Raw genomic sequence first — 72,089 nt, 5'->3', positions numbered from 1 at the left:
AAGTCAGTTCCTAAAGCTAGCTGAAGGTACCCAAGCAGCAATCGCAGCTCTACTGGAAAAATGTTCACAAACAACCCAACCATCTTAAAGTAGATAGTGGGTTACACAGAGATGAAAGTACAACGAAACACTGGTCTAGTCTGTAGGCATTCAAGGATGATGTAGCCCAATAAGCCCTGCACCAAGAGAAGAAGAACAGATGATGCAAAAATTTAGGCGAGCACCACATTTTTTAATGAGAAAAATGTATGGCTTTGAAAATACCATTGACCCAGAAATTGCACATATGTAGGATTTGGCCAGGTAATGAGAGGTGAGCTCTATATGAACATGTCAAATGAGGGCGAGCGGTTTGGTGTGTCAGTAACAATTTTAAACTCCTATATATTATTGGTAGTATTTGATCATTGACCAGAATGAATGCCCCATATTTAATACGTGGCCATGGCATGACAAACTCAGGGGCCTGTCTCCCAGTCAGACCACGGACAGTTCTCCTCTCCTGCCACCATCAGGGCTGCTGCCTGCAGCCCTCTGTGACATGCACGGTCATGGGCAAACAATGACCTCCAGCTGTAGTTCAGCAGCCTCGTTTCAATACCTTCTGCTGTGCTCTGTTTGCCTCTGCAGAACCAGACTTGCTGGGGGTAGTCGACAAAGAACAGAAAATGCATAATTTATATATCCTGTCTCACAGAGGCTCCCCACTGGGTTGCTTTCTAGGAAAAAATATTGCTGGCTAGCAGTCTCAGTGTGAGACTGTGTGCCAGGCCCAGCCCATTGTCCCCCTCTTCAACTGTCTGAAATATTACCCAGACAGAAATATCAGACAGCTGGATTTGATTATTGCCTTTTTATTTTGGTCCCTGTGAAAAAGGAATGCTTTCTATCATTCTGGACAAAACTTCACTTTCTTAGTGTTCAAAACAACCCAGATGGCAGGTAAGGCAATAGTGGTGCCTCTAATAAGACCACCAGAATTCTTATTTGATGTTGTGTTTAAGTTTCCATTCCGAGCTTGGCTGTGGGGTGTTTGTATTCATTTTTCTTGCAAAGCAACTCCCAGCTGTCAGGATTATAGGCTGAGAGTTGAGACAGACCTTAGAGACTTATTTATTCCATTTTCTTCCTACCCACTGTTGTAACTGGTTTAATCTGGGTGCTCACCATTCTTTCCAAACAGAAACTTTATTTCCTATAGAGCATGTTGATAGCCAACTCTCAGAGTTGGCTAGCTCTTCAAGTTGCTATGTTCTTTACCACGCAACCTCATTCTTCTCTGGAGACAGAGGGTGGGATCAGATGTAAGGATCTGACTCAAATGTACAACAAATTCTATGCTAATTGATGGTCAGTGGTATAGCCTAGTACTAAAAGCTCAACCAAACCATGAATTTTATGGGACAATTTGCTTTCTGTGTTTTTCTGTGCTGTATAACAAATCATGTCATCAGCAGTGGGAGCATAGAGAAGGACCATGATAGATATGAGGGAGCAAAGTTCTGAGTAAGTTAAAGCTATGAAAAAGCAGGAACTATGAATAAGCAGAGAATGGGTTTGAAGAGGAAGTCAAGTAGTAATAAGAAGAGGAGCAAGAGACAGAAAGAAATAGGCAGAGAGGGTAACTGAGAGCTAAGTCATGTTAGTGACAGCTTATTTGAGACTAAAATCCCTAGTCTTTGGCTGGTGAGGTTCCTAGAGCTTCAGCAAATACAGAATAACCTTTTGTTTCAGTTTCTTTAGGTATGACCAAATTGCAATTTCTGTCCTTTAATATTTGGCATTGTTTTCACTTTATTGCCATTCTTATCCTTATAACAAACATGATTTAGGCTGAATAGAACTCTGTCTTGCCTAATTCAAAATAAGAATATTTTCTATAGCATCCCTGGCAAAACTGTGTCCATATTCTGTCAAAGGACCTATAAGATTGGGGGGAGTTCTATATCACAAGAAGGTTCATCCCATTTTTAATCACTTTAGAGAGTTGGTCTTAAGACCATTTTCTAAGAACCCAGCCCCTCCATGGTTTTTATATTCTTCTTGACCCACCCATTATTCTTGAACTCTGCTTCAAAGTAGGTCTTATTATTTCTTAAATTTTCAACTTTCCTTTATGGAATTTGCTGAGGACCCACCTCAAGCTGTTTTCATCCTTCAATTTTATCTTCTGTTTTAGAATACCATATCTGGTGACTGACTCCATGAAGAATGTCTGGTTCTTCTATGCTGGCCCTCACTGATGGTTGCATGCTACCTTCTGATCCAATTCTCCCTTCTATATTGTTCTATTTTATTTACTTACTTTGTTTTATTTGGCACCGTGACCAAACTCTCTCTATATCCCAGCCATATACTTAAAATTTTATTACTTCAGAAGTAGATGACTTATGATCTTAAAACTTTAGTTAGATGAAGAATACAACTTTTGGAAGAAATTGGAATCCTTAGTCATTTATTAAGTCTAAGGAGATATCCTTAGAGTTAATAAATTGCCTTACCCTTGCCGTAGTAAAAAAACGTTGACTATATATGTTTCAATTTAAGCTCTGATTATTTAATGAGGCTCTAAATCTAAATACTACTCACAGAGATGCTGATGGGGGAGTCTGTGCCTACCATTAGCTTGTGCCTCTAAATTAGACAACCTTTTACATCATTCAAACAAGACCCAATAAAAGATGAACACTAAGTCCGTCTGTGACCTGAGTCACAGCATTATTCTGCCTCTCTTTCTTTGCTTCCGTCTCTTTTGTCAGTGTGTACTATCTACCTCCAAAGCCTCTTGTATTTGTCACCAACTTTTTCATTTCCCAAATTTGCCAACAGATGTGGTTTTCCTAGGAACATCTCTTGCATTTTTCTGGCTTCTTCTGCTCCTAGAGGCTCATGGTAACCACCTGGCATTTATTCCCTTCCCCCTTTTCCAAGAACTAAAAAACCATGAAGAGTTAAGTGTAACAGACAACTTGAGGAATGTTCAATATGTTATCATTGCCACTTTACAATGAACTGCATATTTTTGGGAGTCCCCAAGAGACCAAAGATGTCTTATAACACAAAAGAATTTGGATTGTGATTTGTCTTTGACTTGTAAAAGACCTACATCAAATTAGTTCCCAGGATGCAGAAAATGACATGGTCCTTGCCAAGGGAGGTGACATGGTTAAGGCTCAGACAAGATATGAAAACGGAACAGAGGCCTTGTGCTTGGCAGACATTCTTATTACCTACTATAAGGATGTAAATTTGTACCATGTAAGCTCTATTTTTAAAAAATTTGCTTATTTCTTTGTGTGTGCATGTGTGTACATGTGTGTTTACTTTGGAGAATGAGATATTGAAGTATCTTTATAAAATTCCAGCCATAATCAGTTGAACTAAGAATAAAAGAAGGGACCATAGTTCTATTTTATTTTGATAATCAATTGTTTAAATAAATATTTGTTAATGGGTACTTTATATCATGACTATGCTTGGTGATACGGTTAACAAGATGAATAAGACAGATCCAACTACTGCCCTCATGGGTCATCTGGTCCACAAACATTCTGTAGGACCAGGAGAGTATGGACAGCCACATAAGCCAAAAGGACAAAGCATGTGAAAGTGACTGAACCAAAGAGGGAAGTGGCAACTTAGAGATTCAAACTGAGGAATCTGTACAGTTCCCACTGGCTTCCTTTTCTATACGAGTTGAGTTTCTCAGAAGCCCTCTTGTTAGAGCAATGAGAAGATTTTATTCAAAGTGATTCTTATAACCTTGCACTCCACCTGCTTTGTGCACAGAAGGTTTTGCAGTAATTATAATGTAGATTCTAACCTCTTTTCCCATCTCTGGGTCCATCTTCATGAGCCTCTATTAGAGGTGAATGAAACGGCCTTAGAATATTCTCTTTCTTCTTTGTAACTAGTCTCAGTGGCCAATTTCTTCTTTCTGAAAAATATAAACGGTGCTATGGCAGTAAATGTTTAATCACCAGCTCTTTGCAAAAATAAAGTTTACGGGTATACATAGGTATAGATGTGTACAGGTTTATAAGTTTATTAAAGTTTTACTGATGTAACATATGTGCACTAACAATAATAGAACATAAATACTCCTTCTCACAAGTTCCATGTAGTGAACCAAATCTCACAGAATGTTTTTATTGTTTTTTGCTGAACTCGTTTATCCTTCCCCAAGTTACTGTTGCAATTGATGAGTTAGTGTAGTTGTAACATGAATGGTGCTCAGTATTTTCATTTACATTAACTAATGAGATGAAAGTTAAAAAATAAAGATGTATGTTGGAACTTTACTCATTTGTCAGCGATGTGTATGGCTTGTTTGCTAAATTGGATAAAAGTTTTGTAATACCGGAAGATTATTTCCTCAAAGTTAAAGACCTGCCATATTTACAGGTGTAAACTGCATCACTAACATTTTCTTCATCACATCCTTGAGTCTCGATGCTTAGCAAAACAATAAATCAAGCCCTGACTTGTAGCATTTGCAGATTTCCATGACATGAATATTCCTACCATGGCTGATTTTAAGCTGCACACATGATGTCACTGAATGCAGAGTTGGGAAGGGATGTGTAGCAGCCCACCATTACCCAGTATTTCCAACTAATAGCTACACTAGAAATCAGTAACTACAAGAGTAAAAAAATATATATATACACACATATATATGTATATACATGTATATATATATCTGTATATGTGTATATATATGTTAGAATGAAGTCAAATCATTGTGAGTATTGGACTTTGAGAATTTATTAACTTTATTTGTAATACTTCTTAATTACAAATTTATATTAAGAATTTTAATGAGTGTGTTGAACAATTGGTTTGCCAAATTCCTGGAAATGTAACAACAAGCTGGCTTCAGCATAGTACTCAGTGTAGCCCTTTGGTTTTAGAGGAGTGACCCCCAGTCTTAATCCCCCAGAGCAGAATGAGTATAAGAGTACTGTATTCGGTGGTATGGCTTTGCCATCATTCATTATTGCTTTACACCTTCACCCCTGTTTCGAGATTTTGAGATTTGAGGATTTCAATTTACAAACTGAGTAATTCTAGTTTGAACGCTATGCAGAGACTTGGATATGCTTTTCTGGTTGTAAGCATTTTATCCTGCAACAGTTTCAGAAAGAAGGAAGAGTCTCTGGGTGTAGTTTGCACACTCACAACTCCCTGCTGCGTGGATCTTGGTCCCTGCAGAGATCCTTAAAGATTTGTCCCCTGAATGGGAGTAGAGGCCCCGATCTGGAGCTGTGGCATACAGAGAGGCCATGCCAGCCTGGCTGAAGAAGAACGGTTTAGGCAGGAAAAAGAGAGGAGGAATAGCATTAGAATTTTCACAATTCCAGACTTCCTGAAAATGAGTGATCAAGGGATGAGCTGATGAGCAGGTAGTTTTGGGGAGGGAGTGTCGCATTATTCATGTAATTGCAAGCCAGATGTCTGCTAAGGTTATGTACCCCTTTGAACTTTAGAGTAATTGATCAAGGCTCCATAACACATAACCATGTGGAAAATTGCTCCAGAAGGAACTCAGCCATGCTGACACTCTGATTTTGGAAACCCGTTTTGAACTTCTGACCTCCAGAATGATTAAGACAATAAACGTGCCTTGTTTTAAGCCACTGAATATATGGTAATTTGTTGTAGCCCAAGAGGAAATGAATACTCCCACTTTTCCATCTTCAGGGATTTTATGTAGAAGTTTTTCCATAAAAACATAAAAGGCAGCATGAGATTACTGATGGGGCCACTTTCCAATGACTGCAATTGAGAACACACACCAAATCCCCACAAAAACACCCAGCCTGGCTTTGCTAACTCCAGTTGGATGTTACTTTCTGATCTCCAACACGGTAAGTCAGAGGAGTAGCTCTTCCTGGTACCTAGGCATAACATACCCCCCCAAGTCACTAAAGCAGCCAGGAGTATCACCTTCCATCCTGGCCCAAGACAGCACAAGCAAAGGACTGGCTGTGTAGGCGCTTCTTAAAAAACTCAGCTGAGGCTGCTGCGGGTGGCTGTGTGACAGCTCCATTAGAGGGTGTGCCACACAGCCATTATCCAGTCACATCTTAAGTGCAGCCCGCTGGGCTCAAATACCACTTTGGGAAGCAACAAATAATTTTCTGTTATTGGCGAGGGTCGCTGCGAGCCTCCTCCTGCTCTTCGGCACTTGTTTCCGTAGCCCTTTGCTGTTAGGAATTGGAAACCCAGCATTGCACGTTTAATTCTGAAATATATTTTCTCAAGAGGTATTTATTGGAGCTCCTTGGATTTTGAAAGTTTTTTTTTTTTCCAGCCCTTGGCTATATGTTCTCTCAGCCCGAGGCACCCCTGCTACTGGTCATTGAAGGCTGAAGGATGAAATGATTGCTTTCAAGAGTGGGTAATCATAGGTCTCAAGCACTCCATCAAATAGCATCAGCAGCAGAGGGCAAGCAGGGATGCTGTCTTCACTGCTCTGACAGCTGGAGGCTGAGGCTGCTACCTGTAGCAGGAGCACTAACCTTCTCCTGCCTACTGGATACGAGTTACCATGTGAGCAATTTTAGGTACAGCCAGGAGGCTCACTATGCCTATTTGGGAGATTGAAAAACACGCTTTGATGACATTCAAATCGGGGTCAGAATTACAGTTCTTTTACTTCCTAGCTGTAGGTCTTGGGTGAGGTACCTCTCTGGAACCTGAGGGCCCTTGCCTGTTAAATGTGATCACGTCTCTCCCTTGGAAAGCTTTTATGAAGATCAGAGATAATGTGTGATGTAAAATGCCTCCTCCCCCAGCACAGTACTTGGCACAGAACTGAGCAGTTGCTCAGAAAATCCTGTCTCATTATTAGCAAATACTAAAATAACTTCTGCATTCCAGTCTCCTCTTCCATTGATTTTTAGCTTATTAGCTTCTTGTCTCAGATGAGTAAGGTAGACCCCAGTTTTTGTGACTTGCTCAGGTGGTAGATAGCATGCCCTTGGCCAAGTCACTTCTGACTCAGTGCTATGCCCTGTGTAGCCCAGTATCACGTGGGAACGTGATAGAAATGCAAATGCGTTATCTATAAAGTCAGCCTCTCTGGGGGTGCCACTCAGGAATTGATACTTTAATGTGCTCTCCAGAAAATTCTGAGACACACTCAATTCACAAGGCGCTATTTGAACTCATAATCCAGATCTCTTCCCAATACAGCACCTGCCTTCTCAGCTCCACTTCCGAACTGAGCCATCATCCTGGGCAACCTAATCTAATGATAATCAGATGGGACTGAACACTTTGGGACCGAGTTGGGATCAGCCTCTCTCTTTTCTTCTCTCTCCTTCCTGCTCAAACATAGGCATACTCATGTGGAAGTAAAAATGCTACTAACCAGCCCAAACCAGGAAGTGTATTAGTTATAGATGAAGGAGCACTAATAGGAATTTCTTTGTTTGATAGAACACTGGAAAGAGAGACCTTTTCTGCTGGCACAGTACAGTGGGCATAATGGGAGTGTGTGCTGTGGGCTCAATGCAGGTTGCCTGGCGTTCGACAAGATGATTGAAGATAGCCAGCCTCTCTGGTGGGTGGCGATGGTGGGAAATGCTGTTGACTCATGGGCCTGATGTCAGATATTCAGACAACTAATTGATGTTCATAGCTCCATCTGCTTATTTCATCAAGCCTCTGAGACTTCCTCTTGGCCTTTACATCAAGACCAATAACTTTGGAGACCGTATAATAGTGACGGAGAGCCTGAGCTTGAAGTTGGGCAGGCTTGGGTTGGAATCTTTTCTCTGAAGCTAACGACATCATAATCTGGGATCCGCGGTTTGTTTTCTGAGTCTCACTGTCTTCTCTTTGGAAAAGGGCTCAGCACACATTTTCTGAAAAACTTCTGCCTCTGCTCATGGCATTGACGATGTTTCTCCCACCAACACATTCGTTGTTCACTTTCTTTTCACCAGAACCCCCTGCTCTTCTTACTGGGAACTCAATAATTCTGAGCAGCGATATGAGAGACACAGAAAGTGAGACCTGACCCCCAAGACATCAACTGGATCTTCCTAAGGAGTTTCTAAAGCATCCGGTGTCCTGCCTCAGGGTGTGCTGGCCATTTCTACTGCTGTTGGTCCTGTGCCCAGGTTAGTGTTCCACCTGTTCTCAAGTTTTTGTTAGCTCTGATGGCTATATATCTGCTCCGAGCAATGGGGGTCTAGGGTGGAGCCTAGAGAGGTACTCTCCTTAGATTCTTTTCAGATCCTCCTTTTATCTGGTCCCAGGTCTCTGGTACCAAGTTTTCCATGGTCTGGGACCTCTTAGAATCCAAAGAGGAATTTTTTTCTTTCTTTCTTCCCCTCCCCCACCACATGTCACAGAGCCATAGCTGGCGTGGGTATTCTTGTTTCAGCTATTCATTTGGAGGAAAGTATGACTAACTATGCCTACTCTTATTGAAAAGAAAAATAGTTTAATTATAATGTCAGGATGCTGGATAATAATAGCGATGATAACTATATTTACAGGGTTCACTGTGTACCAGGCACTGTTCTAAAGTATTGGAAGTCTTTTCTTTCCAATGACAAATTCATTAGTCAGGATTAAGTGGGATTCAGCTTTAAGCACATAAAAACCAAATGGCCAAAAAGAGGGAACATTCAGAAATCCAGACCAGTTATTAAGATGAGGATGGAAACATTAAGGTCAGGGAAGGAGTGGGAAGAGGTAGGTGGAAAATAAATTACATGGTTGGAAACTCTGATACATGCTGGGCAAATAATTGGGTGAGGGTTATGGGAGGTGAGAGGGTTATGGGAGGAGAGAGGGTAGAGAATAAGAGAGGTAAACTTAACTTTATTGAACACTTAATATGTGATGTGTATTTTCTCTACAAAACTTCATTTAATTCTCCCCTAACAACACTACCTTAGTCAGCTTGGGCTGCCATTAACAAAATACTATAGATTGAGTAGCTTCAACAACAGACATTTATTTCTCCCTATTCTGGAGGCTGGAAGTCTCAGATCGGGGTGCCAGCATGGTTGGGTTCTGTCGAGGGCCCTCTTGCTGGCTTGTAGATGGCTGCCTTCTCACATGTGCTCGCATGGCCTTTCCTCAGTGCACGTGCACGGGGACAGAGAAATGTCTCCTCCTCTCCTTTATGAGGCCACCAGTCTGTTCAGGATAGGATCTCAGCCTTATGACTCATTTAACTTTAATTACCTTCTTAAAATTCTATCTCTAAATACAATCATATTAGGGATTACAGCTTTAATATATGAATTTTTGAGAGATACAACTCAGTCCATAGCAAACATTATGAGCAAGATATTATTAATTTTAGTTTGTAGATGAGAAAATTAATGCTTAGAGAAAGTGATAACTTGTCCATGGCCTCATGTATGGTAAAGCAGGGTCAAACCCAGAACCTCTGATGCCTAAGCCTTCCTCTGTCTTAGGCCACTTGGAGGATGGTGCTGGCAGGTCCATGGGAGCCCTCATTGCTACTGGGGGCTGAGTTAGGCCTCCTGGACTTGCTCCTATGTTAACCTTTCCCAGAGGGGCATGGCTTCTCAGGTGAGGAATTTGGAAACGTGTTTTTCCTCTCTTCCTTTTTTCCTGCATGTCTCATCAACATTTATTATTAGATAATTGGTTCAAGTAGATAGATGTTCTGCCCCTTTGTGGGGAAATTGGCAGGCCCTGGAGACACTGGCTGGACTTCTGTGATTTTCTCCTGTCTGCCAACGAGAATGAGCATTTCGCTATTTCTCTTTTGCCCAGTGCTGCCAGGATTGTTAATGAAGCCTGCAGCTCTCTGGCGGTAGTGGTGGCCATCTGCCCTCTAGGCCATCTATCTGGTTGTATGGAAGTAACCTCTCCTTGTCTGTGGCCATAAATCCAATCCAGGAGTCTCTGTGACAGAAGGAACTTTTACTACCTCAGCTCTTTTCTTCATCATGTGTCTTCAGAGCATCTTTTGCCATGCCAGGAATATGGTGGAGGATAACTTCTCTCTCTGTATATCCATTCAGCTTGGAAGTATGTATGCGGGCGTTGTTCGCCTTGTTAGGGAGAATCAGCTATTCCTTGAGTAAAGGAGGATGAGAAGGCACCATGGCCACATTCTTCAGGGCTGGGCGCTAGGTGCTGCACGAAGACAGGCAGGCATGGAAAACTAAGGACAGAACCACAAAGAGACCTTTAAAAAGGGATGCATAAAATGTAAATTAAGAAAAGAAATACAGTGTCATTTCCCTTTAACAGACTGACAGAGCTTGTTTGTTTGTTTGTTTGTTTTTTAAAGACATGGAAACACCCTGTTTTGGAGAGACTACAGGGACGTGCCCCCTGCATTGGCTTCATAGCCTCTCTGGAGGGCAATACGGCATCATGTTTGAAAAGTCTGCTGAAGGCACCTACATTTCAGAACAAGTGAATCCACATTATAAAACGTATTTTAAGAAAGTAATCCTGCATCAGTACAAAGATTTTGCTATGAGACAGTCATTGTAGCATTTATAAAAGTGAAAATAGGTAAAACTAAATGCTAGTAATTGCATTGTTAAGTAATTTGTGGTATATTAATGCAATGCAATGTTTGAACATAGAGAACCTGATATATTTAATATTTGTTGACATAGAGAGGTACTTATAATATACTTTAAATTTTAAAAAAGGCTACATGTCAGCATATACAGTATTATTTATTGTACACACTCTATGTATTATATATTTAAAGATTAGAAAAGTATATACTTAAGTTGTTCAATAGCAATATATAGGTATATGATTGCAGATTTCTGTGATTTCCTATATTTTTATTACAATTTTTAATACTGTATAACAAATAGGTCTCAATTTTTCTAACAGATAAAAATGTTTTTTTAAAGTCATAGAAAAAACAATGGCTTAGGAATTAGACAGGACCACAGGCACAGGAGGGACATCCAGCTGTAGCTGTGCCCCGTCACCGCGCACTGCTCCCCCCCCCCCACCCCCCGCCTTCTCCTCTGCCCCTTCTCGCAGGCTCCCTCCTTCCCTCCGCCATCTGCGGCCCTGCGCAGTTGTAGTACATGAAATTTTAGAAACTTTTTTGATAAATTGTCTACAGCTTGGAAGTAAGAAGGAGGAATTTACTAAGATGTTTAGAACCACAGGAAAGAAACAATTTATCTTTGTTTGTATAGCAAAAAGCCAGAATTTTTAATTCCTTTCAGTGTAATGGAAAATTGTAACATCAAAACTCAAGCCAGTATCTGCAATCAGTAATTTTACAAATTATATTTTTACCTTGACTGGTAGCCCTACACTTACAGGTTTATTTATACAAGGGTTTTGAGCTTATCAATGAAAATATCATTATTTCACCAATATCTTTGAAAAGAGTTTTATTTTCTCTTCAAAAACAAGTCTTAAATTGTTTTGAGGTAATAATTCCAATAAAAGCAATAAATAGAAATTTAAAATCAAGCACACCTCACGAGCTGACTTTTGCTTATTTAAAATATTCATTATTGTGATAAACCAAGTGATGGAAAATTGTCTGAATTTCACCACTGAAGTTTTCTATTCTTATGTTTATTTAAAAATGTTTCTGTGCCTCTAAAGAGTAATGCAAGACTCAGTTTTTCAATAAGTGTTGTGGGGTTTTCTGTCACTTCTATTTTCTCATCTGGAATTAATTTAAATGAGTATCAGCCTAGCTCTCCACAGAATCGAATCCAGTCGTGCCCACTGAGGTTACCTGGACTAATTTCATGATGTCGTGATTGACACTGCAGCGCGTCTTGACGCGTCTACAGTGGGGAGCTGAGTTCTCAGCCCCAAGGTGGTGCAAGTCTGACTCGCGTGCTCTGCCCAGTGCGGCTGGATCTTGTGTTGTAATGGAACTGCAGTTCTTACCACATGATGGCTGTCCACCAGCATCCTGGTCCTTTAGGTCAGTCAGATACACCCAGATACCGCAATTGATTCAAAACAGCTTGGGCCCCACATTCCCAGACCTACTTTCCCTATCCCCTCTTTATGCCATCTTTTGCATCTCTGTCTCACCTCTAATGCACCGGCTCTTAGGACTCAGCATTTGTATTTGGTTGTGCATGGAATGCCAAGAAGACCTTCACTACGAGATGTTACTGTGAATTCACTTAGAGGTAACAATATTGGGGAATGGCTGCAACCCTCCCTCCCCTTCTCTATCCCATGGTAGACATTGTTAGTTAAACATTGTACCTTTTCCTACTGAGCCTGGATACAGCCTTAGATTATTCCTAGTACAGTTTCTTAAGCAATCATTACCAATGGCGTGAGTGAGACAATGGAGACAAAATCACCTCGCCATTTCTAAACTGGTCCTGCTAGCTCTTCTTGCTTTGGGCAGCTGCTAGTATAATATCCTCCCCAAGTGCAGAGCCTAGCACAGGCCACCTAGTTGGTGCCTCAGCCCCTTCCTATAGAGTGGATATCCTTGATTAATTGAACTTGTGATTTTAAAACAAGCGTTTCCAGATCTCAAATCCTTTATTCAAAAGCTTCCTTGGTATTTCAGAGCATAAATTGCCAAATGAAATTGTCAGCTCTTGAAGCATTCACTCCTTTACTCCCAAATTCATTCTGCTTTCATGCGTTGTTGATCGGAAATGTCCCGTACCAAATACCGTGCTGTCACAGTGGGGGCACCTCAGTAAACGGGGGACAGCAGTCAGTTCCTGGAGTAAGGATGCATAGGAGGGGTTTCAGAATTGGTCACAACATGAGGCAGAGTAAACAATGCACTTAGAAAGGGAAACTGAGTGTTGTGGAAGCCCAGAGAAAGACAATTTTCCACCAATGGTTGGGGATATTGCCCATGAAGGGGGTAGCAATTGAGGGGCACATTAGCTCTGCTGATTACTAGGTGTATTACTAGGTATGTTATTACCCCTCTCTAAGCCCGCAGTCACTCAACTACAATGTAAGGAAAGTATCGGTCACTCTGTAGAGGATTGTGGTCAACATTAGATAAAGATGAGAAAATAAAGAGAAATCAAGCTGGAGCATTGTAAGTGCCCAATAAATGTTAGCTCTCTGACTGCCCAGGTTTAGACACAAAGAAGAAAGGAAAGGAAACTTCAGTTTACATGTGTGGCTGGCTCTACTCCTGCCCTTTCATCCTTCACGGTCTGCCCCCATTTAGAAACACTAGCCTCAGCGCTCACGATAGTGGTGGGAGAGGAAGAGGTGAAGGGAGTCGAAGGAAGCTGGCAGTGGACAAGGATCAAGGAAGAATATCCGTTTTCTGGAAGCACTGCACTTCCTTTTCAGTGGTTGAGATGCAGTGGCCGTGGGAGAGGTTTTTGAGAGGGATCTGTGATCTGGTCTGTGGCACTGCAGGTGCAGTGGTTTTAAATTCTGTGCTACCTAAACCCTAAGAGGCCTCTGGGTGAGAGGCCTCTACCCAGGGACCATAATGGCCAAATATCCTCTGTGGCTTGAGACCCTCAGAGTCATCTCTTCGTCAGTCTCCTCCTACATCCATCTCTCCCCCATGCTCCTTAGGCCAGATGACCTACTGTTGGCCTCGCATATCTCGCAGGGATAATACAAAGATCTGATGCCATGGAAACAGTTTTGGTGTCTTAATTCAGTAGTTGTCAATCCTGGCTGCACATGAGAATCCCTGTGAAGTCAGGGGCTCCTCCCCACAGGATTTTGATGTAATTTAGCTAAGATAAGACCCCGACCTCAGTCATTTTAAAAGCTCCCCAGATGTTTCTTAATGTTCAGTCAAGGTCGAGTACCACTAATTTAATTGAATAAATTTTGAGAGGAAAATTCAGCCATAATTTGCCTATTAATTCTAACATGTAAAGAGAGAAAACTGTAGGAGAAAAAATAGTTCTTATTTGTTAGAGAAAAAATGTCTGCCTTTTAAAATAGCAAGGCTAAAAAGGCAGCATTCCTGACCAAGGCCATGTGCATCAATAGATAGTTTTTGTCAGAAGGCTCGGCTCATTCTTGAGGCCATTGTATCAAGATATAGAAGCTCCAATGGTTTGGAACTGGTTCCAAGCCTAGAAATTCGGAGGGATTTGTGTTGAATTATGAAGTTAAAACATAATCTAAGTTTAGCAAAAGTAACCTCTCAATGAGTTATTGCTCAATATTATCTTTACACATTGAATCTTGGCCACCTTAAAAGGGAAATTGAACAGCTTTGTAGATTGTTAAAGAGATAGGTCTGGCCCTGAATGTACACACAAGCAAACAGCTCAGACTTGACTAAAAGGGGGCTGGAAAGACAGATTACCTGTGTAGTTTGACCCACTGATTTCACAGATGTGTGAAAAAGGGGCCAGACAGTTGGAAAACTTATGTGAGAATGAAAAGTTGGGGCTTGGCTTTTACCTTCTGGTCCATTTTTTTCATGTTGCTGAACTAACATTTCATCATCATTGAGTATCTATTAGTGCTAGATTCTAGTAAGAATCCCCTTAATAAACCTGAAAAATCAGATAGGAGCTTAGGCACAAACATCAAAGAAACCCAGGTAATAACCAGGACCCTCACCCATCCTTATAGCTCACAAATCTTATTTTGGAGATGACAGATGTGTGGTCTGGGCAGGGCCAATAGCAAGGTCAGCAATGTTGTCACCTGGGCTATTGACTCTTCTGATAAGGAGGGATAGGACCAAAGCCTCAGTGGGTTTGAACTTGAAGGTCAAGGTTAAATGGCACCACCAGTTGCAAGGAATGGAGTTTGACAGCTTATTCCTAAGTAAAGTCAGAAGGCACCTCTACCTTGTCTTTAATAAAACAAGCCTATGGGTGAAACATCTCCAACCTTGTCCCAAAGTAAGACTCAGCCAGACAACCTCCTCGAGGAAGACAGTTGCTAAATATACTACAGGACACCAGTTAAATTTGCTTCAGATATACAACAAATGCTTTTTAAAGTATAAATGTGTCTCATATTGGCTTCAAACACTTAAACTTAAAGAAGTATTTGTTGTATATTTGAAATTCAAATTTAACTGGGTACCTTCTACTTTTATTTTCTAAATCTGGCAACTCTATCTGGGAGACTCCTCTGCACTTCCTTCCCTTATAATCTGCTTAGTTTCCTTTCTTCTGCTTTCCCGCAGTGTTTTGTACCTAGTGCCACTATTAGCTACTCATATGTCCCCTCTCTGCCCATTTGATTGTTTATGGATAGGCCCATGGAAGGAAGGCTGGCATACGGCAGCCCTCAGGACAAGCTGATCGGATAGATGACGAATGGAACAACTCTGTCTGAGCCCAAGAGTGTGCCTGGTTCAGGACAAACTCCTCCTGCTTTGGGGGAAGCAAGTCCATGTGTAGCTGACACTGGTGTTACATGAAAATATTTCTGGGGCTGCTCTACGTTCTGCTATTCAGGGCCAGCCTCTCTATTCTGTACTTTCAAGAAGCACAATGAAGCAGTTTGTGATGCCTTCCCTCCCCGTGGTGGGTCTGGGCCTGGGCTGTTAGGCCAGCAGAGTTGAGAGGCACATCTTCTCTGACTGCTCTAGAAATGTCCACAGGCCCTGTCTGCCTGCTGTAACTCAAAGCTGCAAATCATTGAATCAGAACCCATGGGGGGTAGTGAGTGCGCAGGTTTCCTTTGACTTTGTTCTCTTGCTGCGTGAAAATGTTAGAATTTGGTAAATTTTATAAAAGGGAACTGAGACAAAAAAAAAAAGCAACCTTGAATGCTGATTTATTCCCATTGTCATGAGCAATTCATGATTCACCTGAATGTTGATACCTCCTGGAAAGCTTATGTCATGTCTGCATTTGTGATTTTCAGAAATCAATTCCGGCTTTTCACTTCATCAGTACAAGTACAGGGTTCATGGTGTTGACTGGCATTATCTGGGGACAAAGATAAAAATGTTAGTCCCTTATGTGAGTATGGAATGGAACAATTTAATGTATATAAAGCACCTGCCAGAATGCCTGGCCTCCATCAATAGTAACTGAAGGTCAGAGAGGATTTTTAGGTACACCAGGTACACAGGAGGCAGGACCCTATGAGAATGAGTAGCTCAAGTATGTGTGGTTGGTATAAGACAAAGCTAGAAGTCAGCCGTGATGATTCTTAATCCCCTTAACTCTTCCGTGTCAACAGTGAGGGATCCTGCATCACCTGGGTGATCGACCCTGGAGTCTTCGTTGTAAATGAGACTACATTTGGAAACCATTCTTGTAGATTCTCAGGCACAGCTATTCAGTTTGGCTGTGCTGGGCACACCGGCGTCTCCTAGATCCCTCCTTCTCAGATCTGCTCTCCCTCTTTTTTTACCAACCAATATGAAGGAATGCTATGAAGTCAGCCAATATTTGGACACCGCAGCTTTTACTGTAAGGTGTTAAGTTTAGGAGTCTCGTCGGCACAAGAGTGAGCCTCTCATACTTAGTTTACCATATGGTCTCTTTTCTGTCACATCACATCTTACTTGTTCGGCCTGAAGACTAAGAATGGAGCATCAATAATTAAAGGTACAATCACAGCTGAAGCTTCCGTTAGTTATTTTTCTCCAACCCTGACATTTTATGAGTCAACAAAGCCAAAGCCGTCAATATGAAGCAGATTATTTTTAGCAGTTTTTTAACCAATGTGCTCTAGCTTTAAATTAAACATTGACGTCGGTTATTATTAAAATTCTGAAAATCCTGGGCAGAGAGAAGCCTATGTTAACACAGTAAATGCTGGGCTTTTATTGCCTTGTTTTGAAAAACATCGACTGACTTGCTGCTCCTACCAAATAACAATGGCGTAAAACTAATGGGTTGTGAATTTGCTAAGGATTAGTTGTTCAAGGTCAGAGTCTGAATGTGTGGATGTAGTTTGCATGGTTGAAAGTTACTGTGGACTTTAACCTTTTTGATTCATGTGTCTTAGCTTTGACATTGTCTCAATATTGCCCGATTCTATGAAATTTGTCCCATTCTCTGATCAGCACCAAAAATATGGTGTCACAGATTTTTAAAAGTAAATTATCACGTTTTTGAGGACTTTTGCTATATTCCTTGCGAATCGAGATACCTCGGGCAGCCTCTGGTAACATGAAACTAGGGTTGGGAATCAACTCTGCCTGCATGATACAGGGGAAGGAGTACTGATCTCAGAGCCAGAAGACCTGGTTTCTGCCACTTGCCAGCTGTGTGTCCTGGACAAATGATTTAGTGTCTCAGGATCTGAGATTCCTCATCTTTTAATTGAAGAGATCTGTTCCAGAGCAGTAATATCCAAACTGATTTCTACCGGCTCACTGAGAAACATCAGGGTCCCTCATGGCTGAGAGGGAGAAGGTCTTCAAACAGGGTCTAACTCTCTCCACCCTAGCCTACTTTAACTACTCGCTGCTGTTTGTTTTACCTCCTGTGCTTCTGCTAAAGGTTTAGCCTGGGAAAGCTTCCTCTGCTAAGAAAGTCTGAAAACCCTGGGACAATGTTTTCCAACCTTTCTTTCGGTTATAAAATTCTATTCCAGATGTTGACAATGTCATCAAACAAGTTTTCAATTTTTTGTTCTTCCTCTACTCCTTCTTATTTGAACAAATAATGCAGGAGAACTTCCCTAATCTGGCAAAGGCAATAGACTTCCAGGAAGTCCGGGAAGCTCAGAGAGTCCCAAAGAAGCTGGACCCAAGGGGGAACACACCAAGGCACATCATAATTACATTACCCAAGATGAAACAGAAGGAGAGAATCTTAGAAGCAGCAAGAGAAAAGAACACAGTTACCTACAAAGGAGTTCGCACAAGACTGTCAGCTGATTTCTCAAAAGAGACCTTACAGGCAAGAAGGGGCTGGCAAGAAGTATTCCAAGTCATGAAAGGCAAGGACCTACATCCAAGATTGCTCTATCCAGCAAAGCTATCATTTAGAATGGAAGGGAAGATAAAGTGCTTCTTAGATAAGGTCAAGTTAAAGAAGTTCATCATCACCAAGCCCTTATTATATGAAATGTTAAAGGGATTTACCTAAGAAAAAGAAGATAAAAAATAGGAACAGTAAAAATGACAGCAAAGTCACAGTTATTAACAACCACACCTAAAACAAAAACAAGAGCAAACTAGGCAAACAACTAGAACAGGAACAGAACCATAGAGATGTAGATCACATGGAGGGTTGTCAACAGGGGACTGGGAGAGGGAGAGGGGGGGAAGGTACAGGGAATAAGTAGCATGATAGGTGGAAAATAGACAGGGGGAGGGTAAGAATAGTGTAGGAAATGTAGAAGCCAAAGAACGTATAAGTATGACCCATGGACATGAACTATAGGGGGGGAATGTGGGAGGGAGGGGGTGGGCAGAATGGAGTGGAGTGAGGGGGGCGGGAAATGGGACAACTGTAATAGCATAATCAATAAATATATTTTAAAAAATGTCATCAAACTATTCACTGGCAATGTTAACTATATCACTCTGAACTTATTTTGTAAAAAGGTATCTGGATTTCAGAGTGGGCCTGAAAACTTTCATTCATTCAGCATCGTGTGGTGGGTAGGAACTTATTCCCTGGGGTCAAATGGCCTAAGTTCACATCCAGTCTCAGTTCCTTGCTGTATAACTGTACCTCTCTGGGCCCCATTTACATCAATATCTATAGGTCCCATTGTCACCCCCCTTTACAAAGAGGAAACTGAGGCCCAAAGAGGGTGTTGAGATGAATAAGATTAACAGCAGTTCCCACTTCATAGAGTTTCGTGATAATTAATGAATTAATGGGTATTAAACACTTATCACCATAACTAGAACACAGCATATGCTGAACAAATATCAATTGTTATTATAAGTTCATTTATTTATTAAATATCGCTTGTGAATCTTCTGTGTGTTGGTCATTGTGCTGACTCACAGAGATCCCGAGTGAACACAACATGGTCCCACTCTCGCGAATATCCTAGGGATGAACCGCAGAGAGAGCCAAGTAAAAAGCTCGCAAAGCAGTGTGATAACTTTTGCTTAGGCTCCGAGGGAGATGTAGGTACAGGAAGAAGGAAGAACCGATACAAAGGAGACGGCAACTCATGAAAGGTGTTCAAGACTCTCAGTCGTGTCGCAGGGCTGGAGCATGGGCCGGAGGATGATAACAATACATAAAAGACAGACTGACTTTGAATCTTCAGTAACTAAAGTCCTTCTGGTCCCTGTAATTCGTGAGTTCTTTCCTAATGCAGATGCTGGTAATGAGCCTGCTCACCGCCATCTCTGTACCCCCTCCACATCACTTCTGGCTTATCCCATCCAATCGTAAGGAATCATAATATACCTCCTTTTGCCAAGTTGGAGCCTGCAAGTTTGTTTATGTTTGCTTATGTGTTCCAGTTATTCATTAAAAACTCAAGGTTTTCAGATAATTTCCACACAAATCCCTTAGGAGAAAAGAGGTTGGGAGAAAAGCTAAAAGACCCATAGTTTTTCTAATAACATTTATACACAAACAAGCCATCTTTCTAAAAGCCAAGTATAGCCTTCAAACCAACATCTCTGCTGTCTTTAGTTAGAGAAAAACTTAGGCACAATCCAGGCCTAAACAAGAAATTATGCTGGAAATCTCAATAAAAAGGAAAAATACGTGTAGGCATGAAAAAATTCCTTGTTGAGAAATGAGCCCAATTAAAGCAATACTACATCCCCTTTGGACCTGCCCTTCTTTCCTTATGGCTCACCAAATCCTTCAGATGTTGGCTCTTAAATGCATGGGGGACTCCAAACTTTTTCTTAATGTTATTTAGTAACATGGTATAATGTTTGATCCTGGTACAAAGCCAACTCTCAACAATATGCTATACAACTGTGTGATGAACAAGTGAGTGAGAGACAGAGGGAAACACACGAATATCCCAGGGCTAGTTGATCCACCACTAAACCCGCAGGCTTCCTTAGGACAGGGCTCGTGGCTTTTGCTGTCCTTTGTGGCCACCAGAGAGCTTTATGAGCACACGATCAGTGCCCTGCTAGACACCTACAGGGCTCAGCGAACATTTAGTGAACACCACAATTTCTTGGTTTGTGTTCTTCCTGGGTTAATAGTTTCTACAGTGAAACAGCACTAAGGGAAAACCAATATGCTCTTGGTGTGCCGATAACTTTGTGTCCGATTTGTGCAATCTGTGTACCCCTCCCTGAAAATTCAGGTCTTTCCAAAATATGAAGGTGTATCATTAAAACTGCAAGGCCCTTTCTAAATCTTTCCTCATCAATTACCTTTGCACCTCTCCCTTCCCTCCCTTGGCTTCCCCAGTTGTCAGTTCAAAGAGGCCAGGACCTGTATGTGAGGCTGAGCTTGGCATTGAGAGGAAGCTAAAGACTCAATCTCTGCTCTTCAGGATTTTGTAACCTGGTTTGTGGATAAAGGGCAACAAGTTAATAACTGGGGAACAGGCAGCAGGCACTATGATAAAGAGCTAAAGTGTGATTTAGAGTTCAAAGAAAGGACAAATTGTAACAAAGTGGAGTAAAATGCTACTTGTTTTTCTTTAGCTTTTTACCCCTCAAAAACCTCTTGGTGGCTCCAATGAATGCAAATATTAATGTTTCCTTCATGCACTAAGATTTTTAAATATAATGACACTTTGTCACACAACATAATTTCTCAGTCCCCATGGAAACTGCAATATAAGGGTGCGTGTTGGAGTAAGAGGAGCTTAATTTCAATCAGTGCCAGTAAAAAAGAGGGAGAGTGACATTCTACACACTTTGAACATCCTTCCACATGTCCCCTTTTTAATGAAAAATGAATTCAGATGATTTCCCTATGGATATATGCATCTCACTGGATTATAAGCCCTTCAAATAAAGGTTAAACTATTTCTTAATTTTTCTAAATTCTTATGCTCTCAGATCTAATGGAGACACTAAATAGTATTTGTTGAGTTATTTATACATCCAGAAAAATTGAGTAACTGTATCAGCAATTATCAAAGAAATGACAAGTCCTCAAATCCCTTAGATATCCTTCTTGACTCTGTCTTTTTCTCTTGTGCTGATCTCACTAAAATTTCCCCATTGGTCCAGGTATCTCCATTATTTTAGAGTTTTATCTGTTTTTGTAAGTACCACCTGCTTCCCAATGCTTTTTTGTTAAAGACAATAATTCTTGGACTAGTGATTGATGAAATACCTAACATCCAATCATTGACACATTTCAGATTCTTCATGATAGATCCAGAATCCCCACAAGCCAAGGAACTCATACGTACCAGGTATTATGCATGGCCTACATTCTTCACTGTCTTACCTTAACAATCTTCTTACTCCATTCCTCAACATTTTCTCGTCTTTGCTATTTCTTATCTCTTATATTATGATTTTGTAGTCCATATTCCAGGAGGTAGAGGGAATATTCAGAGTGGTAGAGAGTACACAGTCTGTTTGGTTTTGCAACTTGACTCTGCCATATGACCAAGGGAGAGTTATTTAACTTGTCTATTCCTGTCTCACAGGCCGGTATGAGTAGTCAGTGAGATGTGGTATATGTTGATCCACCCCTCATGTGAGCTCTGGCTTTCTCCCTTGCTTTGGATTCTTACTTGCTCTGTGCAAGTCTGTTTAATCCTGCCCTGACCTTAGACCCTTCTCTAAGTATAACTGATGTTCCCCCCCACCGTTTGTTTTCCTTTACTGCTAGATAAACTGGGGGAGTCTGCTCTCGAGGTCACAGAGGGTAATAATAGCCCTTGAGGAGTGTTTCAGACATACAGTGAACACATACAGTCACATGGCAATTGCCATTATAACTTCTAGGTATGGAACTTTCATCCTCTCTTTCACCTAAAAAATAGAAAGATCTTTAGAATTAACAGTGGAAATGTTGTTATTTCTAACCTAAGGAAATAATAGGAATGCTTTAGCAACAGGTAAAAAAAGACATATTTTCCCTTTAGTTCTCTTTATTATTTTGATGATACTAGTCTTTTAATTCCCATGCCAAGATATGATGCCAAGCAAAATTGTGCTTAATCCCAGATTCTTCCTGTAGCCTCAAGTCTGATACTAGTTCACATTATCATTTCTTCCCAACTTGACAGCACTTGACAAACGTAATTCTTTCAGTGGCCACTAAATAAGTAACCGGACACCATCTAGTTGTGACTTCACAGTCTGGAAAAGTTGTAAAATGATCACAAGCAAAGCCATTTTGAGGAGTTTCAGGGATCAGAATCTATAAATACAGGGGAACCTTGAAAGCTTCAGTCTTTGAGTTCCCTGTATGGCTCAAGTTCGGGAACTTGGTGTAGACTTTCAACAATCATAAGGGAAAAGTAAGAAAAGAGGGGTGTTCAATGAGATTCTGACAGTCTGCCAAACGAGAATCTAACTTTGCTGATATATGTGGTATTCTGGGTAGAGCAATTGTCCTTTTAGTTAAAAGTAATAAATACATGCTTGTTTAAAGGGCAGGTGGTTGGGATTGCTATTTTTTGCTCCTGGCAAGCCCATAATGTAAACCAATGTGGTCTGGACAGGAAGAAATAGATACCACAATGAGGTCCTAATCCCTGAGGAGCAGAGGCCCATGATAGAGAAACTCAGGGAGTAGCTGTGGATGGTAACACACGGCTACTAAGTGGTAGAGACAGGAAGGTAAGACCCTGACACTGTCGTCTTACTACTATTCTACACTGCCTCATTCTGAAATCACTTTCAGAGCCAAGAGTGACTTCTGTCAGCTTCCAAATCAATGACTTCATTTTATAAAGGGGGGGGGGTGTGGACTAAGCAATGCCCATTTACTTGAATGACAATCCCACTGTATCAAATACCTACTCCACGTCTCGGGGGTTGGGGTGGATCCGACAACTTTGACTAAGATGAGGCTTGAAGGTGGTCCCTCTGCATTGGTAGCGAGGTTTCCACATTTAATTTCTTATGTACTTTTCATGGATGTCTGGTCCTTTCAAATGGATTTCATCCTGTGCATACGTAATGTGAGCATTATTTTTTTAATGCTTTTAGTGTGTTCTTCTCTTTTGCTTTTCCATGTACATGACTTTCTCCCCAGTAAGCCCAAGAGCTATATCTATTACATATTCCAGGAAGAATGGAAAGAAAGATGATATTCAGTTTGTGACATTCCAGTTAGGGCTTTTCAAACTTAAACAATACAATAGTCTTCATGCTAGAGTTTGTTGAAAGAAATTAATATAATATAAGGTATGGCAAAAGTAGGTTTACAGTTGTTCACATGGGGAATAATGCAATCATTAATAAATAATAATATAAGAATAAACTCCATGTTCTGTAGACTTATAACTGTAAACCTACTTTTGCCCCACCCTGTATACTAAATGCATTTCATCCTCACATTTCCCCCATCTTGCTTTTTAGTAAGTAAGAGCTTAGACTGGTAGGCTTGATTGTAGAGTTTTATAGACATCCTGAATATACAGGAAGAACAAGGTAGATGTACTCACATCATCTAGAGGGGCTTGGGGAACATGAGGGGAGACAGAAGTAGAAGCAGCAGATGGTCAGCCATGTGTCCCGCTCTCCCTCCTTTAGGATGAAATACCAGAGAAAGAAAGGATGTTGGAAGGGTAGGAGGAAATGCTGAGCAATTTCTGCTTCTTTTTCTTCTTAGGATGCTGGAAGGTGATTTTCTCAGAGGTCATGTACCTGACCTGAACTCAGGCCTCATGGTATGGTTAAGCAGAGGGAAAGCCAGAGGATAGCCCTCTCAAACCACCCTTATTTCCTATGAGATTCAATGGGACTCAGAATTTCCCATATGCCCCTGAGATACGTTGTGGAGGTCACTTGAAATTTTGTTTGGGGAGTCTGCCAGAAGGGATTCCTGGAATAAAGAAAAACTGGTTCTGTAGTTGGAGACCGTGTGGGAGTTACAGCTGGCCCTCAGTGGAGTGTGCCACATCATCTGTCGTCAGTCAGCAGGGAAGATACCACACCCTGACCAGGCAAAGGGAGAATCAGCCATGAGTTTCACCACTTTTAAACTTCAGTTGAGTGTCCAAATTTCAACAGGACACTCAGCAATGAGGCCAGTCTCATGTCAGAGGTCATTAGTCCATGGAGAAATCCATACCATCCACTGTACAGTAGACATGAGCAAGAATCCAGATGGTACCACATGCACTTAAAGACCTGGTTTCTCCTCCTCTCCTTTTATTATGAAGTCACAGAGACCAGATGCCCTTTAAAATTCAGATACCATTTTGGAGAGGAGATGAGTGGGGAGAGTAGAATCTGAAAAACCAAGATTTTATCCCAAAGGGCCTGATCACTTACTTAAAGGGAAAGTTTTTATTAGTGACCAGCACTTTTTTTTCTACAAAGACCTAGATAGCAAATGTATGGACTGTGAGCTACATGTACTCTGTTGGAACTACTCATTCTGCTCTTGTAGCATGAAAGCAGCCACAAACAATTGTAAATTAATGAGTGTGACTGTGTTCCAACAAAACTTTATTTACACAAACAGTGGACTTACAGGGCGTAGTTTGCCAATTCGGTTTCTCATCATTGAATTAGATTAAGTTTCTTGATATTAATTAAATATATTTTTCTCCTACACTTTTAGTCAAAAGGGTAGGCATTTTGGAGAACAATAAAATTAAATGTAGAAATAATTGGTGTTTTCTTTATGTATCTTTGAGAAATATGAATAAAATTGTAGTTCCTCTCATATTGAAAGGGGAGAAAGAAATTTAGTGTAGGGGGAATTGTTTTTCTCATCCCTAAAGCCTTGTGGTCATTGGGAGTGTTGGGGTCTTTGAGGAGCCAGCTAGGTGAGCTCACAGTGGGCAATGGAATAGGGAGAGAAAGAGCAGCTGACCACAAAGAACAACATAAATGCTGCACCTCCTGGTCTCCTTGCTGGATGCCTGAGGGATAAAGGCAAGGCACACTTGGCAAAGTCAAGCACTTTTAATAACAGTTATAATTATGATCATGAAAGTGATGACAATAGTCATTAATAATTACCACTGCAGTACCAGTCAGGATGGGTTTAGTTATGCTGCAGTAACAAACACCTGTGAAATCTCAATGGCTTACAGCAAAAATGGTTTATTTCTCACTCACTGTCTGTGTCTGTCAAGAGTCAATGAGGGGCTCTTTTCCACATTGTCCATACACTCATTCCAGGACTCAGGCATTGGATGGGACACTGTCTGGAGCATCGGTAGTGACAGGGGTGCAGTGAAAGTGGTAAAGTACAAATTGGCCTCCACAAGAAGTGACACACCTCACTTCTACTCACATTTCATCAGCCCAAAACAGTTACATGACTAAGCCTTACTTCAATGGGACTGCAGAAGTATAATCCTCTAGGGAGGAAAAGTTATTAATGAAAAGCAAATTACTATACCTCAACTACGATTTCCAAGGAACAGCATACTGAGCATTGTGCTAAGCACAACATAATTTTATCCTTATTCAGAGATCTTGTAAGATAGGTATTATCAACACTTTACTGATGAGTACATTTAGAATCTTGGGAATTAAGTAACTTACTTCATCTAGCCAGCAGGCAATAAAGATTGAAAACCAGATAGGGCAGACAGCTTGTACTTCTAGGTACTATATTCTACTACCTTGATCAATTATAGTATCTAGATTAGTGTTCACAATCTCAAATGTATTTAGGGGCCTGGAAGTTAATACAAATTTGTGAGGCAGTTTGGATATAGTACGATTCTGGGGACGGCTATGGCAAACTGGAGAGCTCATGCTATGTCTAAAAGAGGCAGTAATTCATCTTACCTGGTGTTGCTATGTAAAAATATGCCCATCATTGTCAGATCTCCAGGTTCTTAAAAATGTTCTCAGAAACCTGGATTTTTATATGTAATTTCCTGATTTCAGAATATTAAAGGCAATTGAAGATTTTTAAAAAATTATGGCCTATATAAAATAAATCTATAGGTCAAACATGTCCCATAAGCCAATAGTTTTCAATTCCTTAACTAATTCTTCTGGTGGAGTCTGACCAGTTTGTTGGGGAAACACTGACACTGAAAATAATCTCAAGATTATTACAGTCAGGTAAGACCAAGTCTGTGTGCAATTTCTGTTAAGCAGCAGGGCCAGTGCAGCATGGCAAAGCCTGAGTACTGAACTCAAATGACTGTCATCAAGATGCATAAATGTTTGTGTACGTTGAGGGCACAATACAAATACTTTAGAAGCCATTCAGATGTTTAAAATAGCTGTGGAGCAATTTCCACTTGCAAGCTGCCACCACATAATACATACTACTTCCTTCTTTCCCTGGCCAGTGAGGGGCGGGCTGTTGCCATTCATTGGGGAATCTTCCTAAGGAGGGAGCAGTTCAGTGTCCTCTGGTTCAGTTTGTGCTGCACCATCAGACTAAGCAGCACTGTGGTTTGACATGTGCTAATTACAACACATCAAATGGAACGGCCATTCCCAGTAGCAGTTAAAGCTAGTCACATAGGCTTCTGGTGTCAACAGTCAGGACTGAGCCTGGTGGAAGGTTTGCTGGATATGGGTTTTCCTGTCATGGTGATAGCTAGAGTTTTTGAAGGAATTTAAAAAGAGTCTAATGGGATTTCTTAGCTGGGGATTTAGGTATATTTTTCTTGGAGGAAGATCTATCATTTCATCGATTTCTCACATGGGTCCTGCCCTCTCCAGCATATTCACCACCAAAACTTTTAAGATGGAAAATCATCAAGAGAAGTATGGAATTATCTCCACCCATCCCAAACCACTTCCTTTGGAAAGCATTCGAGGCAAAGAGGGTTTACTGAGCCCTAAATGGAAGCTTTACTTCCTGGCTGCTTTTCTTCACCTATCACCAGAAAGTGCTCTTTCTGGCTGTCTCTGCCAATTACCCTCCTTAAAAAACAAAAACAACAAAGAAATAAAACTATGAGGCATTTCCCAGATCCCCTCGCAGGATGTTTTCAATTCCTCTGATCCCTGAGAACATTTTCTTTGTTGTTCTCTGTGACATCACTGTTCTGCCCCTTATCACTGTGTGTGTGTGCCCACGCACGTGCACATTATATTATTTCCTTACAGAGTAACAAACTCCAGGAGGGCAGCCAGGATGCCTTCTTCACCTGGAAATCACAGGTGGCTGCTTGCATGTGGTGGGTACTCAGTTCAGTATTTGCCAATTTGAACTGAATATTGCTGTCTGGTTGGATCCTTAAGTCAGTTGGTTTAGGTTCTTGAGGAGAATGACTGAGCGATGACAGTGGCTTGGGTATTTGTGTGCCTGTAGAATTTCCTTGAAAAGCCCCTGGGTGGAAGAGTGCACATCTCTGTGCCTAATCCGTTGCAAATTCCTGAGTGCAAACCACAAGATGGTAGAACTGTCTTGCCCTCGGAGTTTGTGGATGGCCTGGCCTTGCTTTCTTGTGCTTAAGAGCTTCTCACTCACAGACTCAGTCTTACTGTAGCCTTTCCACACTCTGAGTGTAATCTCAGCGTGTGCTCTCCTCTCGTCTCTGTCATCCAAGTGACATAGGGTATCTCTCATTGGGAGACCCCATTGCTTCTATTTTGTAATTGTTTTTACTCATCATATTGGCTCAGTCTCTATTCTCACTTGGTCCCTATTCTGATATTTCATGTGATATAATGGAATAATCATGGACCTTGAAATTAAACAAACTTGATTTTGAATTTCAACCTCATCATGTACTAGCTCTATAAACTTGGTTGCCAAAATCCTCATTTAATAAACAATACTTATTTTTCAAGCTGGTCATAAAGGTTAAATGAAATGATAATTTAAATGGAGCAAATAAGCATCCAATGAATGGTAGCTATTATTGTTAATGTTCTGTACTGTAGCCCATTCCCCTTTTAATACTGAAGCACAGCCTGAACTGAGGGCCTGGTTTATATCTTGTTTTATAAAACATTTTTTCCTGGGCTTAGCATATTGCTACATGACTTTCTGGTAGGAACCAGTACTTTTTGACCACCCAGTATCCACCTTTGCAGTGATGATGATATTGAAATACTCTTGCATTTGTTTCACAATCTCTACTCGTTCTCAGTATTAACAGCATCAAAAAGTTCAAAGTGGGCTGCGCCTATTGCTTGTTAGTGCTGTAACTTTACCCTATGTCCTAAGGTTTGCAAAATGAAGAATAAATCCCTTAGAGATGGAGATTTTTAGGTCTTGATTCTCAGTGTAACACAAAGGTGATTCTTTTATAAGAACTATGAATGGCCTACATGATTTGACCACATGTTTGATCTCTGGGAGCCAGCATAGTTAGTGCCTAGTACAGAGTTAATGTGTAACTGATGTATGATAAATGAGATCTTCCCAACCTTTCAATAACTGGCCAGTCCTGGAACCAGTTTAAGACTAACTTGTTACCCTCTTCCATACTGAATCAACCCTATATAACTTTTAAAGTGAATTAAGATAATAATGACGACTCCAAAAGGTGTTTTGGATGGTTCCTTCATGCCCATAAGTCCAAGGATGAGGATGACAAGAAGAACCCTGGGCAGGAAAGCAGACCTTGTTTCTGCTTCAGCGTGGGCCAATAACTGGGTGTGCTAACTTGCGTAAGTTGTTTTACCTCTCTGGGCTTCTGTTTCTTTATTTGTAAAACGAGGGGCTCAAATTAGATTTCCTAAGAGCTCTTCTAGGTTTTGCATTCTGTGAATCTATTCCTGAGACACCCCCAACCTTATGTTTAAGCGTGCTAAGTGAGAGCATATTATGGGGAGCTCATTGCATGTCAGGTGTTTTCTTCCATATGGAACTAAATCGCTCATTTGTCTTTGCCTCTACCTCATACCTCCCACAACTTTACTTTAGGTTGTAAAGTTTGCTGTTAATTTTTTTTAAATTCTATTATTCTTGACCTAAGTAGTAAAGCAGTTACTATGACAACGGAGTAATTTTTCCTGGATGGCCACATTCAATTTGCTTAAGTAGATATTAGGCTTGCAACATGTTTCATTAGCTTAGAGGCCCTTGGGATGTAACCCTGAAGAGCTGGGCAGGCCAGAGCTTCAGGTTAAGCCTGTTGAAGCCTGGGTCTATTGACTGTGTGGACATGATATTTCCTTTATGGTGCCTGTGTCTTAGTTGCTTAGACTTGGTGAGCACCAAAAGTAATTACTAAAGGAAATTGTAAGAAGATTTGCTACTTTAGCTAACAGAAAAAGAAGTGGGAGAAAAACTTTAAGCACAGTGCTGGATACCATAAATCAGAAGGTAAATAGCCAAGATATTAAAAAAATAGGTTTTGTATCTGTTTGTTTATTTCCCTTTTATATGAAAGAGGAAAATAGACCTTTATCTAAATTAAAGCTTAGATTCCCAAAGGCAGTCTGTTGAGCAGGTGGAAATTACATGCAACGACCGTCCAACATTAAGGAAACAGAATAAATTTGGTCATTTGAATAAAATGCTAATTTAATGAATAGTTACAAGGGTAATACAAGTAAACATTTACCTTTATTATAATAGCAGTTTCAGTGAACATATTTTGAATGTTTTCAATATGCCGGGCATTGTGTTCATGACAACCATGTGGAATATGTATTGTTATCATTATTCTGATTTTACAGATGAGAGAAATGGAGGTGTGGAGAGGTAAATAGCCTGTCCAAAGTCATGGCTGCTAAGCAGACAAACTGAGCAGCGAACTGAGTAGCCCTGTGCAATCCCTGCATCCTCCAGTTACACCTTGGAACTGTCCAGAACATTGAGGATCATGATGAAGTTAAACCTGGAGAAAGTCTGACAGGGTGCCTGCTCTGAGAGCTAGCTGCGTGTTCCGTGTGTGTGCGCACGCGCCTGGGCACTCCTTTGTAAATGACAACTTAGATAGGCAGGTTTCAGTGCTCTGTAACGATGCCAGGACACATTGGAGAGTTTCTGGAGAGAAGCTAGCCATGCGCCACAGGCTTGTGGAGATTTCTCACAATTAAAGAGAACCCATGTGGGCCACCTGTTGTTATGATTTTAATAACCCTGAGTACAACATACGCACAAACACACTTTCGCGTACACACGTATACACACGTTCTCTTCAATGCAAGGATTGTATTTAGACACTGAGATGATTACAAGGTCCCAGAATGCATTTTTTCCAGACTCAAGCTATAATTTCTGTACTTACAGCAAACGTTAAATGTAAGAAAGCGGAGCCTGCTGTTCCGATGGGACCTCTCCCAGCATGGTAGACCATGCTGGGGTGGTAACAGCTAACTCAGGCTTATCTTTGTATTGAAGTGGGAGACGTCATGGTGGGACATAAGAACATGGAATTGAGTCAGTACCCTTATTGTGTCTGTACCCTTACTGCACCACTTATTAACTGCGACACCTTAGGAGGATGATTCAGCGCTCTCCTTCTCAGTTCCTTTAGCAGTGAGACAGGAATGATGTCTTACTCAGGGCAGAAAAGCAGGGTCTGGAGAGTCGATGGGGCACAGTAGCACAGAATCCACCTGCATGAAGACCTGAGGCGTGTCCTTGGAGAGCCTCTAGGAGAGAGGATAGTCATTGCCCTGACAGAGCTTCTCCACCCCTCTCCTATTGCATGGTTAATATGTACATTGGATCAGCTCTTATTAACAACAACCCAGACAGCTTTGTCTCACCATTTTTGGCACAGCAACTGCATCAGGACCGGCCATAATCACAGGTCTAAGCCAATGAACACACACATCTACCTGACCAGGTTTGTCAGAATGTGGGATTACTTTATGCACGATTGGGGAAAGGATAGAGCCCCTCTCCTACTTTGAATGGTGTGATGTGAAGATAATGCCTGGGGCTGCTACAGCCCCAGGGGGAGACACTGGGCACAGCCCTGATGTGCAGAAGGACAGAGACAAGTGAACTGTCTCTGGGCAGCAACGGTTATGAATTTAGAGTGAGCTTGTGTCTTGAACTTTTTCCTGGCAAAAGTGTTAATCACTCCCCACCATTTTTCCACCTTTCCCAAATACCGCTCTAAGCTTTGGATGCAGGTTTGATGCCTAGACTGAGATAGCTTAGTAAGTAGGAGTTAAACCAGAATTTTACTATACCCCGGGACATGTTAGGTTTAAGCTGCATTGATTTATGGCCCTCTAATGGACATTAACAGAGAAAGAAGGGGCAGGGCCCTTTATTTTTCCCACAGATCACCAAACAGCTTTGAACAGAGAACAGCAGTGCAATTGTGGGTGGCACGTAGTGGCTATTTTCCTTTTGCAGGTTATCTATAGCATCTTGCTACTAAGTTTTAAGAAATAATATGTACATCCAGAGTTAAGTGTGGCCAGTACAGTATTGAAATAGGCCTATGGAGTAATGTATATCATGTTTTACCTCTTTTCTATTTGATCATCTAATAAGGTATGAGATAGGGGCCAGAAGAGTAGGAAGGGAAGCTCAAGAAAGAATAAATTATTCTAGGAGCCAGAGTGGATCAGGAAACTGCTGAGCAGAATAAAATCTTTTAGTGCTACTGTAAGCTCTTTTTGTGGCTCTTTTAATTTTATATATTTAATTATCCATTCTTTTATTCTCTACTAGGATCATATGTTAGTAAAGGCAATACTAAGTTAGTTAATAAATAACCTCTAAAATTTCAGTGGTTCAATAAAATAGAAGTTAACTATTACATTCACGTAGTAAGTCAAGACTGGTGAGCCTGTCTGTGTTACTACTGGTTTTTCTCCATATAGGATTCAGAGACTCAGCATCTTCCATCTCATGCTCCACTATCCTTTAAGGCAGGCGTTGGCAAATTATGTCCTGCGGGCTAAATATAGCCCTGCACTTGTTTTTGTCCATAAAATTTTATTGGAACACAGCCTGGAATGTTTGCTTGTGTGTTTTTCATGGCCGTTTTTGCACTATTAGGTAAAGTTGAGTCACTGCCACAGAGATCATATGGCAACAAAACGTAAAATATTTACCATCTCTCCCTTTACAGAGAAAGTTGACCAGCCTTTGCTCTAGAGTCCAAATCTGCATTGAACAGGCAGGGATAAAAAAGCAGAGGGAATTATAAAAACTTCTTTCAACTTGGATCAGAGAAAACAGTTGTTTCTTCTACTTTTATTGGTAAAAGCTGGTTACATGACCACAATAGGTGAAAAGGGTGCTGGGAAATGTAGTCCTTGGCTAAGAAGCCTCTTCCCGGCAACAACTGAACATTTTGAAGGGTGGAGCACACATTTTGATAGCGTTGTCTGTCTATGCTACAGAACATCTAGCCATAGACTTGAAGGGAACATAGAAGTTGCAGTTAATTTCTATTTGTCGAGTGTGATCTATGCTTTGATCAGGGGTCCCCAACCTCCCTCCCTCCAGTCTGTGAATGCCATAGTATTACCACCTGAGCTCCATCTCCTGTCTCACCTCCACCCCCCACCCTGGTCTGTGGAAAAATTGTCTTCCATGAAACTGGTCCCTGGTGCCTAAAATGTCAGGGACTGCTGTTTTAGACAGTATGTTGGGATCTTAAAAAGGAGATGAGTCAGACTCAGTCAAATAAATGAAAATACTATATACAGATTCCTTTCATTTCTGTTACAGGAAATTCAAATTTAAGACAATCACCTAGAATAATTGTGGAAGGAATAATGGACTGGCAGGGGTGGGTGGGTTCTGTCTGATCCTGGGTCAAGATCCTGGGTCAGTGCTGACCTAGATGTCAGCTGCTGGCTGTTAGTGGGTAGATGGGGGAAGAGGAGAATGAGTTGGTTCAGACTGAAAGACTTGGAGCAGAGACTGTCAGAACTGAAATTCAGTAGGTAATGACATGAGAGCCAGGCTACCCAGACTGTGCCATAGACTTATCAAGGAACTGTGCTGGCAACTAGGGAAGACTGAAGATGTCAGCGATAAAGTTGTCTTCAGCTGGTGAGTTGAGGGGGCAACACAGGCTTGACTATCATGTCTTTGTAACTTAGGTTCAATACTTTTCCCTCAACTCCATACTACGCCTCCTTTCTTTAATTAAATTCAGTTGTGTCTACTTCTCACTTAGAGGTGGGGATACTGAGATAAATAAGACATTGTGTTTGTCCCTGAGGAACACATGATTTAGTAGACGATATAAACACAAAAATAAATCATTTCAATAAATATGGTAATTCTGCTGAGGATGTGATGCCCGGGTGCCTAATCCCACATAAGGGAGTAGTTTGAGTTGTTAAGAATTACTTCCTGGTCACGACGACACCTGAGTTACGTCTTGATCAATAAGTAGGATCAGGTAAAGGGAAAAGAATGAGTCAGGGGAAAGGGTTACCCAGGGAGATAGAATACCATAGGAAAGCCTATAGAGGCCTAACATAGCACATTGATTTGGAAGAAATTAGTTTCTGAAATTGTTGAAACCTAAAGCTCAAGGGGTAAGATTACCAAGGTTCATGCAGAACGCATTGAAGACCTAGGAGTCCGTCCATCATTTTGGTGATGAAGGAATATTGGGAGTTTTCATCTCTGTATTTCCATTTTTTACTAATGGGAAAAAATCAGAGCATTCAGAATAAAGGGTGCTGACCTGTCACAAAAACTATAGGGTAAGAAGAAACATGAAAGATGCTATCTATTCTACTAAACAAATAGACCAAGATAAAAAAATTGGAATCCCTAATAATCCCCTGATCAATAGCAGCACCCTTATTCTGGCTATAATTCAGCTAAAGATCAAGGAAACCACTCCAATGGTATTTTTTTTCTCTTGAGGTTATGAAAGATGGGAATCTATTTTGAGCATCCTTCTAGCTGCTGCTTCAAGGTTATATATACTAATTTTTACTTTCAAATGTGTTTCTCCCCTTTATTTGGCGTCTTATTTTATCTACAAAGGGTTAAAAGGCAACGTATCTTTGTGGGAGGGGGTGGGAACCCACACCAGAGATCCAGATGAGTCCTTTCTTATCTGTTTACCATTATAAATATCAAAAATTTGGCTTTTGGTCCAGCCTTGCTGGATGATGAAAGGCACTTGGAGGAGAAGGGACTCCTTTCCCTTTTTAGCAATTTCTTTTGTTTACATCAATGTTTTATTCTTACATTTCACTCCTCCTTGCCACTCTTTCCATTCTCAACTGTCATTGCCTTTCGCTTTGGCAATAAATAAGGAATGAAAGGCAAAACAAAACATCCTGCCACGGTTGCTGACAATGATAAGTCTGTGGGGAGATTTTTCAGAAACCTCAGAGAAGAGACTCCAGTGGTTTCTCAGCCCACAAGTTTCAGCTGCCCTGGGAACAATGGCTCTCCTGCCTACTTCCAAAGGACAAGATGAGACATGGGCCTTGTGTTTTCTTTCTCTTGCAAACTTCAGACTTGAGCAAACAATCACTACTTAACCCACATGGAAAACTTGCAAACACAAACACATTCCTCCTCTCCTATTAGTGCTGGGATGAAAAGCAAACTACAAATTAGTTCATGGTCATGTAGTAAAGTGGTTCCCTCTTGACGGGGAGTACGTAGGTGGGGAAGCTAACTTAGAGAGGGGCTTTTGCTGTCAGGCCAAGAGCAGAATTAAAGCCAAAGTCACTCAAATTGCAAAAGAAAGTTTTACAAAAAGCGCAAAGAAATCATGTAGGTGGTTCAGAACCTTGCCGGTGTGCCTTGCTAGAGTTCCCCCTCTACCTGGCACGTCTGGGCGGCACTGTGAGAAATGGAGGCAGACTTTCGGGAGAGGACCATTGTGCTCCCTGTCACGGTCCATGGACCTTTATAGAGCAGCCCTCTGAAGGGTGCTTGGCGCCACCACAGAGTTTTATTGTTTGGCAGAGTGAAAACTGCTCCCAGCTTTCTCCTTGATCCTCTGTAAAGAATGTCTGGGCTTCCAGCAAGGAGGTGGCTTCGTCATTCCTGTTGGAAGACATGAGCCTTTTGTTCCATGGGCAAGAATGTCTACCCATACAATATGAGAAAGAAACCAGGTGGGAACTGAGCAGTCCTTACAGCAAGAATCTTGGGAGCGGGTCAGCTTGTTTGCTGGAGTTTAGTCATTTATCTTCATACCTGTAGTGAAGTATTTGAGGGAAATTCAGGATGACCCACCATCCTGGTAATTAAGAAAAACAGACAAACAAAAAAAAACAAAAAGTAAGCGTTCGGATACTTTGAACACTTTGGAAATTGGGTGAGAGGTTGTAAGTTGGAGGCAGCCTTTGGTTTAGTGCAGTATCAGCAGCCAAGAGAGTTTGATTTAATCCCAGAAGGGCTCCTTCTATAATGAATCAGTGTCTCACCTGGAAATATCCCTGTTAGATCATTGTTACTTAGGGGTTTTACTGTGAGACCAACGAGTGTCCAAGGATAGACAGCAGTGGGTCACGTAACTGGGTATTTAAACCTGTTGGAATTCTATGAAAATTTCATGTATGTGTCTGTGCATGTATGTGTGTGCATGTGTGTGCCTGCACTTTTCTCAGAGAGAAGATTCACTGATTCTGTTAGATTTCAAAGGGATTTGTAAGTCCTAATATTAGGAACCACTACAACACTGTTAGAGTGGAAAAAGACTTCTGAAATACCTGGCCCAGTACTTTTCAACGTGCCTCGCAGTTCTCAAATTTTTGTGTTCATGAGATTCACCAAAATGCTTGTTTAAATCCAGATTCCTGAGCCCCACCTCTAGACAGGTTGATTTAGTAGATCTTATGGGTGGGGCCTTGGGTTCTGCCTTTTAATAAGATCATGAGCCACTTGCATGGGCCAAAGATCATAGTTTGAAAGCCCAGGGAATTTAAGAGATATAGGACGTGTGCTGGTCAGGTGCAAAGGATTGGTAGAAATCACCTTCCCTTCAAACCAGAGCAGCTCTGGCCTTTTCGGCTTCATGTATTCAGCTTCCATGTAAAATTTCATTAGAATAAAAGCTTAAAAAATAGCATGGACATCACTGACAAAACTGAACACTTTCATGTCACAAAACAGGAAACTGAGACCCCGAGAGATAAAGTGTCTATGCCAAGGTCACAATAGCTGTTAGGGGCAGGATCGAAACAAGGATGTAACCCCCCCCCCCCCATTCTTGGTGCAGGCTCTTTTCATCGTGGCTGATTCTCCTTAAAGCATATTGGAGTTAAAACACAGAACACTTTTTAGCATATAATCTGGGAAGGAAGATAGTAAGTATTTAAGCTTTCTTATCCAGCCAAATAAGAAAGACTTCCTGCCTTGGGATGTTTAAGTTAGGAGAGAATTGGGTTATCGAGGGCCTGTTTGAGGTGGCCCCGGGAGCCTGGTAGAAGTTATAGAGGCACCTGGCATGCATGGGACTGAAAACACCTTCACTTTGTCCAGCACCAGATTTGCCACCCAACAGACATTGCCTCCATGAGGGTCCCCACAAAATAATTTAGTGTTAGGCCACCCTGTGAGTTCTTACATTTATCTATAAGTGTGACTCTATTCTTTGTGCATTATCTGGTAATTAATGGCTTCAAGGTGCTTCTTCTGACTTGACTAGGGTTTCCAAGATGGTATGAAATTTCAATTTAGTTTAATAGTGGGGAGAGGGGACATTTAGCATTGTTCACGGACTTTAGAATTGTATTCATTTAGGAAGGTGAACTTCAAAGCTCAGTCAGGGTAAATTTGGGTGGTAATATGAATGAACTAGGCAACAGAACTTGTAAAGACAGTCTGAAAATGTTTTCCAACCTCTCGCACGATTTCTGATGCTGCCACATCCTGACTTGTGAAAAGTTTCTTTTCTTTGTTCTGTTTCCGTTTTGGATTCTGGCCAGTACTGAGACCTAGGAATTTGAAGACTAGTTTACAGAACTATGAAATAACTTTTCGAAAAAACTTCAGGAACTGTTAACATGAAATGTGTAGTGAAATGCTATTTATCCAGGATGTAAATAATCAACCCCTTTAAAAAAACAGAATTATATTTTACAAAGTTTTGTGCAATGACTATTGACATTCAGAATCCTGACCTGAGGCCCTACAGAAACTTCATGGGTCTAACTCATCAAAGGAGGATTCCATCGTAATCAGTCACTGTTTAGTGCCAAGTCCATGTTACCATTATTTGATCGTGGCACGGAGGTCCCGGCATGGAGGTCTTAGCATGGACATGTCCAGCCAATTCTGACATGTCAGAGTTTGACCTAAGGCCTGGAGGGATGGGCCCACTGGTGCTCTATTTCCATGAGTAAACAAGAAAATAGCCGGGAAAAGAAAAGCCCAACAGCACTGTACCAGATGCTGAAGGGTTTCAGCCTCATTGGAGAGTGTTGGGTGTTCAGATTTCATGAAGTCGATGAGGATTTTAAAGAAGATGGACTGTTGGCTTTATCCTGGACATGTCATATGGAGTTAGTCCCTCTGGGGCAGCGTGAGAGGTTTAAGAAGGTGGGGGTGATGTACTGGATATCTGATGTTGGTGACCTCTCCAGATTGGCTTTCTGCCCTTTTCTATCCTGCTCCAAACTCCAGAGCTTCACCTTGGGCTCCTTTGTCCTTTGGCTTCTGGTTGGGTTTGGTTGGGTCATTAGCCCAAGACCAATAGGAGGGAGCAGAGTGAGGTCAGGGTATTATCACTCTGGCTCTCTTTACATCCTCCGGCTGGATGTTCCTTGGGCTAAAGGCCACAACTCTGTAGATTGTTCATCTCCACCCCACTCTCTGTCTCCCCAGGTTCCCTGATGGCTCCCTTATCTTGCTCCATCAGGCCTGGAGGTGCTGATGGTGATCCTCTGTCACTTGCCCTGGGGTAGTACAGTGTCCCATGTGGCATTCCTATATGCTGTCCACAACTCTGGCAAGAATCCCGTTATTAAGTTCACAATTTTTCCAATTTGATACGTCACTGTTTCCTGCTGGGACCCAGACTGATACAGGTGTGTAATAATGAATTGGTGAATTGAAGGCTGTATATTTAACAGTCCTATCAGACACTAGTCCCTCATATGGACAGAAGGAAGCATTTTTCTGAGGTGTATCGGCTCTGGCATTGAAATTAGCCCATGATTTCTCTGGGCCACAACCATTCCAGTTACCTGTTGGAAGTAGTTAGGGCACTGTCTGATGTCCATCTACTCTGCTCTCTTTAGATAAAATGACTCACTCAAATAAGGCACCCTAGACATAAATATCAGAACTCTATTTTCAGAACTCCTTTGACCATCTCCCACTTGCCTGCTTCACTCAGATCCCAATATTTAGGTCCCTCAGCTTCCTCAAACTTTCTTCTGACTCACCATCACAGGGCAGTTTTTATTCTTAGCTTATCTTTTGATTAAATATGGTTTGGACTAATGTCCTGATTTTGACCTTGGCACCTTTCCGGGACACCATAAGAACTATTAATAGTGAGTGTTTGTTGCACTCTTGCTATGTCCAGGCATTTTGATAACACTTTAATATGCTTGATCTCATTTAATCCACACTACAACATTATGATGTAGGTATCATTATTATTATCCATTTTTTATAGATAAGGAAGCCAAGGCTTGAAAGGTAACATGACTAATAAGTGGCAGGGCTAGAACTTAAACTCATATCAGCCCATGTTGGTAAACTCTCTGGTATTCACTTGACTCTCTACAGTGTTACTACAGGGTTTAGGAAAAGCTCAGGCCCTATGTGTTTGACAGGCTGAGTTTGTTCCTAAGGCTACGTATTCAAACACTTCTCCACGACGACTGAGTACAAGATACTGAAAGTAATCAGAAGTGTGGGAAAGTGGATAAAAGTCGCAGTTGGGGGCTCACACCAGGATTTCTCTTGGTTTGTGATGAGGCATTCAATCATATATTTATTTAATTCAACACACTTAAAAAATCTATTACAGGTTGGATGCTAGCGATGCAGAGATAGAAACAATATGGTATTTGCCCTCCAGGGGCTTAAAACCAGGGAAAATAAGATAAACAAATAAATAAATAAAGGAATAGATAAGTGGAATCTAGTTCCTATGGGTTTAAAGACCTCTTTTCATTTCAGACATGACTGCAAACTCTGAAAGTAGAAAATCATGTAAAATATAAAGGCAATACTGTTATTTAGAGTGAAGTCTGGAACAGAGACATGGATATGAGCAGTGTATTAGGGTTCTACAGAAAGGGAGAGGGAGAGAGATTTTAAGGAATTGGCTCACATGCTTATAGAGGCTGGCCTGTCCAAAATATGCAGGCTGGGATGGCAGAAGGGAGAGCCAAACAAGAGCCAGTGCTGCAGCGCAAGTCAAAGATTGTTTGCTGCAGAATTGCCTCTCACTCACAAGTCCTCAGTCTTTGGTTTTATTAGGGTCTTTGACTGATTGGAGAAGGCCCACCTACTTTATGGAAGGCAATCTGTCCACCTTTAATTTAAATACTAATCTAATATAAAATCACCACCACAGAAACATCCAGAATAATGTTCGATTACATATCTGAGCACTATGGCCCAGCCAATCTGACACATAAAATTAACCATCGCAAGCAGGCAGAATGAGCCTCAGGAACCAATGCAGTAGGTGAAAGCTGGGCACTGGAGACTACCCACCCCCTTTTTTCTCTCACCATAGGGAAGAGAGAGCTAGTTGAAATGCTCTAATTAAGCAGGGTAAGTGTGAGACTATAAAGTCAGGAGAGAAAGCTCTAGGCTACTGCCTTGAATTCTAATTTTTGCTTGCTTGCGTTCCCATCCTAACTTTTCCTCGTTAGGGTACTCTGCTCTTCTGCTGGGAAAGTCCGTCATTATCTCTTGTTGACCAGTACCTGGATCTGTGCTTGGCAAGAAATCACTTGTCATTATAAAAATATACTAAGCTGTATCCAAACCAAGGACTGTATCTATCATTTATTTATTATTTTATTCATTTATTTAACAAACTTTGTAGAGAAAGTACTGAGTGCCAAGCACTTTGCTAGGTTCTGAAGATACAACATTGAACAAGATGGGTGTAGTTCTAGTCTTTATGGAGTGTACTCTTTGAGGCAAGATGGACAATAAACCAATAGTTGCTCAAATGATTACTTTATTAAAATTGTGATAAATGGGGATAGTGGGTAGAGGGGATTACAGGAACTACTATAAAGGACACATGGACAAAACCAAGGGGGAGGGTGGAGAGGGGGGAGGGAGGTGGGTTCAGCTGGGGTGGGGTGGAGGGATGGGGAGAAAAGGCACACAACTGTAATTGAATAACAATAAAAAAAAGTGAAAAGACAAAAAAAAATTGTGATAAATGGCATGAATAAAAAGTTCAGGTGCAATGAGAGGAAGGATCAGTAAAAGTAGCAGACACTAAGAGCTGATAATTATACCTATTATTTTGTATTCCAGTCTAGATCATAAAATCCCTCTTTATGTAACTTTATGTTCTTTCTGCTTATGGTTTGAAACACATGAACGTGGTGAATCTTGAAACTATGTGTTGAAAAATGGCAGAAGCACACATTGGAAGCAGCTTGGGTCTCTGGAACCTCACATAGAAGGCCACCCACCAAATGTCAGAATTGGTCTGTTACAAGTGAGAAATGAATTTATATTGGATTTAACCACAGCAATGTTGGTATTTGTTTATTCTGAAGTTACAATTACTGTTAACTAATACAAAAACTAATTCTGTGGTTATAATTTCCCATAAACTTGAAATGTGGTACTATCGATAACAAATACTTAAAATAGGTGACATTGACTTCTCAGTTATATCTTAGGCAACAAGGAAATTGTAGGGTGTTGGGGAAATGGAGGCCCATTCTGTAAATTGAACAAATATTTGGTAACATTGTTGCTTACGATAACTTCAAGGCAGAAGATGGGTCTATTTAGCCTGTAGTTTCAGTTCTCAGTTGGGGGTGATTTTGTACCCCAGAGAACATTTGGAAATGTCTGGAGATATTTTATTTGTCACAGTTGGGGATGAGTGTGTTGCTATAGGCTTAAAATGGGTAGAGGCCAGCAATTGAACATCTAATAATGTATAGAGTAGACCCTTGCAATAAAAGTATTTGATCTAAAATGTTAATGATGCTGAGGTTGAGAAACTATCTCTTAGGGGGTGTGGTTGAAAAGATTCAGAATGATCATGTAAATTGTTTTTCACTTCTTTCTACCTTTCACCAAGATGTTAGTAGAAAAATAAAAGAGTCGTCAGACAGTAAGGGATTATTGAGATTCTCAAATTTTGTATGTTCTAAAAGACCATGAATCAAAGCCTCAACCATAACAGATGTTATCTAAAGAGGTTTTGAGTGACAGTGGCTAATTTAGACATTGCTCTGGAGTAAATATCAGATTAAGGGTATGTGGCTTCCCCTCAACCCCCCGTCTCTGATTTCAGCTGGCCTCAACATATCTGCTATTAAAATGAGAAGAGATTGCCCTGGGAACTCAAAGGCAAAAACCTAAATCAGGCTTGAGAATTTCATCTGGGAAAGAACTTTGGACATGGTCAATGGAACATGGAATGGACTTGCAAGTAGATTAATAGTTTACCAAGTAACCTACTAAGTATTTGAGGGAAAAGTATTGTGAAAGACATTTTCATTGGAAAAGTAGTTAGTATTGCCTTAATGAGTAGTTATTTATTGTAAGGGGCTTAAGAATGTGCCTTTGTGGAAATAGCAATTAAATTGAGTCCTCAAAGACAGAAGGGAACAATTAACAAGTTAAAGGATTGGAACCTGTGGAATCCCTGATGCCAGACTTGAATGAAAGTGACAGTAATTGAGAAATGGTACATTGAAATGGTAAATTAATATGGTCATGATGATAGATGATGCTGCTTGCTAAGGATAAAAACATGAAGGGCCTTAAAGTTATGGTGAGGATCTGGTAGCTTGTGTCTTTCTAGGAATTTGTCCATTTCATCTAGGTTATCTAATTATTTTTTGGCAAACAATTTCTCATAGCATTTTCTTTTAAGTCTTTTTCTTTTCTTTTAGGAGTTTGAATATGTAATCCACTGCCTTCTGGCTTTCATAGATTTGAAGAGTCAGCTGTTAATCTTATTCAAACTCCCTGGTTCATGATGAGTCACTTTTGTTATTTTCAAGTTTCTCTTGACAAAGTCACACAGAGAAGAAGGACCATGCAAGGAGATGCAAGGAGAAGATGGCCATCTGAAAGCCAAAGAGAGAGTCAGAAGAAACAAACCCTGCTGTCACTTTGATCTTGGATTTCTAGTTTCCATAACTCTGAGAACTTCAATTTTTGTTTAACCCACCCAGGCTGTGCTATTTGTTATGGCAGCCCAAGCAAACTAGCAAACTAATAATATATGTTCTGACACTGGCTTCATGTAATTTCATTCTCCTTTCTGGGTCATGATTTTCTCCTCTGTTAGCTGCTCTATCAGTGATCAAACTAAATTTGTTATTGTTCAGAGAACAGAAAAGAAAATCAAAACCCTTGTTTTTGTTTAACCTATCTACCTATTTTTAGGAAGCATTTACTTTTAACACCTAATTTAAGCAGATGCAAACTTTCTTTATAAAATATAATCATTTTCCCCTCTCTTTTAAAAAATAGATATTGATTTTTTTTGAGGAACTGTTTTCATTTGGTTGAATGAAGTTTAACTTTGCTTTGCAAATAATCATGCAGAATATTGCTGATGGTGTGCAAGTTTGTTAGAAAACAAACTGGTATGTATGTTTATACTTTTTATTGTATTGAGTTGATCCATTATGGTTTGGTTTATAGTTTTTTTGATAAGACACATCGTTTAAAGAAAATAGGGCAAGAAGTTGAGAACCATCCAGCTTTTAACTAAATGGCTGTGGTATCATAAGTTAGATAACTGGGTTTTCTAGAGCCTATTAACTACTTTGTAATATGTCAGAGTCACTTCACACCAGCCTCATCTGCTCATTCATTCATAATTCAGTAAATAAACAAGTAGTAATTGAGTGCCTCCTGCATGCCAGACACTATACTGGATGTTGGTGACTCAATGGAGAGCAAACCCAGTCACAATCTGTGTCCTTGGTAGCTTACATTTTAGTGGGAAGATAGACATTTGTCAAAGAAATGCACAAACAATTGTAAAACTTCAACTTTGCTAACTCCTGCAAGGAAAAAGGCATGGTGCCTTGAACGATTACAATAAGACTGGTGGGCGGGGTGGGGTTTGGACCATCACTCCTAAACAAGGTGTTTGAAGGTCTCCCCGAGGAAGGTAATAAATGAGTTGAGATCTGACAAAAGGAGTAGGTGCTAAGTCATTGCAAGGATGGACACCCACCCAGCTTTTTGTCTCATTAGTGAACTTGCAATGTATCTTATGATAATTCTTTGACTGGAATAAATCTTTCCACACTTGAAGTTGTCATACCCACAGAAATTCAAACTTTCAAAGTAATCGCCAACTGTCACATTCATGAGAAGAACTAGTAAAAAGCAGCCCAGTATAAAATATGGCCCTTTTACATTTTCCTTAATCTTGTTGCTATTTCGCATTCTTTACCTACATTGAGTAATAATTTGTATATCTATTGTATTTCTCATCTATTTCTGACTTATGAAATTCTTTCTATATCTTATCTCATGCATTGGAATGAGAGTTATTTCTCTTCAGCTTAATCCTACCCAGTTAAAACTCTTGTAGCCCTGACAAGTGTGGCTCAGTTGGTTGGGTGTCATCCTGCAAAGCGAAAGGCCATCGGTTTGATTTCTGGTCAGGGCACATGCCTAGGTTGCAGGTGTGGTCCCTGGTCAAGGTGCATGTGAGAGGTAACCTATCAATGTTTCTCTCTCACATTGAAGTTTCTCTTCCTCTCTTTTTCCCTCCCTCCCTCTCTAAATAAATAAATAAATAAATACACAAGTAAATAAATGTTTATAAAACCTTTGTAGTAGTGTACTTTATTTTTGAAGGCTTCTGACCAGTGAACTGCATTATTTCCAAAAGGGACCGTCTAAGCCCAATAGGCACCATTCAACAACAAACTAGCTGATTCCCTAATACCCGGCAATTATATAAGGGCTATGCTAACATAATAACACCATTTCCCTTCAAGGGAGGACTTAAAGGGATATTGACCTATTTCTGCTCCTTTCATATAACATTATTTCTTTCCCATCTGAACTAAGACCAAGTCAACACTATGGGTTAAGTTCTTCTAACAAACTGAACCCAGATGTGAGTTGGGGAAGCTCATTCAATTTTGCTTTTGGTCTTGGCAATGCCAAAGAGTGAATTTTTTCAAAGCTTTATACTTTATTTGGCAACTTTGAGCTAGGCTGTAAAGATTATGAATGGTTATTAGCAATTCTCTGATAATTACTTTGCCATAAATTTTTCAATGGATAAAATTCTTAAATTATTTATTTTTTCCTTCTTTTTGCAAAGTTCTTCTGGTATATGTGTTTGTACTACATAAATACTAACTAGCTAGATTTCAGGTCATTCTAAGCTTGCTTAACTGAGCACTTTTTGAAATAGAGAGGAAACTGAGACTTCACTGGTGAGCAATTCTGAAGCAGAGATAATTAAGTGGGTCTTTTGATTTTCCTAATTTTTAAAGGTGTGAATAAAAATAACCCTTTAGAGAAACAAAATGGATGAAACAAATGTTTGACATGGTAAACTTCTGGAATAAGGTAAAATTCTTACCTCAGATCTAGTGGCTTAAATTTAGCAATTGCTAGCATCTAACTGGTAGGTTCATAATTCTGGAATGTTTGGAAAATACAGAGACATAGGTGAAAGTCTATTTGTGTTGAGGAGAAAGAGAGACTTTAAGATCAATAAACAGCATTCAGTTGAAACCACTAATGAGCTACACAACATGTCTCAGAAATCACAAGTTTATTTTGCTTTTTGAGGAGTCAGAGTAAGTTGTGGCTGAGGCTGTCAACACGCTAGACCGCAGTCCTGTGGTGGCCTCTGGTTTTCTAGTGCCTGAAAACTGTAAAGTTCCAAGAAAAGGGCAGAAGCCTGTCATCTGAAGCATGCAGTCCATCAAACTCAACTTGGAAAACAACTTGAGACATATCATCTAAAGCACCCAGGATGTAACATCACAAAAACCAACTTCTTGATATTCTTCCACATTTCCAATACTCTCACGTTTCAAAGAAAAATATGCCCTCTTCTAAAGCTGGCACTTAGAAAATGTGGACCACAGATTTCACCCTGATCCCTTCTCTTCTCTTTTGTGAATTAATGAATATACTTGAGAAGACTGTGTGTGTGTTTGGTGGGGGCTTGGGAGGGGAACGAGAGGAAAGGAAAGAAAATGGAATAAAGAAAATGTACTTTTATTTTTCTGGTTGGCACAAAGTGAAAACTCGAGTAGTCCTGGGGTGTTTTTCATTTCTCTGTCTCTAAGATGTCTCTTCCAATGGCCATAATTCTTAGCTCTATACTTAGAACAATATGAGTGCCCTCTGGTGGACAAAATGCCATTTATAAGTTTTGAATATATGGACTGAACATGGATAAATATGGGGAAAATAAGTCTTATGTTTCAAATGTCCTCGTTAAACTTCTGAAATCCCTTCAAAATTAGTTCCTGATGTTCCAGGGTGGTGACAGCTAGGAAAATAGTTTCATAAAATATGAGGATGAAAGGCAAGCTGGGGTGGTACTCTGGGTCCTATTTGTCACCAAAATAGTGTCTTAGAACTATACATAATTTGGATGCTGAACAGGAAACTAAGGGAGGGCTAAAAACCCTACTTCTTGCCCATCAATGCAAAGATCAGAAGTACTCTCAGTAAGAATGAGACACTAATGAAACAACTTGGGCATAGGTGAAACCTTTAAAGATGTGTAACTGTTGGCATTTAGTGGTTAAAATTGAAGGGGGGAGAGAGATAAAACAGCATGGGTTGTGTAACCCATTTACATGCCTGACTAATGCAAAGGTTTAAGCCAATGCAAGCCTTTCAGCCTCATAATGCAAGTCTTCTCACTGTTTATTTAGACACTCTGTACCCTGTTGGAGGATGACACATTAAAGCTGAAGACGGACTCTCTGGTTCTTCTTTTAGTCTCCCTCCATTTTTTATTTACTACAAGGAGAGTCTGATTTAACATTTATTAAACTGACACAGCCCTGGGATTGTGGGCAGTGGTACTCTGATAAATGTTTAACAACTGCTTCTCCCCAAAAGAAAGCCCTGCTTTGTGACATTTGCCAATTTCCATGGTGTCAATTATCCCACAATGGTTGCTGTCCAGCTATCAACACAATATCACTAAACATGTTATTGGGAAGAGAGGCACACAATTGACTGTCACAAACTGGTACAAGGTAGCCTCCACCTGCCACCACATAGAGGACTTTGAATTATTTTATTTCTTAACTTTGAAACTTTGGACCATGAAGGTATATTATTTTTGTAATAAGAAAACAAAAGCAACAATATTTACTTGAAAAGTTGACCTGTATTGAAGAAATTATTTATAATAAAAAGTGGTTTCCATATTGACACAATTTCTACATGACACAGTCCACAATGTTTAATACTCTCCAAAATGTTTCCAAACTCACTATGTCACTGGAATCTTGTAAAAACTCTGTGAATAGAGTAGAACTACGTACGACCAGCTGACAGGGGAAACAATATGAAGACCAAGAGGATTGCAGCAATGTATGGAAGTGGTCCTAGAATTCTAGTTTTCTAGCTCTTAACCCAGTAATTTCCCTGTCTACAGAGATATTAAAATGACAACCTACAAATGAAGTTGGTGAGTTCTAACTGCATTCAGATGTCATTCCACAATGGTGTTTACTCTGTTCCCTACTTTGAACAGAAAGGACTATTCACAGCCATCTCTTCAAGAGACCCAGACTTCACAAACCCATTTATACCCAGATGATGCTGTTACCAAGCTTCATGTGATTACAGAAACACACCACCCCTCTTCAGCTCCCGCAGACCAGGAAAATGTAAGAATCTGATTCTATTTCTCACCCCATCATTCCTTTTGTCTCATTCTTTTGTTGGTTAAACCAGTGTTGATAGAGTCCTTGATAACTCATTTCTGCCAACATTCCCAACCTCCTTGAACTTAAGGAACTCAAGTGCCTATTTGAGTATGTCCAAGAGCACCCCAAAACCCTGAGCCATGTAAACATCAGTAGTTTAGGACAATAGAAAGAGAATAGACCTTGGAATAAATGATATCTTTATTTGAATACTGCTTCTGATACTTACTGTGTGACTTTCAGTAAGTCACTCTCTCTCTCTCTGATCTGTTTCCTCTTCTGAAAATGACAATGCTTACCACATAGGAAAATTTGAGAACACCAAATGAGATGGTATGAATTAAATGCTTATGAAAATGCCTGGCATATTGCAAATAATTTAAAATGGTAGCAATAGAAGCAATACTACTACTACTACTAATAATAATACTGTTTTGTTGAATATCTGAAATTTTATAATGGGTGCTCAGTTAAGATTAGTTTTTAGGCAAGCAGATGACCAAATAGCAAAGTTGGAAATTTCTGTTATCACTTGGCTTATTACTCAGTGTAAACTTGGGAAAATTCACTTACCTTCTCTCTTTATTAGTTTTTCCATATATGAAATACAGTTAAAATCCTTTACTTTGCTTTATGACTAAATAAGATAACACATATATTAAAGCACTAGCTCTATAAAAACTGATACCATTTTTTAAATACCTGCCCTATGCCATGAATTTTCATGATACTCCTATGCCCTATAAAAAACTTACATTGTCCATGTCTTCTTTCCTTAAGAGTCTGATAGAACACATCTGATAATGTATTATGGAAAATGTACACATATATGTTTTAACATATTATTTCTCTCAAGTCATATATTTGTATTTGAAAAGAGACTTGGAAGTCTTAATTAATGAACATCTATTGAACAGAATTGAATTGATCATATTCAGTACATGGCACACTATCATCAATCATTGTAAGAAATTATTTTTATTTTGTTACTTTTATACTTTTACATAAGTCACTTAATATCCACCTGGGTCTCCCACCACTCATAGATACCCCAATCTAATGTGTATATTGTGTTTTCTTCCAATTGGTATCTCATATGTTTATTTGAATATATTTTTCCTGGAAAAATATATTTTGTTTCATTAATGAACATTTTAAAATATAACCAGAGACGTTGAAATTAAGAGCAAACTGACAGTAACCAAAGGGGAGGTGAGAGAGGATAATGGGGGGTGGAAAGGGAAAGGGTTTTCAGGAACATCTATAAAGGACACATGGGCAAAACAAAAGAGGGGTAGGATCAAGGGTGGGAAGTGGCGATGGCTGGGGTGGCAATGGTGGGGGAGAAATGGGGACAACTGTACTTAAACAACAAAAAAAAGTTAAAAAAAATAAAAACAGAACCCCATTTATTATTATAACTTTAACTTTTGATACTTAAAATTAATTTACAGCTTAGATAAAATTTGAACTTACAGCCTAGATGTATCTATCTTTGTTGAAAGGTTGAAATGTGTTATCCGTTCTGAGGGATATATGAAACTGTGGGTGTATACGTCACATTTTACTCATTCATTCCCCTTCTTGGAAGCAGGTAGACTAACTCAAATTCTCGTCTACTATAAACAATGATGCAATGAACACCTACTATGGTAGACAATGACTGCTTGCTAGTATTAAATGACATTCTTGTGGAGGATCATTTTTCCTCCCTCAGTTGAGCTTAGACTTAGCCGTGTAAATTACTGAGGTTGATGAAATGTGAGCAGAAGTGACACATGCCATTTCTGGGTGGAGGCGTGTGTAGCATGGGCTTTGCCTCTGCCTCTGCGACTGGCAACGTTCCAGATAATCCCTGTTCTGTCAGACTGGGTTCGAGAGTCAGTGAATACTACAGTCCGAGCCGTTCTGCCACAGAGGTATACAAATAGCACAAATGGAAACTAAACTTTATTATAAGTCAATAAGATTTGGGAAATGTTTGCTATTGCAGCAAAACCTATGTTATTTTGAATGACCCAGAAACTGATGTCACGATTAGATGAGATGATAAAATTGTTTCCTTTGAGGGAGGGTTGAGGGTATTTTGTTTGTAAAAAAGGAGAATGGACCCAATATTTGTGACCAAGAGGTGAACTGTGATGGTCGTCAGGACTGTTCCAGAATGTCAGTTTTCTTACGCTGGACGTTGGGTTGGATTATACTGTCACCCAATTAGACATGTCATCTTACGGACTTGGTGTGACAACTGCTCTGGCCTATATATTTAGGAGCTAAGTTGTTAAATTATAATATACATCACTTTTCACAGTGGATAAGTCAATTTACCCTCCCTTTAGCAAAGTGATAATCTTTCTGCTTCGTAATGTTCTCAGAAATACTATACTAATTCACCTTTCTAATTTTTATCAATCTTTGGGTAAACATTGGCATACCATTATTACTTTAAGGATTCCTCTGAGTGCTTGTGAGATCGAACGCCTATTCACCTACTCATGCTGAACCATCTTCTCTAAACAGTGTAAATTTAACTTTTAACCATTAAAATATTGTTTCTTGTAGTATTTTTTTGCTTATTTTCTGAGGGTTCTGGGGATACTTTAGATGTTAAACTCTGTTTAGACTTTGATACTGCAAATATCTTCTCTCAGTCTGCCACTCATCTGTTCACTTTGACAATGATACTTATTAGACCAAAGTCTTTGATTTTCATGTCATTTCATTAGTTTTTCTGCTTATGGTCTTTCATTCTAGAATTTTTTAAAAAAGAGATTCTTCCCCAGTCCCAAAGTAACATAAAAAAAAAATCTACCTCAATTTTTATCATTGTAAAATTTCACTGTTTTCATTTAGGTCTTTAATTCACTTGGAGTTTAATTTTTATGTAATGTGTGAAATGGGGAATATGACTTATTTTTTCTTGACATCATTTTCTAAATAGTTCATATTTTCTCCACTTATTTTTGAGGCCACCTCTATTATGTGATAGACTCTCATATGAATGGACATGAGCTTCTAGATTTTCTACCACATTCCGTTGTTCTATTTAAACTCTCTGCCGGGATCAAACTGTTACCACCATGACATATTCATTATTGGCTTATTCATTGATGTTTATTTTTTATTAAAAGTTTTAGAATAAACTTTTTGAATTTCTCAGTGTTAATTAGATTGCAACTACATTAAATTTATATGTTCGTGGAGTTGACATGTTTACAAGATTGTCATACCCAAGAACTAGGCATATTTCTCTGTTTTTTTTTAGTATTTGGGGAGCAGTGGGAGAAATCATCTAAAAAAGTTTTAAAGTTTTCTCCACAAATATCTTGAGCGCTTTTCTTATTTTAATTTCTAGACATGTTAGCTTTTTCAATGCCATTATATTGGCTTATTATTAATGAAGATAGATGTTATCGATTTGGGGGAACTGAGCTTGTCTCTGGCTACTTCATTCAAGTATTATTACTTTTAATGGTTTGCCTCCAGATTTTCTTGATTTTTCCTGTAAATATAGCATTCATGTCTTTTGAAAATGGTCACAGCTTTGTGTTTTCCAATGTCTCGCTCTGCCTCTCTCTCTCTGTATCTCTTTCTGTCTCCATGCCGTGTCATTGGCAGCCTATCATCATCATCATCATCATCATCATCATTTTTATGAAGTTAAAGCTTCTACTTCTTATTCTCTATGGTTTATAAAAAATCAAAACAAAGTACATTAATTTTATCAAATGATTTTCTGTATCTATGTAAGTGACCATATGAATTGTCTTTAATGCATTTTTATTGATGTTTAGCCATCCAAGCACTTCTAAAATAAACCTTGCTTGTCTTAATGTTTTCTTAAAGATGCTATTGAACTTAGTTATCTAAAATTTTTGTGTCTGTGTTTATAAATAAAATTGGCCCAAATTTTCTTTCCTTTTTACGACTTTATCTGGTTTAAATATAGAGGTTACACTAGCCTTTTAAAATGAGTTGGGTAACTTTCATTACTTTTGTATTTTCTTAGTATATGATGGCCATTTGTTTCTTTAATGTTTGCTTAACTTATCCATACAACTATCTGGATCTGAAATATTTGGGGGGGATTTGAAAGAGGCAAAATTCTAAATTATTATTATTATTTCTTTTGTGATTTGGTATGTTATTCAAGAGTTCTATTTCATCATATGCCTATTTTGATATTATCTTTTTCAGAATGTTTAGTAATTTTATCTAGACTTTTAAATGTAATTATGTATTGTTGTTGTTCACAGTTTTTATGTAACTTAAAAATCTCTGTTATTTTTGGTAGTTATTTACTCTTTTTTAGTTGTTTATTTGCATCTTTGTGCCCACAAGTCTAACAGTTTTTTTTTTCTATTTTGTTATTCTTTTCAAAGAACCAGCTCTTGGTTTGGTTAATAATCTGTTTTCTTTCCTGTTGTTCTTTACTTCATTGATTTCTAACATTTTTATTACTTCCTTTCCTTTTATCTCTTAGGCTTTATTCTTTTGCAACTTTTTTCTAGCTCTTGAATTGAATGCTTAGATCATTTGTCTTTAATAAAAGCTAGTTTACTGAACAGTCTGATTTCTGCAAGATACAGCATGAAGTAGTTTTATTGTTATTTTTTAACTGCTTCCTTCAAACCTGCTCTGCTGAGTGTCCCTTTCCTGTGCCTTAGTAATGTCTCAGGAGCTCCTACTGTTTCCTGCTCACTTTCCAGTATTAAAACTTCCAGTCTCCTTGAGTGTAGTTGAAAAATTCAGTCTCACATCAATCTGGTGTTCAACTTCTCGGTGGCCTGGATTTTCATCAGGCCACAACCAGTGTCAGAAAGAATGTCAGCTGCTTTTCATTCCTTCCTCCTCACTGTTTTTACTCTAGCTTTTGAAAAAAGAAACCAGAACAAATGCATTTTACTTAGAGGATGTTGGTTTAAACTTTTCTTGGCTAGTGGTTCCTTCTAGGAAGCATTGGCCTAGATGTTGGCTCTCTCCAGGGGAACCTCTGAGTGGTTTTCAGAAGCTTTGCAGGGCCCTTCCCACCACACTGTTCCCGGTGGAGGCACTTGCTCTGCTCTGACATAGTCTGACCCTTCCTGGCTGTGTTCTCAGAAATACACCCACAACCTTTTGCTGGAGGACACTGCACCTCAGCAGATAGCCCATTTCAGCAGGACAGTCATGCTCAGCTACTTCCATAGTGCTCCCTCGGCTTATGGGACCCTCATACATGCTCATTGCACAGGCTTGCCCACTGTGGCTGCCTTTCGATTCCCCGGACTCTCCCTTTTAACACCCTCGTTGTTTTCTCTCTGTCTAATTCCTTGTTTCTTGGTTAATGAATTCAGAGATAAACATTTTCCTTTAGCCACTACTTTAGCTACATTTCACAAATACTGGCGTGTAGTACATTTATTGCCATTCAGATCAAATTGATTTAAAGTTTCTTTGAGTAAGCTCATAGTATTTTAGCACTTAACTGTTTTTATATATATATATTAATAATATATTATTACATTTTGGTAATTCACAAAAATATAATCTGTGTGATGTTGGCTCTAGATCTCATAACGCAATTGATAGACTCCAGTGTATATATCTCAGGTACAATGGGAGGGCACAAGGGAAGAAGATCTGAGTCAGGGAATGTTTGTATATGGTGTTGATTCCATTGCCTATAGCAGGAGGACATAGTGAACCAGAAAGCTGTAATTCAAACTTTCTCCATGTGGAATGATAGGGAATCCGAGGCTGACAATGAAGCAAGGCTAGAGGTTATGGAAAGAAATCTTCATCACAGAGTCTTCTCGCTATATTAATCTTTTCTTTTTGGGGCAGGGTCGTGGTACAAATATTGAATATACTCAATGTTTACGGCACTATGGCAGGTCTTTGGGGGATTCCATTCGAATTTGTACTTGGGGACTGTGGCAGAGACCGACTAGATGCTCACCAAATACGATTCTTCTTCCTTCTGTGTACACTGCCAACTTACCCTCCCAGCTCACCTGGTGAGACTGCAACCTCTTCTTATCATTGGAAAGCAAGAATGGATGTGTCACCCCTAGACCAAGGCTGTCAAGAGTGAGTATAGCTTCTCTACATTCTCTCTCTTTCCTTGCTACCATCAGATTTGAGGATCCAATGGAAGATTTGGAGGCCCAGGAGGTGGAACAGTCACCAGATGGAAGGAGCAGTCTGGTAACATAAATGACTGAAAAAAGCAGTCTCCTCCCCCACCTCCTCTCTTCTGCCTTATCCCTACTGAGTCACACTGGATTGTGGTATGAGCCACAAATAAATCTTCATTTTGTTTAACCACTGAAGTTATGGGATTGTTTAATGCAGCACCTATCACTTACTCTGCCTAATAAAAGGAGTTTATGGGTTGGGAGAAAAAATAAAGCAAATATAAGAAATTAGAAAAAAAGATATACCATGTGAGGAATGAGGAAGGGGTTCTGTTCCTTTGGGACAATAAAAGATTTTATGGGAGGAGGTAATGGCTGTGCCAGGTATTAACATTTTAAATAAACTGTAGATAATTGGAAATGAGAGAGGTAGACAGTGGGTGATTATTTTGGAGCAGAAATAAAAGAATAGAGAGGAAAATTGGGATGTATGAAGGAGTCACATATCACATGTTATTTTGGGTGACAAGACTGGTGGGAGGGAAGTGAGGAGTAAGATTGGAAAGGGAGAACTCTGTATTCCAGTCAAAGGGGTTAGAATTGTATTCTCTAGGGCCTTTTTGTTTTGTTTCATTTTGGGTTTTTTTTTAAGGTTTTATTTATTTATTTTTAGAGAGAGAAAGAGAGGGAGAGAAACATCATTGTGTAGTTGCCTCTTGTGCACCCCCTACTGGGGACCTAGCCCACAACCCAGGCATGTGCCCTGACTGAGAATTAAACCAGCGACCCTTTGGTTCACAGGCTAGCACTCAGCCCATTGAACCACACCAGCCAGGGCTGTTTTGTTTGTTTGTTTGTTTGTTTTTTAAGAATAGAGAAATAAGAAAAATTAGTTTGAAAGGATGTTTGAGATGACCCATTGAAATATTGAGCTCAATACCATCCCATTGATGCCATAAAATCCCTAATTGTAGCAATGCCTAATAGTAGACACAGGGAAAAGGTTGCATTGTACAGGATGAGCTTGGAGAAGTGACAGAGGCTAGACCATGGCACCACATACAGGAGGGTGGATTTTCTTCTAAGTTCCATGGGACATCATCAGAGGCTTTCATGCAGAAAAAAAGCTGCGATGGGAGATTTGATGTGTGTCCATGACTGCTGTGTGGAGAAGGGGCAGCGGATGGGTAGGAGAGGAAGCAGGGCACAGATTAGGAGGTGATGGCTGAAGCCGAGCATGTCCTCTCAGAGCATTTGAAACCCTACTTTCAGTATATTCGTTTGGAAAGAATTATGCATTTGTATGTTAAGGTAAAAAGTTAATTAGAAGAGAGATACAGTTTTACAATTCATCAAAGTAGAAGTACTAAAGCAAACCAATACCTGAATGAATAAAAAATAAATATATAAATAATCAATACAGTGATAGCAGAGGGGGAGGGGAACCCATGAGCGACACAGTCTTTCCTAGCCATAGCATGTCGTCCTAGATGTAGACTGGTAACTTCTCAGAAAAGATGACTCTGATCACCCTTTAGAACCCACTTCACCCAACCCGCTCGCTGCCCTCCTTTAGTTTTCTCTAGAGCACACTTCTGTACCTGCCACAATATCATCTGTGTTTCCACTCATTTCTTGCTAGTCTTTAGAACACCTTAAGCATAGGCCCAAGAGGGCAGGGAACACATTTTTTTTCCCACCATTGTGTCTCTTGTACTTAGAACAGTGCTTGGGAGAGAGAAGGTAGTATTCATTAAACGAACAAATGAATAAGCAATAATGGACAATTCACACTAATGTGATTTTCTGGGCAAAGTAGGTAGCTGCACTGGAAGTCTTGAAGGCTCAGGAAAGCTAAGGAGTCACCTAGAAGAGGTCTTCTTAAATAAAGGAACCTAGCACAGGGTAGTGGGAAAAGCATGAGCTTTGAAATCCTACAGGAGTATTTTCAAATCTTGACTGCTTCTGTTTATCTCTCTTTAATCCTGGGCATGTGAATCACCTCCTCATTCCTCATGCAAAATGGTATCATTACTCTTATCAGGATGCAAGGTATATAAAGCATAATGCCTAGCTAATACCTCCCATTCTACTTTTTAAAAATCATCTTTAATATGATTGAAGAAATGTTAAAGGTTTTCCAGAATTCTTAATTTTTCTAGAATTTTTTTCTAGAATTTATATTTTATATCCTGAAAATTTGGCTGTGACTAACTTGTATATTTGCCTTTGTTCCCACCCTATTAAAGGAAATAATTTCATCCTTTTTCCCTTTGCTTTTCTTGAATCATGCTTCCTACCTTCTATACCACCACACTGAGCCAGCGCAAACTTGCTTAACTGCACAGCGTTGCCTAGCAATGTCATGCTCCTCTCCTGGCCTCACTCTGGGATGCGGGAACTGGACTCCTGATACTAATTCTTCCATTTTCATACCTCTATATATCCCATCTTTTAATAACAATTAGAAGGGACATTGTGCTTTTATTAGTTGAAGGTCGTATAGAAGAATCGCCATTGTTATTTATTCTAACAGGATGAAGCTGAATGAACTGTTTCTCTCTCTTTGAATCACTGAGGTTCTGTGTTTAAAAGGTCAATTACATTTATTTCAAATTGGTAAGACAAACATGTCTTGTGCATCCTGAAAATAACATAGCCCAATGAACAGTCTCTTGAGAACATTTTATTCTTTAATTTTAAATATGTATCTGGCACTCAAATGTTTCCTCCCAAACCTTGGGGCTGTGTTGAAAGCGATACTGAGCATATGCTGGTGTCTGAAATGGAATCCATGCTCCAGGAAGCTGACACCGGCCGTGGTGTGGGTGAGGTGACCTGGCCCTGTTATTGCATCCTTCACCACAAAGTGATCATCTTGGCCATGCTATGAATTTGCAAGTATTACACAGAAAAAGCAACAGCCTACTCACGGTGCTTGCTACATCATGGAACATTGGAGGTGGGCCAGATGTAATAACTATAATTGGAACGAGAAGTCATCTCACATCACTAATCTGTAGATGACAAGGCGATCTCAAAGAACCAATCAATGGTCAGCTTGTTTTTAGAAATTCTTAGGGCAAGAATATTCGGAGGCAATGAAATAATTGAGGGAGTCTCCTACTGGGTGGAAATGGGATTTGATCTCTTACCAGCAGCTTTAGCCATGCCCTCAGAGGCCTTAGCTGTGACATGCAGAGTCAGAAGTCAGACCTAGGCCCATCCAACTGCATACATCTATGTGCTACATTATGCTGCGTGGGTTACAAAGTCACATGCCTATCGGGCTGGTCGGGTCCTGGGCCACATGGGAGAGACCGTGCCTGTGGAAAGTCAGGACTGCTTAGTTCTAGGAGTGTACTGCCTGCAGGGATTCAGGCCCGGTGAGGCCACACCATCTGATTGCTTTAAGAGAGTTTGGTTGTCTGAATGTTATAGTGAAATGACCTGATTTTTAGAAGTGTTGACAAGTAAACCAATGTATCTTTGTGACAGATACAACACAGGATCCAGCAGCTTCTGGACTCTGTGTACAGCTTCTGCTATTGTGGGCACAGAGCAGATGCAATAAAGATTATTCATGGGGTCTCATGGGCTCTTTAGGGAAAGCACAGTTATGTTCTGAGAGGCTACAGGTCAAAGGTCACTTAGCACAACCAACTCTCAAATGGAGAAGACACAAATACTCCCTTTATAAAGCCACTCCTATCCCACAAGAAGACAGGAAGGAGTTCTCAGAGAAGAGAATTAGGAAAGGGGAAGGAGGGAAAGTAGCAGGAGGAGGGCAGAGAAAGTAAGAAGATATGGTAGCAGCAGCCTCTGGGTGGGTTCCAGACTTTTGTTCTGTCAGGGAGCTATCACTAAGCAAAGTTAAATTCTGCTACGACCTTGATCAGCATGGAAATCTAAAACTCCTTTACATAAAACACTGTGGCCTTGGGCTTCAACTTTTGCTAAACTCATTACTCCCACTCTGTGTCAGCAATATCTTTCCTCTGCCCCTGCAAGAATCCTGTCCTTGTTTGCTGCTGCATCCCCCCGTTTCCCCTGAGAAAGGAGGCAGGGGGCCTTTGCTGTAAGCAAGGAGGTCTAGGAAGACCTTGCACAAAAGATACGTCCCTGCTGTCGAATACATTGTTAGAATACTTTCAGTCTGATAACTGGAGTCAGAATCTGAGCTTGCATCATCAACGTGGTGAAGGCAGTAAAAAAGATATCCTTGGAGCAGCCCTCTCCGTATCCCATTCCTCCATCCTCACAGCATCCTCTGAGGCCCAGGAATCCATCTTCACTTCTATTCGAACTCCCAGATGATGGTTGCTGAATGTCCGCAAAGTAAAAGTGTACTGTATTTTACCATGTATAATGTGTTCCCGTGTATAATGCACACCCACATTTTTGGCCCAAATTTTCAGGAAAAAATATTTTGTTTGAATTTCTTAATTAATTATTTATATATATTTAGATGCTTGTTTTTTTGTACTATAAAGGAGTTTTAGCATTTATTTTTGGACATATTACAGTACAATAAATTTTATGTAACAAAGAATTAAAAAACACAAGAACAGATAGAAGGTACTTCAGGTACTACACATATATAATGCACATCCTTATTTTTCCCTCCAAAAATTGGGCAAAAAAGTGTGCATCACACACAGCAACATACAGCAATCCTTCCCAACGTTTGTAATTTCAAAGGTTTGAAGATGAGACCAACTGGACTCAGAACACAAAAGAATGAAGCTTCAGTTCCTGGGACAGGGATTTATTCGGTAGAGAGAGCGGCAGACATTCCTGAAGATGATCCAGGCAGTATGGGAAAGTCGTGGTGGTAGAAATTTGAAGTCTGGGAATAAGAGTTTCCCATGGGCGAGCTCAGTTCTATTCTCTGGGTCAAGAATATTGGTGTATGACCTTTAAAGCTAGTGCATGTTGTAAGGGTAGGAAGCTGTGGTGTTAATAGGATTAGGAGCTGAGAATAGAGACATGTCAATGGGGCTAGAATCTAGTCATCGAGTACAGGGCACAAGAACCAGCTCAAGGCTGATGGGAGACTAAATAAGCCTCTGAGTTCTCTAAAAGTGCCTAGACCAGTGCACAGTGGAGACACGGTGGTAGAATAATAGCTCTTAACCTATGTGTTGATTACATGGCAGAAGGAATGTTGCAGATGCAATTAAATGGAGGATCTTGAGGCAGGAAGATTACGCTGGATTACCCTGTTGGACCCAGTGTAAGGGTCCTCGTTTGAGGGAAACAAGTGCCACAGTCAGGGAGAGATTTGAAGATGCTATGTTGCTGGTCTTGAAAATGAAGGAAAGTGCAAGTAGCCAAGGAATACAGGCAAACCTTAGAAACTTAAAAAAGCAAGAAAACTTGTGGTTTCCTAGAGCCTCCATTAGGAATGCAGCCTGCTGACAATTTAATTTTACCCAGTGAGAAATATTTGGGACTTCTGACCTATAGAACTAAGGTAATATATCTGTGATGTTTTAAACCTCTGCATTTGTGGTAATACAGTAGCAATAGGAGACCTAATCCAGGGGGTAAGCATGTTTTCTTTAGAAAAACAAAAATTTTTGCCTATTTAAAAAATTCTATTTTCTATAAAAATCTGTATTTCTAATGTCTTAAATGAACATACTGGAAGTGCTGCCAAAATGGTCCTAAGTTCGTCTTGAAAAGAGCCCATTGGAGCTGCACTGTGCTGGGTCCTTTGGATGAGCGGGGATCCTCAGGCTCTTCGTCTTCACATCTCATGCATCCCTTTGGACATGTGAGTTTAAGCTTCTTGCCTGGGCCACTGTACAATAGATTATACTCTCTGGCCAGCATCAAGATTAGCTCCAGAATTTGGAGCTGGGCTGAATTTGCATGTTGGTGTTAAGTAAGCCCAGCTGGCCGTGTTGGAGAAACAAAGGAGACAGAACCCTAAATGATCAGTACATCACCTGTAGAATGACAGGCAATGAGGCTATTACTTGGCTCCTTGAAAGAAATCAGCTTGGCTAGGCACCTGTGAATTCCTTCTCCTTTTCAGGTTGGCCTTGTCAGTAGCACATCAAGCCCAGTGAGCTGACATCAGAATCCTTCATGACCCGGCCTCTGTGGAGTTCTGCCCACAGCTGTCTGCTGAGAGAGGCCAGGGACCCAGCCCTGGATGTTGCAGCTCTGATAGCAGGTGCTTGTAGACTGCATGGCGGTGGGCACAGGTGCGGTGAGAAACAGCTGACAGTGGGTCAGAACTGCTCTTGTTGTGGAAGGTGGAGCGCGTCACACTACTGAAGGGCCCTGTTTACTACAGAGCAGTTACTTGGTGTAGAACTAACAGCCCTAAATGGCATTGTTTCCTATTCCCCAGCAGGGTAATACGTTGAGCGCATTTGCTCTGCTCTGTCTAGCATAATGGTGTCGTGGTGAGTTTCCCAGGGTTTTATTGGCACTGATGTGAAGTAGCTGTCTTTTTTTCCTTCAGCGCTATAATTTCCCATGTTCTGATCCTGCAATCATAGCAGCATTTGGGTTAACTCAATTGCTTTGTCGCTTTGGTAAAGACAGCCCACACATAATGGCAATTTAAAAAATCATACAATTTTAATAATTGAGTGACTAAGACCCAAAGTGTCTGATACAGGAAGCTCATAATATTTTGTAATATGATTTTGAAAAGATAATAGAGGGTAGAGAAATGAGTGTGACAAGGAAATGACAACACTTTCTTAAAGCACTGCTATTAAGTGGGCATGACAAGCCCAGCTGGTTACCTACAACATTTAGAAACACAGGACTCTTCCGAGCGGCTGCCGGGGGCAGCTCGCGTGCAGTGAGGGTAATATGGCGCTGAGTTTGTGTTCTTTCCTCTTTCCAGCTGCCTTTGCTCCTGAGACTCATTTTACCACCGCCTCCCCCACCCCCCACCGCCCGACCTCCCTGCTCTCGACAGACTCGGTGGAGATAGCTAGAACCTGCTGCCATTTTAAACTTTCTCTTTCAGGTTTCCTGCTTGGAGCAGGGATTTTTAAGTTGTTTTGTTTTGTTTTTTCTTCAGAGCACTAGGATTGTTTTTTCAAGAGAACTATTTTATGGGAGTACAATATGTAATACATAAAAATCAGCACACTCTGATTGAAGAGTCGAAGAGACAGAATGGGCCTTTCTAAGTCTGGCTTTCCTTTCTCTCCATGGCTCGCGGGGACACAGAGAACATGTTTGAAATCCGTGGGCTTGGTGCTTGCTGAGAACCCTTGAAGATGCTTTGAAATATTTCCAAGGCTTGCTTCAAGTCAAGAGTATAGAATTTCTAATTCAACGGAGCTTCTAAACATTCTGTGATTTGAGTATGTTCTGTTGGTAGGGTTTAAAGGGTCTCATTCAGATTAAAATGAGGTTTCTTTTATTATAATTATCATTATCATTATTATTATTATTATTATTAGGCAAATGCTTTGTTCGTTTGGTAAGTTTGAGGTTAGTTGTAGAGTTTGAAAAGTTTCCTCCAAATGGTCTGTAGGACTAATTTATCTAAACAATTTCCTTCAGTCTAAAGAAATGCTTGTGAGAATTCCAGTGTCCTGGGCACGTGGTTTCCCCTCTACCTTGCTTTCTTATCCTTAGAGGGTTACAGGAAATTATTTCTACTTTTGTATGATTACTCAGAGATTCTGGAAAGCTGCTGTTTGGCTATCCTTTCTCAGAGCTGCATGCCCTTTGGGGCTTTTTCTCTCAAGCAACTAGAAAGTGTAAAAATGCCACCCACCTCACACAGCCTCAAGTCCCAGCGCTGCTGCCTTCAGATGAGGCCACAGGAGCTCCATGACGCCAGTTGATTTTCTAATGATATGTGCTATTCTATTTTGGTTTCTAATGTGTCGAAATTAAAATATAACTAAGATCCTGAAGAAGATTTGAAAAGCTCTAAGTGAGGTAGTCTGGACTTTGACAAAGGAGGTGCTAATGCACAGATAGGAGTTGAAGTTCATCCCAAGTCATCAGTCACCAGGTAGATAGTGCAGATTTATGTCGAGTCCAACCCCAAATTCATCTTGCCTAGTGTTTATGCCATATTGCCAGGGTACTTTGGTATCAAAGAGACAGCTAAGATGAAGTCTCCTTGGTGAGGAGAGCTCACTATAAAACTAAAGAAAATGGCCCATGATGTATCCTTGATCTCAGGATCAAACTCAGAAAGTAACCCGATAGTAATCTCAACCCTTTAGGAGCTCAGTTATTCTCCAAGGAAAAATTCACTTCAGCTGTGCAGGTCACTTTAGTGAAAAGATGATGTTAATAGAATTGCCTTTCTTAATTCAATGCTGTGGACAGCAAGTGGCCGGTTTAGTTAGATTTGTGGTCTGTGAGCTTAGACAGTTGGTTTTGGATGGCCAGCCCAGCTCAAAGATGTGAGAGGGACTCAGAGCAGAATTCCGCAGTGGTGTTTGGTGTCATTGTCTAAATTTCATGGTTTTCACTGCTAGACATTTAGGCACACAGTAGGAGAAAATTTTTCCTTTTCTTCTGCTAGCCCGAGTTAGTCTCTTTTCTATTCCCCTTTCATTTAATGCTTCTCTCTTAAACTGACTGTGTCAGATCAACCTATAAATATCCCAAAACCATTGTCCTTTATTGAATCTCTTAAATAATGCTCCATTTTGACTTGAAATTCCACTCTCTATATAAGTGCTTAACTGGTTACTTTTTATGGTGAAGTCAAGATTAGAATATTCCTTTATTTAGAATATTCCTTCCCATTTTCACTTGTCTAAACTTTCTGAAATAGAATTCCCAAGGACTGCTGTCTCTCTCTGTAAGAGAATTGTACCTCTCTACTCCATGACAGCAGGCTTGATTTGTAAATAACTTCGTCTGATGAAATGTGAAAGTTACTTCTGAGTAGCAGCTGTAAGAGCCTTTGCATGATCCTGTCAATTAGTCCTTTTTCTTGCCATCAGACAGGTATGTTCCAAACAGGGTATGTTCTGTCCACCCAGTTGCAGAATTTAAAAAAAAATGTGCAGTTGAACCACAATGGACATGTAGTATAAAAAGAAAAATAAATTGTTGTTCAGATTTTTGGAATTATTTGTTACCACAGCATATCCTTACATAATCTGACTAATGCATGTATTCATCTTTCAAAGCTCAATTCAATGTCATTTCTTCCATCAAATCTCTTATCTCTGTATTATGACATCCCTGGATTTGAATCCCACGTCTTCCACTTTATAAGTATATGACATTGGAAAAGTTATCTAAACTTTCTAAGGTTCAGTTCCTTTACCTGTAAAATATTAATACCTAAAGGAATGTTGAGGCTTAAAATCAAGTGCTTAGTACTTATAAGTTGTTAACTCTTATTATTTATCTTTACTTTTCTATTTATCATTCTTAGTAAATGGCACACTGACTTATATTGAGGAAGTGCTCAATGATATCCTTATTCTTTTGCTTTCTTCTTAAGAGTCGAGAATAGATCTACTAGGAGGTCTACCTTGGAATTTGCCTTGATCCGGACAGCTTTAGAAAAGAAGAGCATAGTTTTCATTTACAAGTCACCTTAAGTTCTTGGGAACCAGAGAAGAAATCACAAAAGGATTTCCTAGTTTCCCATTTGACAGAAAATACCTGAGATGCCCTTCTAGGTTGAATGAGGAATAAACCCATACATTTTGCTTAGGTGTATTGTGTTAATCCTTACCAGGAAATTATATAAAAGTAAGCTAAATAATGGGTATGGATTATATTCTTACTTTTCATCAAAGAGAAAAGATGATTGTAAAATAACAAATGTAAGGATGGCTTTTTGTTGCTCTCTAAATTCTTTTATAGAAAGTTTTCATTTCACATAAGGAGCACTTGAGCTACTTTTACACTTACCCTTTAGGGTAATTTCATTTTTCTATTTAAAATTAATCCTTTTTACAAATGGCTCCTCAAAGCCTTTTTTTTCCCAGATAGTTGCTCTCCCATCTGTATATTTGTATGCCTTCCTGTAATTCTGGCTTCTAAGCAAATTAAAATTTTGTCTCCAATGATACTGGTTGTAGGACAGATATTATAAATCAGCTCTTCATGATTATCTCCCAAGCACTGTCACTGTGGACAACTCAGTTCAGGAAATAAAAGAAAATATGAAAGAGATTTATGATTAAGAATCTAGTCATCTTTTAGATCACTTTTGTTTTTCCTCAATTAGATACTATGTTCTTTGGAGACTGACTTTGTTAGTCTCAGAAAACAGAGCCAAAATGATAGAAATCATCTCACCTTTTATCTGTTGATTTGCTTATTATGATTTAGCTCAAGTGATGAGTCTTGCTCCTATCAAATAGTATGTGCAAAGCCAAGTGCTATCTTTTGTTGCAGATAATGTAAGTGCAGTAGAAATTAACTCAATGGTCTGAATAGCTACTATAGAGCCTGGTACTGGGCACATACTATTAAAAAACTTGGCAGTGACAAGAAAGCAGAACCAGTTGCTCTACAACTTGATAAAGGCAGCATGTATATATATATACATGGGAACACAGGAGAGTGAAGATCGCCTTGAACAGGTCCTAGAAAGCTCTGCATGGGAGTTTTGTTTAACTAAGCTGGGTCTGGAAGGACTTGTTACTATATAGCAAAAGGGTAATGTGAAAGGATAAGAGCCTTGATATCAGAAGGCATGAGATCAAATAGTGACATATGTTTGGAAAAACTACGTAACTCAGAACTGTTGAGAGTGGAGGGTTCAGCTGGGAGAGAACAGAAAAAGGTCTCTGTATATGGACTAAAAAGCAGGTTGTGATTTTCAATGTGGCCATTGCGATTGACTGGAAGTAATGAATAGAAGACAGGGATGGTATACCAGGGGAAGGTCAGGAGGAACGGGGGGGATAATCAGAATGTAAACTGAAGGCCAAGAATAAACACGAGGTCAGGTCAGGTAGGTTTGGGGGTTTGACTGACTCCTCTGAAATCAACCACAGTCTCATTTGTCCTAGGCTAGCTTCAATGGTAAGTGTGTGTAGATTTGAAAACTCTTTGAAGGTAGGCCTAGTAATTCATATTATTACTTCCTAGGGACTACTGCATGATTGGGCTCATACTCAATGAATGCTGAGCAAAAGAATAAACTTGATCCATCTTTTATTTTTTTCTGCTTTAATCATTTAATGCTGCCTATCAAACCCTTTTATTTTAACCCCTCATGCCTTGATGCTCACTGGCAATCACTAGCACTCATAGAATGCTATTCTGTGTGCTGTGTATATGTTACCACATGGCACATCCACAATGAAGAAGTAGCACTACCTATGTGTTACCTAAAAACAACCCTATAATGAAGCTTGTATTGCATATGGGTTTTCCCATAAAAGCCCTATGAGTGAAGTGACAGAAATTAAAACAAACAAACAAACAAACCAACACGAGACATATCAAGCAACTTTCCCAACTGGAGAAAGTGGAATTTGCATCCAAGCAATATGGATCCGAGGTACCAGCATTTAGCCACCCTGCTCTACTGATCTCCAAAGACAGCAAACGTGTTTGCTGATGAACCTACCAGCACAAGTGTTTTCCTTTACGTTATCTCGCTCAACCCGTGCTCTTGGCAATGTGTCGCACTGTTTCTGAAGAGAATGGGAGGCACACTTGCTTTGGAGTCAGTCGGGGCTCTGTATGTGCTAGCTGTGCAGCCTTTGGTAAGATACTTAACTTCTCTGCTACTTTCCCATAATTCTTCATTTGTAAAATGGGAGTGGAAATTTACACATTGCAGGGTTGGGGTGAAAATTGTGACTAATTCAGGTAAACTTTTCTAGCACATAGTGACTTCTCAGTTAACATTAGCCATTAGACTGACTTGTTTTGGTACATGTGGTGGCCAGCTGCTTCTCTTGTATCCCTAAGCTTGGATACTTTTGAGAACAGATTAGATTCTAAATAAAGCCTGGCTGACTAGTTGACTGATATTTTTTGCCTTGCTTGGGGGATGACATCCCAGAACAATATGTTACTATTAGTCATTTTTCTCTAATTTATACACAGTCTCTTTAATACTGATTTGTACTTGCATAACACCTTCTATTAACCAGAGTTGGTTGTACTAATATTAATGAGGTTTGCAGATAACTGTGTTATGGCAGGATTATGTTGCCCATTAAAGTCTGTCAGATTAACAAATGTTAGTAATTTAACAGAAAACCCAAGACTAGGGTATTCATATTCTATGATGACCTTTTAGGAAGTCCACTCTTTGTTCGGATCAGTACTTTTTTCCTACGCATGACTGTTTCCAACTGAAGTCCATTGCTGACATCAAAGGCACTGATGTTACAAATCATTTGTGTTTGTTACTCTTCTGCCTTACTCTCAGAGTAGGTTGATGATTTGCATTACCTTGTTGTTTATCTATTTAAAATATTCTAAATGTGGTTGGTAACAGGAGACATGTATTTAGTCTCACACAGTACAATTTAAAATAAATTCTTTTGCCAAAAGCAAGTTACATTATTGACACGAACCAATAGCCTTCTATATTAGGACACAAAAGAAACCGCTGATATTTATTAACATACTAGCTAGCTCTCTGGCTTGCCAGTATTTTATTTTACAACCTAAACACACATATTTTTTTTTGTTTCAAAGTGTAAAGGAATCTATTTATATAATGTGAACGATTTTTTTTTTAACTCAAGCAGAAGATAATGAGACAGTCACTAATCCCATGTGGCAAATCCTACTCAAAGAGTACTTTTTTCTCCTCTCGCAGGCAATCTGTTATTTGTTATTGTATTTGTTATTTAGTATTCTTAAAAAGAAAAGAAAACTGGATAGAGTCCGCCAAGCCTTTTGGCCTGCAAGGCAGAAAAATGCTCTACCTCTTGTTACTCCTTGAGATCACCATATGCAGAATAATTATCCAAAGCTGTTTCTGTATTTTCATTTTTCCTGTCACTATTTTACAACATAGCTGGTCTCCCTGAGGCTTGCCCACTAGCTACATGTATAAATTTTTGCTAGTTACTTCTTTGAGATTCAATTTTTTTCTTTTTAATCTGTATTATGGGACAGAGGTTAGACGTAATGATTTTACAAATATTTTTCAGCTCTGAATTATATACAGTACTCTAAATTGCCAGAGTACACTAAATTGTTAATCCAATGTGAATCAATACATATTTTTTTTGAGCTGAAGTCAACCAGAAAATGTGTTGAATTTCTGTGGGCAAAGCAGTGGTCCAAGTTATTGTATTAGTTTCCTAGGCTGCTATAACAAGTTATTACACATTTAGAGGCTTACACAACACAAATTGATTATATTGTAGTTCTGTAGGTTAAAAAACCTTTATGGGTCTCAGTGGGAGAGAAATCAAGGCATTGGCATGGCTGTGTTCCGTCTGGGGGCTCTGGGGGAGAATTCACTTTCTTGCATTTTATAGCTTCTAGAGGCTGCCCCATGCCTTGGCTCAGGTCCCCACTTCTCCATCCTCAAAACCAGCAACATTGCATCCCTGTCCACAATATCTAGTTATTTGTCCCTGGTCACATCTTCCTCTGACTGATTTTTCTTTTCTGCCTCCCTCTTTTACTTTCAAGGACCTTTGTGACTACCCAGGACAACCCAGATACTCCAAGATAACCTTCCTTTAGACCCATCTGATAAGCATCCTAATTCCCTCTGCAACCTTACTTCCCCTTCACCATGCAATCCAACATAATCGCAGTTTACAGGGATAGGACAGAATGTCTTGGGGTTGATGATGTAATTCTGTCTACCGCAGTTATAGATGCATTTATTTAACAAATAAAATTTTTAAAACAACCATTTGTGCTAGGCACCCTGTTAGGCACTGGGGATATACTGAAGAAACAAAATGGGCCTGGTCTCTGCCATTTTATAATAGAATTTACTGGGAGGTTACATGATATTAAGTAGATTATCCCAGATTCAAGTATTAAATTGCAACTATAATAAGGAAGAAGTGATAGAACAACTTATAAAAAGGTTCATTGACCTAGTAAAAGATGCCAGAAGGCGTTTCTTGGGAAGTAGTGATTACTGAGTTGAGATCTAAAGGAGCAGTTGGAATTTACCAAGCACAGAAGGGAGGAAAGAGAGTTCCAGGCAAAGGGAGCAGCATATGCAAAGGCTCTGGAGCAGGAAGGAGTGAGCATAGTAAGAGAGACTGAGATGAGGCTATTGTGGCTAGAGGCCCAGCTGGAGGTGCCATGCTATCTAATGAAAGGAACTGGAGAAGGGCCTACCCAGATCACATATGTCAGTCATTCCCAGAAAACTGTTTACAGTAGTGGCAATGGAAAGTCATACAATAATTTAAGTAGTTCAGTGACCTGACCAGGTCAGACTGTCAGAAGTTGATTTTAAGAATAGAAGACCCAGTGCCTGCCTTTAAGAAACTTATAGTCTGTTTAATAGAAGTGATAAAAAGAACCCACAAAAATTAAATAAGTTGAGAATTAAATGGTCACGCAAGACCAGCAACAAATATATTGTTAGATGGTGCAAATAATAGCTCTGAATTTAGAGGATAAAAATTAGGTAGAATGATCTAAGAAGTCTTCCTGGAAGAAGATAGACTTGGATAACCATGCATATACTTAAATATTAATACTTTATTAAGGAAACTGTATTAGTTTTCTATGGCTGTGTCAAATTACTATGCACTTCAGCAGCTTAAACCAACACTCACTTATTGTCTCAGTTTTGCAGGTCAGAAGTCTAGCATCCTTGTCTGGATTCTGCTCAGGGTCTCAAAGGCGAAAATTAAAGTGTTAGCAGAGCTGCTTTCCTCTCTGGAGGGCTGAGGGATCAGTCTGCTGCCAAGTTCATTCAGGTTGTTGGCAGAATGTAGTGTGCTTTTTGTCCCCATCTCCTGAGGTCCCCATTTCCTCATCAGGTGCCCTTTCTATCTTCAAAGCCAGCAGGAACACATTCTTCTCATACTTTCAATCTCTGAATTTTTTTTCTGCCCCCTTCTTTTGCTTTTAGGGCTCATGGGATTATACTGGGCCTGAAAAATAATCCAGGATAATCTCCTTATTTTAAGGTCAACCAATTTACCTTAATCACGTCAGCCAAGTACCTTTTTCTGGGGAAGGTAACATGTATAAATTGCCAGGATTAGGTCGTAGACTGTTCTTGAAGGCTGTAATTCTCTCTGCCACTGACACAGAACTAGGCAGAATGGGAAATTTCAAAGGGTATTCCTTTAAATATTATACATATGGCTGAGGAGGTAAGTTAAAGCACACTCATTACTGTGTTGTGTGTGTATGTGTGTGCTATCCTTAACTTAAATTCCTACAAGACTCAGGAGCATATACCTATTTTAAACAAAACCATGGTCTTTGGTTAATTGCAGAGCATATGACAAACAAAAGCTTTCACATTCAATTTTTTAAAACAAAGTCTGCGCTAGCCAAACAAAATATATTTGTGGATAAAATTGGGCCCAATGTCTGCCAGATGTGAACCTTAGAATAGATTCTCTATAAACCAGTGAAAAATAATGTAGAAAAGTGATTCTTAAATTTTGAGTTGCTCAGAACTAGAAAGATTTATTTCTTCTGTCATTATCTGCATTTGAGAAAATGAAATGCTGCCTCTTCCTTGAAACAAGTTCTCCAAGATGGCATTCTCTTTTCCATCTCTTTTACTGCTATTCATCCCCAAATCCAGATGCTGAAGGCCCCAGGACCTGGCCCTCTGATCTGTTCTCAACCCTCAGTCGGTCTAGGTGATCTCATTTGCTCCTTGGCTAGAAATGTTACTTTTAGGATTATGACTCCCAAATTTATATTTTCAGCCCTAACTCCCCACCCCCAAGTCCACCACAAATTCCTGTCATTTCTGTCCATCTGCCTACTGCGCATCTGCACTTCCATTTCTAACACCACTCTACATCTTAATGTGTCAAAGCCAAACTCCACTCTTTCGCTCCTGTCTTGATCTCCCCCATCTCAGTGAACGGCTTACCCCATTCTTTCAGCGGTTCGGGCCCCAAACCTTGGTGAATGAATCCCTGATGTCTTTCTTTCTTTCACACCTAGTACCTAATCTACATCTACCCATTGACCAATTATGTTGTCTGGATCTTTGAAATGTATCCAGGATCTGGTCATTCCTGACCACTCACAATAACGTCATTCTGGGACAATCCAAATACTATCTCTATCCTGGATATTGTACTACCCCTTATTTGCACTCTTATCCCCCTATTGTTTATTAGTCAGAGAGCAGCCAGAGTGATTGTGTTTTCAATGTAAAACCTAAATCAGATTCCTCTTAAAATACTCCAGTAGCTTCCCATGATACCAGAATAACTTCTAATGGTCCTCCCTTGGCCCATCCTCTGGCTGTGCCTGTATCCCTGACCACACCTCCAACCTTTTTCTCTTTTTCTTAGCACTTAAATCAACCACTTTGCTATTCCTTGAACAGATCAGGCAACTCCAGCATCCTTGCTCCAGCTAGAGCTTCATTTGGCTGTCTACTCAAATGTCAAATAATCAAGATGCCTTTCTTGACTACTTTAGATAAAATAACGACCCCATACCACACAATTCTCTGTAAGATGTGCTTTGTTGAATTTTAAAAAGTATTTATACTGCATGACAAATGGCATGTTATTTATTTACATGTTTAGTGACAGTAAACAGTTAGTTTTACTGTTTAGTGATTATCTTTAGTCTAGTGATTGTCTTTCTTCACCAGAATGTAAGATCGATGAAAGAAACAACTCCACCTGTCTTGTTGACTGTTTTTGACATACTCAGTACCTGGAATAGGAATATACATGTATTTGTCAAAGGAAATAATGTATGATATTTTTCTGGTAGGAATTTTTCTGCATTAGTGAGCCCTAAACTGGGCTTGGAATGAAGAAATGATGGATTGATAGAGAAAAAGTAAAACATTTCTGGGAGAGGAGATGGCTCCAGGGAGAGAAACAAGCTGGAAGTGAGAAGATCCAGATCTTATAAATAACTAATAAGAATAATAGTAATAATAATTAGAGCTAGTATGTACCAAATGCTTACTGTGTGTCAAGTACTGCTTGACTATTTTAAGCCATTAATTTTCTCAGTAATTCCATTTGGCTGTCAGTATTACAGTTTCACTACAATAATACTAACTACTGAAGCTTGATTTGTCCAACTGAATGTTTAGTATAAAAAGACGGACTTCCCCTTGACAACCAGCAACTGTAGAGAATACTGGCTCTTCAAGCACACACTCGAATATGCAATCAGAAATTGACTATGATATGAAATCCGAAGTACAAATAAAGAGTTATGCATGGGGCAATCATTGCAATGTTTCATACGGGTGGAAAAGCAGTAGTGAGTCCTTCTTCCACAGAGAAGTAGGTCCAGGAAAATGGGAAAGACCTTCTTCTCCACCATACAATCTTTTGCTTAAAGGAGGTTTTTGTCTTCTCAAGAATTTAAACATATAATTGCTTGAGATCTTACAGTTCTGCACCTCACAACCCATAACTCACTATATTAATCTTTAAAAAAAAATCTCAGGTTTTAGAGTCATATAAACCTTGGCTCTGTCATTTATACAAGAGAAACCAATGTTACTTCCCTTATATGATTCTCAGATTCCTGATCAAAAAGTGCACTTTGCAATCACTCTATATCATGGGGAACTCGTGAGGAGATTGTTGCTCCCACTTGTGAAATCAGACCTCTTCCACTGTCTCTTGTCCCTTAGGGATAACCGGCAGCACCACATACTCAGTTCTGTAATTTAGAACTTACAGCTCATCCTTAACACCTCTCTCACCTTTTACAGTTTCCATCCCCAGATCCTGTCATTGTCACCGCCTACGTGTCTATCAGAGCCACTCATCTCTCTTTTTCTTTTCCCTTTATGTCTCCTACACCCTCCCCATTAGTACAGACCCTTAGCTCTCACTCCGGTTGCTGTAGTGGCCTGGAAAGGAAAACTCACCCGTGTGTCTGGGCCTTCTTTCTCTCCATTTCCACATTGCAGTGAAAGTGGTGTTCTTATAGTGGAAATCTGATCAGATTCCCTTTTAAACTCCCCAACCTTCAAACCTTTCACTGTTGTTTCATGCCTTGTCTCTCCTTACCTCTCTCATCATGCATGCTTCTCCCTACTTCTCTCTCTCTGTTTTCCAACTCACTGGCTTTCTTTGAGTTCTTCAAATACATGCCACACTCTCTACTGTCTCAGAGCTTTAGTGAAAGCTTTGATTGAAATGCTTGTCACTCTTCCCATCCCACTTTCATTCAGTGACCTTCATGATTCCACCTTTCTTTACCTCACAGTCTGCCAGATTTTTAAAATGTCTTTTCTGAGTACCTTGTTATTTGTCCCTTTACAGCTGTGTTATCTATTCGCAATTATACATTTTTACTGTGATTATTTGATTAATTTCCCCAGTGGCCTCTATGCCCCTTGAAAGTAAAAACTTGCCTATCTTTTGCATAGTAGGTGTTCCATTAATATTTAGAGAATGAATAAATAAATAAGAATTTACTCAATGTCTGTCACATAGTATAGTCTCATAATCTGTTGATTCTTAATTATTGATTTGAGACAGAGGGAGAGAGAAAGAGAGGGAGAGAGAGATTTGGTATTCTACTTATTTACGCATCCATTGGTTGATTCTTGTATGTGTTCTGACCAAGGATCCAACTAGCAGCCTTGGGGTATTGGGATGGTGCTCTCACCAACTGAGCTTATCTGCTTCAGTTGTAAAATCACCTCAGTATATTCCCTAAAGAATATTCAAATTGGCTCTACCATTTTACAAGAACAGGCTGCAAATATCTACCAGATAGCTGAAACAACTGTCTTGTGTAGAGTTTTTTAAGTCAACATTTAAGTCTGTATTTAAAATTTTAAAAATGGGCCTGGCTAGGGTGGCTCGATGGATTGAGCGCTGGACTGTGAAGTAAAGGGTCACCAGTTGGATTCCCAGTCAGGGCACATGCCTGGGTTGTGTGCCAGGTCCCTAGTAGGGGGCATGCGAGAGGCAACCACACATTGATGTTTCTCTCCCTCTCTCTCTCTCTCCCTTCCCCTCTCTCTAAAAATAAAATAAACAAAATCTTTAAAAACTTTAAAAAATGAATGCTAAATAAAATGACTTCTATTTTTA

Source organism: Desmodus rotundus, chromosome 5 (assembly GCF_022682495.2).
Source record: "Desmodus rotundus isolate HL8 chromosome 5, HLdesRot8A.1, whole genome shotgun sequence".
NCBI lineage: Eukaryota > Metazoa > Chordata > Mammalia > Chiroptera > Phyllostomidae > Desmodus > Desmodus rotundus.
This window is presented reverse-complemented; position numbering follows the sequence as displayed.